Source organism: Phoca vitulina, unplaced genomic scaffold (genome assembly GCF_004348235.1).
Source record: "Phoca vitulina isolate PV1807 unplaced genomic scaffold, GSC_HSeal_1.0 scaffold56, whole genome shotgun sequence".
NCBI lineage: Eukaryota > Metazoa > Chordata > Mammalia > Carnivora > Phocidae > Phoca > Phoca vitulina.
In genome coordinates, this window is record NW_022589759.1 from 1,787,249 (window position 1) to 1,857,092 (window position 69,844).

At 52.1% G+C, this 69,844-nt stretch overlaps 2 protein-coding genes across 3 annotated transcripts in view; one reads left to right on the forward strand and one right to left on the reverse strand.

Annotated features, from left to right (window-relative positions):
- The first annotated feature begins 11,785 nt into the window (after window positions 1-11,785).
- On the forward strand, window positions 11,786-58,153 carry KLHDC4 (kelch domain containing 4). The gene is given in 13 exon segments (XM_032389871.1): window positions 11,786-11,936; window positions 13,887-13,978; window positions 17,713-17,791; window positions 18,521-18,619; window positions 29,620-29,756; window positions 47,730-47,822; window positions 51,046-51,205; window positions 53,271-53,346; window positions 54,898-55,106; window positions 55,656-55,721; window positions 55,723-56,059; window positions 56,789-56,893; window positions 57,039-58,153. Coding segments are annotated over 13 exon segments (1,575 nt in total). The 5' UTR covers window positions 11,786-11,837; the 3' UTR covers window positions 57,062-58,153.
- A 2,758-nt stretch (window positions 58,154-60,911) lies between these two features.
- JPH3 (junctophilin 3) overlaps window positions 60,912-69,844 on the reverse strand; it is an 80,503-nt gene continuing 71,570 nt past the window's right edge. The window contains exons 4-6 of one of the 2 annotated variants that reach the window (XR_004297655.1): window positions 68,561-69,459; window positions 66,394-66,602; window positions 60,912-66,297 (exon numbers count right to left, since the gene is read on the reverse strand). Coding sequence is in view for 1 of the 2 variants with exons in the window: in XM_032389813.1 (XP_032245704.1) it covers window positions 66,522-66,602; window positions 68,561-69,459 (980 nt within the window). In the remaining variant the exon portion in view is untranslated. Of the gene's footprint in view, window positions 66,603-68,560; window positions 69,460-69,844 lie in introns of both variants that reach the window. The other variant, XM_032389813.1, reaches the window with a different exon arrangement.

The following is a 69,844-nucleotide window of genomic DNA, read 5'->3' on the forward strand; positions in this document are numbered from 1 at the left end:
ATAACAAGGCTCTTTGAGGAAGGTGCCAAGGTAAGACAGCAGAACAAATCCTGAGAAATTTTTTCAAGGAAAGTTGCCTGAAATCCAGCCCAGAATGACCAATGCCAAGACGTATTTTAGCAAAATGACTGGTATTTGAAGAAAAAGAAAAAAAAAAAAATCCTTTGGGCCTCTAGGTAAAAAAACAGCACTGGCTTAGAAGAGACAGAAATCAAGATTATCATCCAACGTTTCCACACCAGCACTTGATGCCAGAAGACTGTGGAGTCACACCTTGAAGGGCCTCAAAACCGGAGCCAGAGATTTTATACCCAGCAGAATGGATCTTCCCATGCAAAGCACACGAAGGGCTGCCGCCATGTAAGAACGCACTGTTCTCATGAGCCTTCTAGAGATGGACGGCTAGAAGGACGCTAGAAGGACACTGGCGAGCGTGGGCTGTCTAGGGGCTTGAAGTCCGAGGGCTAAAGGAGGGGCGCTAAAATATGCCGTGGCCGTGAGATCCCACAGTGTCTATTGCGCAAATGAACACAGGTGACGTGGGGGGGGGGGGTCATGTGCACGAGATGGTAATGCCACCCCGTCCCACGTGCGTTGGTAGCATGGACATCGCTGCTCTGAGACCACCGTGTGCACGGCGTGGACAAAGCTAATGGGCAACCACGGACGGTCTAACTCTGTCATCCCAGGTGTCCTCAAGACCCACAATTCCCAGTGATGAAGACGTAATATGGAGGAAGTCAAGGAAAACCCTCCCAAGAGCACTGGGTGCCCCTACAGCCTAGATCGAGGTCTGAAGACACATTTTTGATCCCAGCCCACTCCTCCTCTCACTCCCCGCCAAAAACCAAAAATGCAGGGCTTGGGGAAATCTTTTGATGAAAACAAAGTGATACGATTAGTGAAGAGTGCATGAAGGCACTGAGTGTCACTGGCCCCAGCCTCACAGAGAGAGAGAGAGAGAGAGAGAGACCACCAGAGTCACTTGTCTCTCACAAAATTCATGTATGGAAGCCCTAAGCCCCGGTTCCTCAGCAAGTCACCGTGTTCGGAGCTAGGGCCTCTCCAGAGGGGATTGGTTACCATGTCATTAAGCTGAGCCCCTAACCTGAAATCTCACGGTGTCACCGAGGAATGATCCGTGAGGCCACGGGGAGAGGGCAGGCCAAGGAGAGACCTGTCAGAGGAACCCTAGCCCGCCCACAGCTTGGCCTCAGCCTTCCAGCCTCCAAGCCTGGGAGAGAGTGAGCGCCCGTGGGTCCGGGCCCGTGGGGTGTGCTTGGCCTTGGCAGCCTGAGCAGCGAATATTGGGCCAGGCGTGGGGTGATGCTCAAGGCCCAGACGGCTGCATAGGCCCTGTCTGCATGTGGGGGCTGCAGGACCCCAGTCTGCCTGCAGATAAGCCACGTCACCTGCCCAGGGAAGCCTTGCAGTGGACGGAGGTGGGGAGAGGGGCATTTGCCCCAAGGGCACAGGAACCAGAGCCCATAGTGGGAATAGCATCAGAAGCATGCTTTGTTTTTTTTTATAGACTTTATTTTTTTGGAGCAGTTCTAGGCTCCCAGCAAAATGGACCGGCAGGTACAGAGATTTCCCGCGCAGCCCACGGCCTCCCCCACGGATCCTGCGCACCCCGGTACCCGCTACAGCCAGGGCCTACACGGACATGTCACCGTCGCGCAGCCCCCCCCCCCCCCCCCCCCCCCCCCCCCCCCCCCCCCCCCCCCCCCCCCCCGGGGGGCCCCCCCCGCCCCGCCCCCCGCCCGCCCCCCCCCCCCCCCCCCCCCCGCCCCGGCCCCGTGTGCTTCCAAGAACAGGTGGGTTTATTCTCTCTCGGTTGAGTGTTGAACTTCTCATGCCTCTGCTGTGGCAGGACGGGGTTTTTTCGGGTCTCTTTGTGCAGAGCGGATGGAGCTGTGATGGATGTAGAGGGTTAGCCGGGGGGGAGCCTGAGGGGTAGTGGGTGCAGGGTCCAGGTATGGAATCTTCCCGGGCGGATGGGGGACCCAGCAGCCTACGCACGGGCGGCAAGTCCGGCCTGGGGGCTGGGAGGAGGCAGCTGACCGCTGGTTCTGGCTGGCTGGCTGCATCCACAAGCCAGAGCTTCCTTTCTTTGTGCTCCGTCCCCTGATTTGCAAAATAAAGCGGGGGTATTCTGGAAGCCCAGCGGGTGGGGGAGGGAGACCTAAGGAGCTCAGTCTAGGATTAACTGTGTCTCCACAGGACGGCGGAGGCGAGCAGGGAGCCGGCCTAGCCTGGGCCCGGGATGGGGACAGGGACGGGGAAGCCAGCCCCCATCACCCTGGTGCCCCGTCAGGGCTGCGAGAGCTCACACTGGCCGCGCGTACCCTGTGCTGGGCTCTCCGGGCAGCGCCTCACCCTTGTCGCCCGCCCCAAGCTCTGTTCTCAGATCCGCAGGCTCTTCGGCGACCCCTTGACCCTGGCGCCCCGGGTGCAGGAATCCCATGCTTCCCCATCCCAGTGCTGTTCTGGGGACACGGCAGAAAGGACAGGACAGGTCGGGAGAATGTCCTGTTTCTCCGCTTGGGGACGGCAGGGTGGGGCGACGCCGGGTGGACAGTTCTGGCGTGGCCCACGGATGGCCCCGCAGGCCGTCGGTTTTACTGTGGTCACTGATTCGGAGAAGCGGTCTCCTCGGGTCGCCGGCACAGCTCAGAGCCCCAAACGCTGTGGCCCCATTGTACTGTCACCATGAGCTACAGCGATCTGGTGAACAAGATCGTGGACGTTCTGGCTCCCATGAGCCCAGGGGCCCCTGGGCAGGAGAAATTAATGCTCGGCGCCCTCCTGGGTGCGCCGCTGGGAGACATTTTGGTTTCCGCCTCTTACCCATGGGTTTGTTTTGATGTTTTGAGCTGAACCCGATGATTTAGGGGTAGTTGGACAAAGGCATTGGGGTTGCTAGGAGACTGGCCTTAAGGAGTGTCTGGCCTCAGTAAGATATTCTTACACAGAGATTCTCCTTCGTTTTCTGGAGCGAAGAGCTCACCCTGCTAGTCTCTATCTGGGGCGTGGAAGGGAGTCTCCAATGACGTCCTGCGTCAGCACGTTGGCTGCGAGGTTTGGGGAAGCATCTGGTGGGTGGGCATCAACTAGCACATAGGTTCCTAGGGAGATGCTTTGAAATGCTACTGCAGGCATCCTGGGGGGCCAAAAGGGACCCAGTCACAGAAGGAGTGAGGGGACTGTAAGTAAGGAGACTCTCAAAGAGGCTTTAATCCCTACTTCTACCCCGGATTCTAGATGATTCCCACCCCACAGGACTCTGCAGCTGCACATCTCAGCAATGTGCGGCACTGCAGCCTGTGGTTTATACTAAGTAGTGAATGACTGATACTTAGAATCTTGAGAGCAAGGCAACTGGAGTGATAAGGATGCCAGCGATTCCCTAAAAGGATGGAGGAAGGTTCGTGGTGGGGGAAGGGGGAGGGAGAACGGTAAATGAATGCCCCCAGCCCACCTTCACCCGTAGCCCAACTGCACCTAAGAGACGCTGGGAATTCCCACGCATGAGTAGGTTGTCTCCCAAGAGTAGCAAATGGAGCCTCCAGGCCCAGGACCTACACTGGGTGGGATGGGTTAGGGTCTGCCCTCTGAGAAGTGAGCTGTATCTAAATGCAGTGTCGTATCCTGCACGGGATCCTGAATGAGACCAGACAAAGGACATTCGTGGATGGGCCAGCAAAATCCAAATGAAGTCTGGAGTGCAGCTAACAGTCATGCCCCAGTGTGCGTTTCCCTGTGTTGACCAACTCGCCATGGTCATGGAAGATGAACACGCAAGAACTCTCAGAACTATCTCGGCAACTTTTCGGGAAATCTAAAATTATTCCAAAAGAAAACACATGCATCTGATGAAAAACAAACGAACAACAACAACAACAACAACAAAACCCAGTTGAGCCACAGGTGAAAGTGCTGGGAGGCTGGGGCCAGGGGAGGGGGCAGGCAGGTGTGCAGAGGGCGGAAGGCGCCAGAAAGCCCGATCCAAGCCGGTGGAGAAGGGCGTGTGGTTGTCGGCAGGAAGCTGGGAGCTGCCTCTTCCGAGCAGGGCACTCTGATGAGGAGATGCTGATGTTGATGGTCAGGATCACTAGGACGCCAACAGCCTCTGCGTCGAGCCCTTGGCCTTCACTTCCTCACCTGTCAGGATCCTCTCTGCACTGTCTGAGAATGGTTGAGCAAACAGTAATCGACGGGTTTCCATAGACACTGGGTGAGGTGACGCCAGGGACGGCAAACATCCTGGGATCTGGTTGGAGCCCTTTTCCCCAGACTCTCCCCGGTTCCTAAGGCTGCAGCCAGGCCCCCCCATCTACGATCTGGAGGTTCTACTTCCTCCCTCAATTAATCCCGTGAAATGATTGCTAAGTCTGCACTGAAGCCCCTCCCAAAACACAAAGGAAAACAAAGATGCGGTCTCTAACACATTGTTCATCTGGGAGGTCCGAGTGAACTGGGAAAAGCCACTTTTCCCATCTGTGTCCGGTGGGGGCCCCGGCCAGCCTGCAGGTGAGGTCCCCGTCCGCACCACGGACCTCTGGCGTGAGCGCCAGGGCAGGTCGCATCTGCGCCCAGGAAGGCTGCGTTTCCCATGGCTAGACACTGTCGCTGGACCGGACAGCACGTGGGGAGATGATGCAAGGTTTGCAGCCCCTGGCCCTGCCGGCAGTCGGCGGCGCGGGGCTGCCCTCTGGTGGCCAGCCGTGGAGTTGCATGCTCGGGACTTATTAGCAAATTTGAACCGGTGTTGCATCATCTGCCAGAACCCGGGACAACTGGGGCCCGGCTGGCTCCAGTCGCGTGTGACCCCGGCCACCGCCACCCACAAGTGCCTTTAGAGGCTGCTGGGTTGTGAGGTGTGGGTGTGGGTAGTGGGATGTCCACTTCCCAAGCTCCTTTGTCATTGTCGTGGGCACTGTGTCCACAGTCCCAGAGCCCTGGGCCTGGCTGGGGGAGCTGGTGGCCCCCTAGGACCACAGCCTGCTCGTCACCTCTAAGGAGGCTCTGTCTGCTGTTGCTGTCCTATCTGCGCTGACGTCCCTTCCCTTGGCCCTTTTTGCCCACGTCCTTGGCCCAGAACGGGATCAGGTTGTCTCTGGGCAGTGGCCACCCGGGTCGTGGACCAGAGTGGTCTAATGCCAAGAGGAAATGAGACACCCCACCTTCTACTCTCAAAAACATTGGCACAAGAAATGCAGACCCCGGTGACTTCCCTGTGGGCGCTGGGGGGACCAGGCAGGGGCAAGGGGCAGAAATGGGGAGGGGTCAGGGGCAGGGGAAGGATGCCCAGTTCACATAATCCCTGGTAATTTTATTTTATTTTATTTTATTATTTTATATTTATTTATTTGAGAGAGAACGCGCAAACGCTCGCGCATGACGTGGGGGGGGCAGAGGGAGAAGCAGGCTTCCCGCCGAGCAGGGAGCCCGATGCGGGGCTCGATCCCAGGACCCCGGGATCATGACCTGAGCTGAAGGCAGACGCTTAACCGACCGAGCCCCCCAGGCGCCCCAGTCCCTGGTAATTTTAAAGTGTGGTCATGCTTTTCTCTTTTTTGCTAGTTTTTATATTTATTTTTTCTTATTGTGTTACATAAATATACATATTTTAAGTTTTATTTTTCAGTAATCTCTACGCCCAATGTGGGGCTTGAATTCACCACCCTGAGATCAAGAGTCACACGCTCTGCGGACGGAGCCAGCCAGGCACCCCTAGGTTTATGAAATATAAATCAAGGTGAACGCTGGCTGCCCGAGTGCCCGTGGGCAAAGCCACTTTTCCGTGGGAGGGGTCACGCCCCCTGCTGGCCGAGCCGCCTGGCAGCGGGAGTTTCCTCCTCTGTCTGGGAACCTCACCCACATCCGGGAGACCAGCTTTGCTAAGGGGAGCAACCTTTAAGACGTATGAGTAACAGTCAGTCCGGGAGCCGCTGGTAATCCACCCTGAGCCTTGCCCGCTAGCCCTGGGAGCCTGTGGCCCGAGTGTGTCCCCTAACCCTACCTTCCGGGAGCTGGGCCCTGGCGGCTGAGACCCCACCCGCTGTAACCCGACTCCCAGCACTGGTCCTACAGGCCTGCTACTTGCTTTTGAATGTATTGAGGGTAACATTAACTACGTCACTGACGTGAAAAGCTGGTCCATGTCCTCACCAGCATTCGGTGTTATCCGTGGTCTGGATGTTGGCTGTTCTAATAGGTGTGAGATGGTGTCTCCTTGGTTTACTTGGCATTTCCCTGACGATATATGATGTGGAGCAATCTACATTACGTATAAAATCCTTAGCTACCTGTCTCTTTGTAGAGAGGGGATATCTGAGAGACCAGGGCGTGGGACACACTTTGAGGGGATGGGAGGGCCTGGAGCAGAAGCCCACGCAGGAGGGTCCAGGCTGCAGAGCAAGAGTGTGAGGACCTCACACGGCTTCACACCAATGTCGCTGGCATGAGGATTTTGCCTTGGATCGGCTTCCACCCGTTTTCCGGAAGGACCTACTTGGCGTTTTTGTTTGCAGTGTTAACCATCTCCTATTGCTGCCAAATTCCCCTCCGAGGCCTTCCTTCTCAGGGAAGGGTAAAAAATAAACAAGGAAGGAAGGTAGAAAGGAAGGAAGGAAAATGTGAGGCATGGTTCAGAGAGCTGAGAGCAGGTTTGTTAAAGGATCGGGATTAAAGTTTTGAGACCATCAAGCCTCACGCAAAGTCCATTCTATAGGAAGACAGGATTTGCCTCTCACTCAAAATTCGCCAGAATTTTGTGGGCTTATCTCTCATTCTAGCAACTGTGAATTCATTCATTGATCCCATGCTCCTCTGCTGGACCTTTCTAAATCTCCACCTGCATCTCACTTGAGTTTTCAAATATGTGTGGTTCTTATTCTTTGGAAATGGATGATCCATGTATAGTGCAGCTTGCTATCCTAAAATGTTTGACCACTGAGCTCCTCCCCTCGTCTGACCGAGCTGGACAAGGCTTTCTGTAGCCCTTGTCAGTCATGAGGGGACTTCATGCATTCACTGTTTACTCATAGTTCGTGAACATTTAACAAATAGTGTGACCTTGCTGTCTGGGGATAGAAAAGTGAACAAGACAAGGTGGAAGGGAGATTAAAATCTAGGGGAAGAGAGCTACAGCACGTGGGTGATTCTGACACAGTGGGTTTCTAATGTATTCTCAGGACCATTAGAGGAAGTTTATTAGTGGGAAAATCTTGACCTAACCTGGAAATCAGATACTCTGTTATTCCTGGCGTGTCATTGAACAACTGGGCAACACTGCACCGATTCACCAGCCCAGTCTCTGGGCACGTCTTATAACGAACCGGCCCTCAGAGTCTCTGATGGAGAAGGTCTTTCTTTAATTGCACATGTTTTCTATTAATTGCATCACTCACTAGTGTGGACAAGGAAAGGAGGATGTGGTGAGCTCTGTGCCCAGAATGCAGGTTTCACAACTGTGCTTCCGTGAAGGGTTAACACCTGCTTCCTCCAGATGGCCTGAGATCAGAGCCTTGTGGATGAACAGTGACAGCAAAAGCCCTTCTTGAGGCAGGGAGGTTTTAGTGGGTGTGATCTAGATTCATAGCCAGGCAGCTGGAATTTAAGGGGATACCACGAACAGTCCTCAGTGTAAGTTGTTAACTACGAGGCGACTGAGCTTGGAAACAGAGCTGGTTCCTGGGATTCAAGAGCCAGATGCTCAACATAGTGATATTATGGGGATTTTTAAAAATCAAGTTACTTTAAGAATGATGAACATCTCCAACTATTTGGCAAAGGAATTTTACCTTCTTAAAATCAAATTTATCATTAGGGACAGATTTGCACTGTTTCTCTTACTGTATTTTCTCTCATCTCGCGCCTCTGACCACTGCGTTCAGGAAGGCTGACTCTGGGTTGTTTGGGTAGGTTTATGGGACACGGTCGACACAAAATGGATGCAAACCTACAGACTGTCCTTGATTGTCATGTGATGCTCTGAGCATCAGTGATAAAGAAGACAGGGGAAGAGCAAGAGTGAAGGAGGTCTTGCTCACAGGAGCTAAGCAGATGAGGGAAAGACAACTCAGACCTTTGCTTACCATCAGTCAGCAGGAAAATCCCACAAATGCTGAGAGTGGTTGCATGTGGGAGGGAAGCCCGTGGGCGACTTTGAAGTTTCCTTCTTAGACTTGTCTGTGTTTTCCAAATTTTAAAAATTAATATGTGTTAATTACATACTGAAAAATACCACTTAAAAAAAGGAAGCAAGGCTGTGGGTTATGTGGGCCAATCCTCCTATTCAAAGCAACTAAAAATGCTGGATAAATGTTGAAATGAGTTTCTTAAAGACATTTCAGAACTAACAAGGAGTAAAGTGTCACCAAATCAGAACCCAACAGAAAGGAAAAGCAAAATAATTGGGTAGAAAGGAGGTTCTGCGAATGGCTTTTGCTTCCAGGCACGAGCAAGTGTTGCCATGTTTGACTTTGGTTTTGAGAGCCTCAGAGGGCATTGCCTGGGCTGTCAGAAAGACAGATTTGATGGAGCTGAGCAAAGAACCCATGAACTAGTAGATAAATCAGAAAGAATTATCCAGAATGCAGCACAGAGAGACTAACAAATGAAAAATGGGGAAGATTAGTTAAGAGACCTGGCACAGAGATTGAGAAGGGAGGTCATGTATTTAACTGGAGCTCCAGGAGAAGAGGAGAGAGAGAAAGAACAGCATCCTCTGAAGAGAAAATGGTAGAGCCGTTCCCAGCTCCACGAAGCCCACTGAACCCCAAGCATGATAAATAAAAAGAAATTAATATCTAAATATATCTTAGTGAAACTGCAGGCAATAAGAATAAAGATAAAATCATGCAAGCAGTTAGAGGAAAAACAGAACTTTTCAGAAAGATCTTTGGAAAATCTCCACATTATCTGGAAACTAAATAACACATTTCTAAGTAACCCAGGGATATTAGAAGAATTCAAAAGGGAAATTAGAAAGTATCTTGAACTGAATGAAAAATCAAAACACAGCATATTAAAATGTGTAAGATGCATTTAAAAGGAGACCGAGAGCAGTGAACTCTTAGAGATCTCAAATAAATGAAATAAATTGGAAAAAATAACGAAAAGGTCCCCAAATATTTGGAAATTAAACAGCACACTTTATATAAATAACCCCAAAAAGGAAAGAATTTTGCTTTCAGCCCCGATGGAGCAACGAGACTGGATTTTCCTTTTCCCCTCCGACATCCAGAACCCTGGATGAATGTGTGAAACAACAGATTGATTTCCCTTCCTCTCCTTCCCCCCTCGTCCCTTCTTCCCTCCCTCTTCATTCCCTGCTTCAAGCATTTGAGGAGTGTCATCACATGTTTATCTGTCTTGTTAGAACCAAAGCTCCTGGAACAGGTGGTCAGGTCTTGCGTTTTGTATCTCGTGTTCCGGTACAATGTTCACGTGTTGCAGGGTCCAGTTCATTTTGCTACATGAAATGATTGCCAGCCAGCTCAAATTCGTGACTTCACAGCACACGGAATCTCTTAAGTTTTTATTTTGCTAAGCTTTTCTAAGCTTTTTTGTTATTTTGTTTGATTCTCCCAAGAATGTTTTGTAGTAGGTGGGCTGGCTAAATAGTCCCATTTTTCCAGATGGGAAACATGTAAAGAACCACATCATCTATAGCACCCATGGGAGAATTTTCCAATTACACTGATTATTTGTGGTGAGGGTAATGAGTTAGTTCCATTGTTAATATTTTCTCTGAGTTCCAACTTGACGACAGCAGAGGGCGCCTGACCACACAAAAGATACACCAACAGTTAATGACATATTGGTTGTTAAGATAATCCATTAAAGTATCAAAAATATGATTTCACTAAAATAGGACCATGTAGTTAATCTTTTTACTATTTTGAGATTCTGATCTCATTTTAAATGTTCTAGCTTCTCTGTCTGGGTAATGAGAATTTCAATCTCACGTAAATCACCATGACACATCCCCCAAGAGCCTTCCAACTCAGCTTGAAGGTTCTTTCGGGTAATAAAAGCATTAAACCCTGCATCTACCAGACCCTTCTAAATCTTAATAGGGAATGTGCTCTCCCTTTCTCAGTCCTTAAGAGGGGCCCACTGTAATGTATTTCCTACAGATGCTCTGTGACTCAAGGGCCATTTGGCTTCAAGTGCATTGCCTCAAGGTCATCCAATATTCTTAGAAAAGTACAAGAAGATTAGGTATGTTCTTAAAGTCATATTGCACTAGAAGGAAAGCAGGGGCAATAGTAAGGACTTGGCCTTTTGTAGCTCATTGTCAGAGATGATTACGTCTGAAGGCTCAGGAGCCAGCTGACGGTGAAATTCTGTAGCTCCTTTCTGATAAACATCTGTTTTTGTTTTTTTTTTTCCATCATCACACATGGTCTCCTAATCTCCTCCAAGCAGCGCTGGACACAGATGCAGGCTGAATCCTCCTCTACCTCTTCCCATAGTTTTCTCCAAACTTCATTTTTCTTTTTACATAACTAGGTTTATGGACAAGGGTTGGAGTTGGTTGGAAAAGCATTCATCCCTGGCTCTTTGGGGATTAGCACTTGATTGGATCTGTTAACCATAAAAATTAAAGTTATTTTACTAGCAAAAGTGGGTTTATTCAGCAATGGCAGAGGAATTGCAACTCAGGACACGTAAGCTGTGGCAAAACCATAGGCAAGTCCAATAAAGGAGAGGGGTGCTATTTTATGGAGGAGGAGGAGGAAGCTAGGAGGGGTTGTTTGGAACAAAAGTCCATAGGAGACAAGCAGGGTAATGACGACTTCTCAGCAGCTGAGTTGCTGGGTGGTCTATTTCTTGCAGAAAATGCAGCCTACATCTTTCCCTATGGGGCCTGTAATGATTCCTGTCACTGCCCTTCTGGCCCCCCACTCTGTTTTAGTGAGGTTTCCTTTTATTAATTTTCATAGATCCAAGGTAATTTCTTTACGGCTGAGCCCTGTGTCCGTTCAGTCACAAAGAATCTAGATCATTTCGTGATTTATGCTTTCCTTTTGCCAAATGTTTGCTCGTCCTTGTCCTTAATTTGCTCTATTTCCCTGATTACCAGCCAAAGATGACATTTTCTAAATAACGTTAAGGGTTTTCATTCTACTCTGCAAACCACAGCCCCACGCCCCGCAAACGGCGTTCCCATCTCGGAGGGTGCTCCAGTCGAATCCTGGAGCACACCGCCGGCAGGCTGCTTCAGTTTGCGGGGCACGGCGAGCGGCCCGCCCTTGGAGGGGTCACCAGCCGTCCTCCCGCGAGGGAGCAGGTCCTCCGCGGCGGGACGTGTAAGGGAACTCGGGGGACGGCGGGAGGCAGGCACCCTGAGCGCCTGAGGCCGCGTGCGGCCCTCGTCGTGCGGGAGGAGGGACCGTCCTCGCCTGAGTCTGTAAACCCTTAAAGTGTAGGAACGTTCTTCCGGGGCGTGAAGTCGAAGCAGTCATTTGATTCTAAGAGGGTCCGAGGAAGAGCAACGGTGGCTCGCGCCCCGTGTCACCCAACTGGGTCACTAAGTGCGGGGCGCCAAGCAACGGCTCGCCCCGGCCGGCCCCGGGGGAGGGGGGAGCCGGCGGCTTCCCGGCGACGCGCCTCACAGCCCGAGGGCCCCCCGCGGTCCCCGCACACCCAGCCCCGGGCCACGTGAGTGCGGGCCCGCCTGCCGGAAGCGCGTGCGGGGGCGGGGCGGGGCGGGGCGGAAGTGTCGCGTGTCCGCGCGCCGCCCCCGCGAGCACGTATTTCCGGCGCGCCGCGCTCCGCCGCCCGCCCCTCCGGGAGTCCTGGGACCACGTCGGACCGGCGCGATGGGCAAGAAGGGCAAGAAGGAGAAGAAGGGCCGTGGGGCGGAGAAGACGGCTGCCAAAATGGAGAAGAAGGTGTCCAAGCGCTCGCGGAAGGAGGAGGTGAGCGAGGCCGGCAGCCAGGCCCGGCGCGCCCTCCGCGCGAGTCGCTGGGGTCCCGGGTCCCGTCGGGCTTCCCTCGGCCGGTGGGGCTGGAGGAGCCGGGTTGGGGCGCGGCTCGGCGACGGTGAGCTCTGGGGCGAGGGCCTCAGCTTCCGAGCCTCTGTCCTCACCCTTAGGGTACGTGCCCGTCACAGCAGCCCCGAGCCGTGAGCTTCGGTGGGAGCGAGTGCAGCCGCGGGGTTTCCGGAGCAGCTCTTGGGAACGCCGCCGTCTTCTCTCTCCCGCCCTCCGGCTCTCCTTTCCGTCTCTCTCGGTCTCTCGGTCTCCGCTGCCCCGCCCCCAAGCCCGGTCTGCAAATGGATCCGTGCTGAGTTTAGCGCGGAGTGTTCTGCTTTCTGTTGGCGGTGCTCGCGCGCTTCCTAACCTGGGTGCTTTGTGCTTCACGAGCGGCTGCTGTGCTGCCTGGGCTTTAGCCTGACCACCGGGTGAGTCGGGTAGCTTTGGCACGCCCAGCTGATGGTGAGGAGGTCAGAAACAAGTCACAGCTGTGAAGGGGCGCCGAGCTACAGCGTGACCAGGTGTTCCCAATTCCCAGCTCTGACTCCACACTGCTCCTTTTTTCTCCAAAGCCTTTCGTGTCTCTGTGTCCTCATCTGTCAAGTAATGGGGTCGGGCTTCTCCTCCTGCTTCCTCTGGGCTCTGCTGTTGTAAGGTTCTTCTCCACTTCCCTGTGCAGCCACGGGCCTGGGTTTGCATCTCCTCTCTGCCGCAGCTAGCTGGAAGGCCTCAGAGGAGTGTGACCTGTCTGTGCAACCTCTGTGCCTCAGTTTCTCCCGTGTGACTGCACGGGCCTGGGTCGGGTCGTGGCACAGAAAGATAATTTGTGGGGCATCTTTGGAACAGTGCTTGGCACATAGTAAGCACCCAGTAACTGTTAGCCGGTTCTCACTCGTGTTCCCCTCTCTCTGCAGAGCCCGGTGCTTAGGGGATGACAGGGGCTCCCCTGTGGGGAGAGAGAGTCTGTCGGGTCCGGGGCCTGGGACTTTGCATGTTGCCTTCATCAGCCCTCATAACAGATCTTGAAGATCCCTGGTCATCTGATGAGGTCGTGCCCACAGAGCATACTCTCCCTTTCTTAAAGTCAACTGCGTCATATAATGTAACCTCATCATGAGAGTGCATCCCATCATTTCCTGGATGGGGCCCTGAGGGCACGTCTGAGGGCACTGGGAATTCTGCCTACCACAGAACTCACGTGATACCTGGTTGACAACTCCACTTGGGTGTCAACACGTTCCTCCCCCTTCCACACTGTGCGTGTTGAAGCCCTTTGCCCCCAGGAAGGTAATCTCTCAGGTGAACGACACTGGGGCGCTCTGGAGTAACTGTGACTCCCAACAGTCAGTCCCTTCACCCAGGTCTCCATAAAGTTCAGTGGGTCAGGAATTTGCCTTGCCTACCTGAGGCAGCGGTTTTGCATTAGAGATGCGGTGGTCGATAGGAGAGCCTTTAGGCAACTGCTCACATAGAAGTGGCAGGATAGTGATTGCTTCTGTGGACCGCCATGAGGGTGAAAACTGGCAGAGCCCCTTTGGATCCTGGTTTGTCCATATCGAGAAAAGTAGAAGCTGCCACATAGCAGCTATGCACTTGAAGGCTTACCTTGGAAAAACGGGAGGCCCTTTGTGGGGAGTGTGAGGGTTCGGAATGAGGTGGTATATGCAGTGTGTGTGCATCTATGTGTACTTCCGAGAGAACTGCTTGTAGGGTCAAGCTCTGAGTATTTTTGCAAGTGTCAGAGTCTGTGTCCTTGAAATGGGAGGAACATGTGCTCATTCCTGGATGTGACTGGACCCCGGGCAGGTCAAAGTGGGAAGGTTGACACAGGTTTTTGACCACATAGGAGGATTTAAGAACATGTCTCAGGTGTGACTGCTTGTCTGCCTTTAGGAAGACCTTGAAGCTCTGATAGCCCATTTCCAGACACTGGATGCTACAAAGACTCAGATCGTGGAGACACCATGCCCCCCACCTTCACCAAGGTAAGCCAGCAAGGACCCTTCATTCGAGCGTCTGATGGATTTGTGTACATTGGAAAACCACTTTAAATTGGCACCATGTTTTCATAAATAACCAGGCACATGGAATGTTTTCCTCATTAAAACCCGTTCCCATTCCAGATAAGCTCCCACAAAACAGTTTTTTCACTTTTCTTCTGAAGAATGGGAGTGAGGCTTTTCAGATCTGTTGTCACAAACACAGAAACAAGGTCCCCTGGCTCAGCTACTCAGCAGGGATTGTGCCATTCAGAAGCTGTCCAGCTGAGCACAGTTCACGGACGAGAGCATTGCCCCAGTGAGCTCTTCAGTTCTTAACATGTTCCAGAAGTGTGTGTCAGAGGCGTAGAACTTCAGATCACAGTCTCTTGTTGCTGTTCGTAATGACAAGTGTGATTTTCAGACATAAACGTGTATAAGTCATTTTAAATGAATTTGTAAATTACGTGAAGAACTCCAGAGTCTTCTGTAGGATTTCAGATACTTGGAATGAGCCAAAATGAGCAGGCTTTGGTTTTCCACTTTCTTACTCTTCTGTGTCAATTGCTGTCCTCTCAGCTTCTGAATTCCAGGTGTGTTAAAAGTTGATTTAGGGCCCTCTAATTCTTGTATTTGCTACTGACAGGTTAGAGGGAAAACCCTGAATGCATTGAGTTAGGAATCAGGAAAGGCCAAATGACCCTAGAAAAGATACCACCTTCAGAGAAGGGGAAATGCATTAACTTCACAAGCACACGAGACTGGTTTGGTTGAGAAATAATTCGCTTCCTTTCCCTCAGAATAAAAATTAATCTTACTAGTGTTGCTGTCAGAAATGAGATTAATCTTTTTTTTTCTTTTTTAAGATTTTATTTATTTATTTGACAGAGACACAGCGAGAGAGGGAACACAAGCAGGGGGAGTGGGAGAGGGAGAAGCAGGCTTCCCGCAGAGCAGGGAGCCCGATGTGGGGCTCGATCCCAGGACCCTGGGATCATGACCTGAGCCGAAGGCAGACGCTTAATGACTGAGCCACCCAGGCGCCACATAAATGAGATTAATCTTACTAGAGCTGCCACCAGCCCGAGTGGAGGCCCAGGTCCAGCATGTCAGGAGGGGGCTGCCGGTCGTGCCTCTGATGCCCAAATCCCACCGCCTCAGACACGGGGTTTAGTCTCCCCTGTCCAGAGATGGGGGGACGACATGGTGGCCCCTGTGCAGAACGGGGTGACACAAAGCGTGATCCAGCAGCTCCCGGAGTTGCGAGTTGTCCCTGTCTTCACGTAAGAAACAACATCAGGAAGCGGGATGTACTTTCCCCTGTATTTGGCGTGTTATCCCAGGGGCCACACAGAAGTTACACATGTGGTAGACACACATTGTCCTTGGAGTGGTTAAAGCAAGTGAGTCCTTGAGATCGTGAAGGCTTCGTACCTACAGCACCCCTGAGGGAAGCCATTCTGAATGTGGATTGATTTCCCCCCAACCCCGCCGCCTTTTGGTGACATTTAAAAACTTTCCTAAAGTAATGTGCCTAAAAAGCCAGATTTAATGTTAGGATATAATTAGGAACCTTGGTGCTTCCCTGGTCAGCTGGGAATGCTTTCTGATGGAGCTGAGATACGATGAGATCTTTCAGTCAGTAACCTTAGTAACTTCTCCCGCCCTGCTCCTCCACCGTATTATAGGAAAAACCATGAAAATTACCAAGTTTTGTGAGTGTCTGTATTCCCAGGTATTGGCTGTGATGTAATTTAATGGGGAAGCAAGGACCGTAGACCAGGTGCATCAGAGCCTCAGGGTGCCCATGTGCATGACAGAGGGGGTGTGTGTGGCTGGGTGTGGGGGGCAGGGACCCTGTGGGGACCCTGTGGGGGCTCTGTGCCTGACTTGGATTACTGTTTCCTAGCTGTGCTTGTTAATTTTCCCCAGAAAATTTTAATAGGTGTTAAGTGGAAAAAAATATTTGGAGTTAACTTTGGGAAACAGATGGTTTCCTTTTGAAATTTTTAAGAAACTGTGGTAAAATATATCTAACATAGACTTTCCCATTTTAACCATTTTTAATTGTGCTGTTCAGTGGGATTCCTTACATTCATGGTGCTCTGGACCCATGAGCTGTCACTCCCCATGCCCCTCCTCTTGGCCCTTGGTGACCACTACTTCCTGGTGTTTGATTTGCCTCTTCTAGATATTTCATATAAGTGGAGTCTCACAACGGCTGTCCTTTTGTGTCTGGCTTCTTTTGCTTAGCATAATGTCCTTAAGGTTCATCCATGTTGTAGCATGAACCTGAACTCCATTCCTTTTTAAGACGGAATAATACTCCATTGTATGGATGCACCGCTTTCATCTTGTCGATAGACCCTTGGGTTGTTTCCACCTTTGGGCCCCTGTGAGTAGTGCTATAGTGAACGTGGGCATGCAGGTGTCTCTTCGAGTCCCTGTTTACAGGTTTCTTTGGCACGTACCTAGGAGTGGAATTGCTGGGTCATGTGCTAATTCTGTGTTTAACTGTGAGACTGTTTTCCACGATGTAGTCCAATTTTTTTTTTTTTTGAGATTTATTTATTTTAGGGAGAGAGAGCATGAGCAGAGGGAGGGGCAGAGGGGGAGAGAATCTCAAGCAGACTCCACACCGAGCACAGGGCTCGATCTCACAACCCTGAGATCACGACCTGAGCTGAAATTAAGAGACTCTCAACCCACTGAGCCACCCAGATGCCCCAGCATAGTCCTATTTTATAACATTGGTTTCTTTACGGCAAACTTTCTAAACCTATAGAATGTTTTTGTGTACAGTAAATTTCCAAGAGAAAGAGTTGTCCAATTTCTCAAACTTATCTGACCTTGAAACCTTTGTCTTCCTTTACGAAGTATCTTCTGAAATTACTGTTATAGTCTGCCCCCTGAGGAAGTCCACATGAGGGATTTTGAAAGAAGGGGATTTTCCAGTGATTGTTTGTCCTGCCCTCCCACCCCCATCACTGTCTTACTTTCTACTGAGATGGTCCACGTGTATTTAAAGTTTCCTTTTAGCTGGTCTTTTGTCCTCATGTGTGATACAAGTAGGAAGCTATTTGTGTTTTTTAGGTGGAAGCTATCTGGATACATATTGCAATGTTTAAGTACTGGACTTTTTAAACAGTGAAAGATTTACTTATTTGTTTATTTACTTACTGACTTATTTACTTATTTACTTACTTATTTTACTTACTTTACTTACTTACTGGAGAGAGAGTGCAGAGCGAGAGAGAGCATGAGCAGTGGGGAGAGGCAGAGGGAGTGGAGAAGCAGGCTCCCTGCTGACAGGGAGCCCAATGCGGGGCTCGATCCAAAGGACCCTGGGATCATGACCTGAGCTGAAGTCAGATGCTTAAGCAACTGAGCCACCCAGGCGTCCCTATGGAACAGTTTTGATTGTGATTTAAGAGGATAGACCTGTAAAAAGTTAGCTGTGGGAAATGTGGCACTTAAATTAGGAACACTTAGACTTCTCACTGCCTGATGGTTTTTACCCAAATGCTGTGTGAGTCACCCAGGTCCGGGGCTCTCCTGGTGTTGTGGCTGTGAGGTTGATTTTAAGGGTTGGGGGCCTTAGCTTCCGTTCCCAGGGCCAGGCTTGTCTTTCACAGAAGTCTGGGGAGCTGATACGGCCCTCTGGCGGAAAGGAGGCCGGCTCTCAGCTGGGCGCCACGTGGCTGGATTGTGTGTTGAACTGCTGCTTCTGTCTCTTGTAGGTTACATGCCTCACTCTCTGCTCATCCTGAGAAAGACGAATTAATCCTTTTCGGAGGTGAATATTTCAATGGCCAAAAAGTAAAGTATATATTTTTTTCTTTTCTCCTCAAATTTTCATGCGTCTCATTTTGAGTAAAATTAGTTTAAAGCCATGATATCAAATATGCATTGGTCCCACCTCCTGAGCCTGTAGGACTGGCATGCGACCTTGTCCTTGAGAAGCCACCAGGATCCTTCAGTGAGCTTTAGAGTCACTGCTCTTACTGCCTGCTTGAGATCGACCAGCACACTGCTCACTTGGGTTGATTATTCATATGCTCATGATGGGTTTCAGAGTTGTTTTGAATAGTGGAAGAAAGTGCTGATAAATTGTAGAGCTAATTTTCATTTTTGAGCAGGCCAGACAGACCTGTGTTTCAGAATTGTGTGTGAAACATTTAGAAAAGCCTGAGTTTGCCTTCCCTCCATGCTGAGGATCCCTGTGAGTTTGACTTAACTTGTTCATCTCCCACTCTCAATTCTCATCCTTTAAGAACCAGGCTTGACTTTGAGAGATGACTTGCCGGGCAGCAAAGGATCTTGGTACCTTACGTGCTAATAGGCATGGTGGGCAGACAGTTTTTTTCTTTGTCATTATCCCAAAGGATCCGAGGGGCCCAGCCACAGGCTTCCTGCATTGGTATGATTTACGTGGCTTTAGGAAACCCATTTCCTGGGGAAAACTAGTGATTGAGATCCTGCTTTCCACTTACTGTCACTTGCATGGAGGCTTCATTGATGACACGAAGTCCCTCTTCCTTTTTGCAGACATTTGTGTATAATGAACTGTACATCTACAATATCAGGAAGGACTCCTGGACCAAAGTGGAGATCCCCAATCCACCTCCAAGGCGCTGTGCTCACCAGGTATGTGTCCATGTTGACCCTCCGCCTTCTTTACCTGTGAGGGTCTGTTCTGTGCTCGTGGAGTTGGTAGACGACAGGTGGCCTGGTAGAGAAGGCAGGGGGGCTTACACATGGTCACACTTGCTGTCACTGACTTGAACGCATTGGTAAGCTTCTTGCTCTTCAGTGTCTTCACTTATGAGACGGAGGTGCACACCTTCTCCAAGTGGCCTGAAGAGCATGGGAGAGAGCCCAGGTAAACCTGCGTTGTGTGGTGCCTAGCACACAGCAGCCCCGCGGCAGGGTTCTCCTCCTGCGTCGGAGTGACAGGCTCCCGCAGGACCCAGACCTGGTGGCTACCGAGTGGAGTTCCTCCAGAGAAACGGAATGCTCCAGGGTGGTCATTGAGGCACGAAATGGGTCATAACCAGAGATAGTGCAGGGTGCTGAAGTCAGCCTGTTGTTGGCTGGTTTCTGCTTCCCTGGGGAGCTCTGTCAGAGCTGCTGCCCCTGTCCAGTTCTGTAACTCCACAAGGACGGGCCCTTGTATTTCCTGTTCATTGTCCTAACCCTGGACTGGGAACAGTGTCATGGCGCAGAAAATAATTTGAATGAGTGATACGTTTTCAGCATGGAGAAAGAAGATTGTACGAGCCTTTTGTGGTGCGAGTGAAGCATCCCTCCACAGTACGTGGGATCCTTTCTTGGGTTCTCTGCTCACGGGTAGCCTGCTGATCTGAAACTGGGTCTGAGAGGAGGACCTGCCTGTCTGAACTACACATAGAGACTGGCAGGCATTTGGACTGGTTTGTCTTTTGGAAAAGAAGAATGTACTTGCAGGTTTAGCAGTACGATCTTAGTAAGCTTGGATTTTAATAAGTAATGGATCCTTTTTTTCTTTTAAAGATTTTATTTATTTATTTGTCAGAGAGAGAGAGAGAGCACAGGCTCCCTGAGCAGAGAGCCTGATGCGAGACTCGATCCCAGGACCCTGGGATCACGACCTGAGCTGAAGGCACATGTTTATTAACCCACTGAGCCACCCAGGTGTCCTAAATAATGGGATCTTGAAGTTTGATCTGTTCACCAGAGACTGCCCTAGTTCTTGAGAATGCATGATCTGCCCCAGTCCTCCAAGCTGAGGACGAGTCCTGTCCTGTCCCAGCCATGATCTCTCCATGTCCCCAGCCCTTCCAGATAACTCCTTGGATTCCTGGACCCCAAGAATGCTCACGTTCTGATGGAGCAGTCCCACTCTGGGCCCGTGTCACGTGATGTGGGCTCAGGGGCTTCTTTTGAGTTTGTTTTCTTATCCATTTTAATCATAGTTATTAACTGTGTCCTTGAAGAATAAGTATAAAAGTCTTTGTGATTTTTAAATGCAATTATTTTGCCAGAGTGCTCAGCAGGCTCTGATTCATATGCATGCCTTAGGAGGACTTTCCTAGTCTGGGACTTAATAATATCTTTGTAATTAAGGTTGGTTCGCTGTTTTCTCTGAATTTCACAATGAATCAGAGCCACAGGAAACAGAAAATTGGTTGTAAAGTCTTTGGCCTGAAGGTCATTACAGTCCAAATTCTACGACATTGAATTCTGCGACCTAAAACCTTCCTTCTTACAGACTTGTTCAGTGTGATGTCCGAGGTCATGTTCTTTATCTTCTCTTTAACTGAGGCACGGGGGGTGGAAAGAGGAAGCCTGCATGTACACCATTCTTTCTCTTCTAGATTCTGGAGTTCTGGGGGGTGAAGTTGATTTTAGTGTGTAATTTGAGAGTTTAGGTGGCTTTTCTACGAGAACACAGCCCAGTGAGGGACAGGAAAGGGCGGTGGCGCCTGCTGGGTGTGTTTGGCTGGATGTGTGCAGGCTTCAGCGACTCGCTGCTCTTCTTGGCACCCCGTCTTCTGGGGGAGAGGAGGACGCCGTCACACAGCTCTGCCTAGACCGTGAGGATGCCACCACCAGCAGGAGGGGGCCACTGAGAACTGCGGGGACAGGTGACAAGGAGGTGGCAGTCGTGAGATCATGTCTTCTTGATCCCTGGATGGTTTCTCCCAAAGTAGTCACTAAAACTCACATGAAACAAAAGGTGTTCTCTCCTAAAATAGAAAACAGTTGATGGTTAAAAACATCCTCTGTGTTCTTACCAGCCTGGTGCGTTAATGAGCAGTAAGTAGTTTCTGGAGAGGGGTTCACGTGTAAGAGATCTTTCTTCGTGAGATCAGCAGAATTCCACAGTGGTCCATTGGAGCTGCAGAAGTGTCACCTCCATCTGGGTCCTGGCTGCGGCTCAGTCCCCGGGAGCAGGCATTGCGGGGGTCCTGGCTTGCTCCCTCAGGAAATAGGAGGCATCTTGTACATTCGAGGCACCCTTCTGGGGCTGGGATACGGCAACAAAAAAGACCAATTTGCCTTTCCTGACGATGTCCCATGGTTTGGGTTTTCTCTGGTCCTGATGGCCTCATGCATTTTTCGGACCCCCACTTTCACAAAGCTGAAGCTGCTGTCAAATCCGTTCCGAGTCTGTTACTTTGGATTCTGATGGGCTTTTTTTGGCATTTGGAGGCAGAGTGGGGAACTTAGGGTTTTCCAGATGTGACTTGACTCCAGTTAATGCAACAGTAAGCAGACCCAAGTGCCTGGGCGGCACACAGCCTCGTGGGACAGGTCAGAGCGAGGTGCTGTTACCTCGCCCCTGGAGTGGTGCGGCCGTGCTTTGTCTTTGTGGGGCCCAGCTGTCAGCTTCAGCAGTAACTTCCAAACCGCTGGGTGCATGTGTGCGTGAATATGTATACACTTAACGTTGTTTTAGTTTTATTGTTTAATTTCCCAAATATGCAAGTTAATCACTCAGGAGAGGGCCTAGGGGGGTAAGCTTGCTGAGTAGGGAAGCTTCCAGCCCAGTGACCTCACTTCCCTGTCCAGTCGGCCAGGCCTGTCGTGAGGAGCTACCGGGTGGTCCAGCCCATGCCTTGATGTCTTCCGTAAGAAGAATCCGTATTTTAGGATATCGTAGGAAGTCATTTCATTAGTGCTTAGACTTCTTTTTAAAACGTAAACTCTTTACGATCTTCTTACTGGGCCCTGAATGTATTATTTTTGTGTTATGTTTTGAGGTGAATGTACATTTTGTGGGTATCTTCTGGCAAATTTTTTTCTTCTGCTGCAGGACATTTTAGAGTACAGTGTGTTTATTCTGAGATCAGCTTTAACTGACAGTGACCTTAATAAAAATCAGTTCTTGGAGAAATTTGGCACGGATCCGTGACCTGGATTAGATCCCTTTCTTACTACTTTCCCTTTCACTCACTTAACAGTTATGAAATAGGGGCCCCTGGGTGGCTCAGTCGTTAGGCGTCTGCCTTCGGCTCAGGTCATGGTCCCAGGGTCCTGGGATCGAGTCCCACATCGGGCTCCCTGCTCGGCGGGAAGCCTGCTTCTCCCTCTCCCACTCCCCCTGCTTGTGTTCCCTCTCTCGCTGTCTCTCTCTGTGTCAAATAAAAAAAAAAACCAGTTATGAAATAGAAGGAATTTGAAAATTTAACTTGGATGAGACTGAAACTTTTAGGTTGGAATTGTAAGATCCTATTGCTAATTCCCAAATGAACCACTTTGTTCCTTATTCTTTCCGTAGCCAAGAACTTTTCTTTTTTTTTTATCTTTTTCTTAGTTACTTTGATATAGAGCTGTGTATTGTTTTTACTCACAGATCGTCTTAAAAATATTTGAATGGGGCGGGTTATTTGAAATAACTAGACTTGTAAAACATGTCTTGCTGGAGGTGTATCTGCACAGTCGTGTGACTTCTGTGCATTTCAGTACGGGCGTGCAAACTAGTTTCCCTAGAAAACGCTGTTACAGATGTTTCAGTTTGAACATCCTCAGTAACGTGACAAGGTGCCACCACACGTGTAATGCCCGTACTTTTTTTTTTTTTGCAGAAGGGGAATAAAACAAGATGAATTTAATTTACCCTAAAACCCATTTTCTTCATCTTTAGGGCTGGCAAGTAAAGGGAGATTTTCTTTATTATAGATTTTCTTAAGAACCTTAAAAAAAATGTAATTTAGCAGGAAGTGCAGACGTAATTTATCATAACCTGTCTTTAGCTGGTACATTGGAAAGGCTTCTCTCTCAGGCTTGCTGTGTGTTGATGTGAACTGGAGACGCGGAGCCCTAGCTAGGTGTCCGACCTCGCTCTGTGAGCCGCATGCTCGTGACTGGCCCTTTGCTTGATTTCTTAGACTTGAATTTCCTAGTTTTATCGGATGACTGGGGTTGTGTTAAGTGGTTAAAGTGCCTTCTAATCTTTAAAAGATAGGTCTAGTTTGAAGTTGGTAGGAAAGTAATTTGCCTCGTACTTGTCATGTAGTGGTTTTGAAATCATTCTTAAAAGGTGGAGAAAGTTCTGTGTGACTCAAAATCTCAACACTGGATCCCAAACAGAAGTTGTGTTTCTGTAGAATTCCTATTTTTCTTGACATGGGGTTCACTGATTTTTTTTTTCTCTCAATTTATACAGTTGTCTAAATGTTTATACGTTTTTCTTTTTTTAATAATTTCTGTTCTTTATTGTTTCCTTTCACTTTGGGTTTGATTTGCCTTTTCCACTTTCTTAAGGTGGAAATGTAGAACATGTATTTTAAATCATCTTTTCTAATATAAGCATTTGAAGCCATATGTTTCCTCTAGGCAGTGCTTTAGCTGCATCCCACATATTTTATTGCCTTTTATCATTCAGATTGAAGTGATCTAATTGGTTTGTGGATGTCTTATTTGACCCATGCGTTAGACTACTTAGAAGTGTGTTTGTTAATTTACAGATACTTGGGTATCTCCTGGGTTTCTTTTTGTTGTTATTATCTAATGCCGTGGCAGTCAGAGAGCACTGTGTGATTGCAGACCTTTTAAAATTTTTGAGACCTGTGCTTTGGCCTAACATACGTATCTTGGTATATCTTTGGTGTGTATTGGAGAAGAACGTACGGTCTCTAGTTGTTGGATATGGTGTCCTGTTAGGTCAGGTGGGTTGTTATTGTTCACACCTTCCCTATCCTTACTGCCTCATCCCTGCTAATCTCCTGACGTATCCTTTGTCTGCTATTCGCACAGCCACCTCACGTTTCTTAGGGTTAGTGTTTACGTGGCATAACTGTTTTCATTCTTTACATCCATTTGCGTCTTTACATTTAAAGTGCATTTCTTGGGGCGCCTGGGTGGCTCAGTCGGTTAAGCATCTGCCTTCAGCTCAGGTCATGATCCCAGGGTCCTGGGATCGAGTCCCACATCAGGCTCTCTGCTCAGCGGGGAGCCTGCTTCTGCCTGCTTCTCCCTCTGCCTGCCACTCCCCCTGCTTGGGCTCACGCTCTCTCTCTCTCAAATAAATCTTTTAAAAAAATAAAGTGCATTTCTTATGAACAGCACTGTTGTTGGGTCTTTTTATCCATTATGACAGTTGTTTTTTAATTGGTGTATTTGTCTATTTCATTCATTCATTCATTCATTCATTTATAAGTAAGCCTCACACTGGGCATGGGGCTTGAACTCAAAACCCTGAGATTGAGACCTGAGCGGAAATCAAGAGTCAAACACTTAACCAACTGAGCCACCCAGGCGTCCCTGTCCATTACGTTTAATGTGATTATTGACATGGCAGTCAGTAATGTCTTTGATATTGTTGTTTGTTTTCTATTTGTCTCACCTGTTCTGTATTCCTTTTTGCTATTTCCCTGCTTCTTTTGGGTTGATTGTATTTTAATATCCATTCTTTATCTTTTCTGTCGGCTTATGAGCTGTCCCTCGTCTTTGTTTTCATGCTTGTTCCAGAGTTTGCAATACACATCTTTAACTTAGGACAGTCTCCCTTCAAATACCACTTCCCAAAAACTGTTAGAACTTTACAGTAGAATACCCACATTTTCTTCTATCCTTTGTGTTGTTATCCCCACAATACATGTTACTGGTTTTGCTTTAGACGGTTATTACGTAAAGAAATCTTAAAACGAGAGAAAAAAATATCTTATATTGATTTACTGGTTTACTGTTTCTGGGACACTTCATTCCTCCGTTTTCATCTGGTAATGTTCTTTAGTCTACAACTTCATTTACTGTTTCTTGAAGTGCAGGTTTGCTGATACCAATTTTTTTCAGCTTTTTTTTCTAAGTGGAAATGTCTTCATTTTACTTTAATTTTTCATGATGTGCTTGCTAGATAGCAAATTCTAGACTGACAGCACTTGAAAGATGTTCCGGTTCCTGGCTTACATTGTCCTAATGAGAGGTTAGTGGTCATTTTCATTTTCGTTCTCCTGTATTTAACGTGTCTATTTCCTCCTCTAAGACTGCTTAAATGATTTTCTGTTTCCCTTTGGCATTTTAGCAGTTTGATTTTGATGTACCTTTGAGATTTTTCTGAGTCCAGTTAGATGTATGTTAGACTGTTTAATATTGTCCAATAGTCAGTGAATCCTTTTTTTTTTTCTTCTTGCAGTGTTTTTCTTTTTTGGCTTCATTTTGGATAGTTTTTATTGCCCTTCACAGTGGATGTGCTGTGAACTTGTGCATTTTTCATTTTACGGATGGTGTTTTTCACGCTAGAGATTGGTTTTTGATTACCCTTCCCATGTCTATTATGTTCATATTTTCCTTTAAATCTTTGGGCATGTTTATAACTGTTCTCACATCCTCGTATACTAATTCTCTCATCTTACTTCTGGGTCTCTTTCTGCTCGCTGACACTTCTAAGGGTCACATTTTCCCCCTCGGAATGTATGGTTAGGTACTGTTGGATGCCAAGGGTGCTCCCGGCACGCGGTAGCACCTGGCTAGATCGGCAAATGCTGCCCGTTGACGGTCTGGGTTTTGTTCTCATCTCTCAGTGAAGGATGAGATTTGTCCTGGCACACGGTTCAGTCACCGGCAGATCATCGTGATCCTCTTGAGGCTTTCCCTCTGGATGGCCTAGCCTCAGGGTGTGGCCTTTCCGGGGTCTCCACCGAATGCCCTGGGTGCTCAGTGATACTTTTCACACTGTCTGGTTGGAACTTGTTGGTCTCCGAGCCTCTTGTAAGCCCGGGTTGTTTGCAGGCTTTCAGCTTCGCCCTGGTGGGTGTTTGCCCAGCCTCCTGTGGTCGTGCCCTGCAGCTGTGCAGCTTGGGGTTGGAAGGCTCCAGTGGGGCCCCTGTGTGGATGTGCAGTGTGCTCTGTCTCCAGTGTTCTGCCCTGCAAACCAGCAGCCCTCCGCATCCCTGAGCTCTGACCTTTGTCTCCTCAGCTCAGTAAGACCAGCTGCCCTGCTGCGCTCCTTTCCCTGCGTCAGGTGCAGGAAGTGCCTCCAGAGTCGAAGGGCTCGTTCTGCCCGTTTGCCATCTCTCGGGAGCACGGTCCTGCCCTTCCTGCTGTCTGCTTGCAGCTGCTTCGTGGATGGTCCGGTGTTCCCCTTGTTGACGGAGGCAGGCTGCTGTGCTGCACGTTGGTCCCTCTTGGTCAGAAGGGCAGGTTTGATGCCTGGGCTCTTTGTAGTTTTAGTCTTCTCTTGATTACTATGTGAACTTTTCTCTTGGTGTTCACAGTCTTTGAGGAGGAGGTTAGATGAAACTATGAGGCTGCTGACCGTAGACCCACCTTCGTGCAGCTTCCAGAGTTCCCGCTGTGCTGGGCCTGCTGTTGCCGGCAAGTGGGGGATGGGATGTGGAAGACAGAGCTCTTCTTGCCTGGAGTTTGACTTCATTTTTTCAGTATGACTGAAAAAACCGAGGCACCTGGGTGGTTCAGTTCGTTAAGTGTCCGACTCTTGGTTTTGGCCCAGGTCATGATCCTCGGGGTTGTGGGATCGAGCCCCTTTGGGCTCTGCCCTCAGCGGGGAGTCTGCTTGGGATTTTTTTCCCTCTGCCCCATGTGCATGCACGCTTTCTCAAATCGATCTTTTAAAAAAAAAAGGAATGAAAAAACTGATTAAGTAATAAATATTCATTATGAAAAGAATTAAAAAGGAAACTAAGTCCATTGTCCATTTTTCCAGAACTATTAATTTGTATTTTTGCATCTCTTGTCTAAACACGTAATTTGGGGGCGCCTGGGTGACTCAGTCGGTTAAGCGTCTGCCTTCAGCTCAGGTCATGGTCCTGGGTCCTGAAATCGAGTCCTGCGTCGGGCTCCCTGCTCAGCGGGGAGTCTGCTCCCCACCCCCCACCCCCGGCTTGTGCTCGTATGCACGTGTGCTCTCTCTCTCAAATAAATAAAATCTTAAAAAAAATAAACACATAATTCATATTTCTGCATGTTTGTATTTCCTGTTGGACTGCTCATCCGTGCATGCAAATCCACCGTGTGTGCGTTGTACGATAGCTGGACTTCTCTAACGTCCTACCTCAGCGCCTTTGTGTTGTGTAGCGTGAATGTACCACCTAACTTCACCAAACTCAGAAAAGTGTTCGATTGGGCCTCAGCGGATCATCGCGTCTGCTTTAGTGGTTTGCAACGATCATGTCTTCCCCACACACGGACTGGTGTTTTAGGGTGCTAGGAAACTGGCTCATCTCTTCATAGGGTGGTCATCTGTGCTGAGAGAGCACATACAAAACAGATTAAAATGGGAGTGGAGAGGGCCGTGTCACCCTCAATATGCCACCAGGACCCCCAGTTAGTGCAGGGCAGGACTGGCATTGGTGACAGAGCCCAGTTCTGCAGTGTTCTCAGGTGCCAGGTAGGGCGAAGGACCTGCGTTGTTGTAGGAGCTTTGGGGTGCTCCGCGGGTGCCCTGGGACAGGGCCTCCTGAGAGCCACTGCCCGACCCACCCAGTGTGCGCTTTTTAAGGCGGCCTTGTGGGGTCCCCACGGCTCCGGACCTATTCCCCCATCCCCGCCATGCTGCCTGCGGCCACGGCCACTGCTTCTGAGCTCCCGGCAAGAAGGCCCCTCTGGTGTGAAGGACGCGCCTGTGTGTTGACTCCGTTGCCGGGTACCCATGGTTGGTGACCGCACGTGGACCGGCCCGGCCTCTGCTCTGTCACAGCTCGGTTTGCAGGGTGCTTGCGTGGTCACTTCTGTGAAGTCTGTCCCCTCAGGCACGCGGTTTCCAGATCATCTGACCTCACGGTAAAACCAGCCAGATCACAACTGTCCTTGACATCATGCTGCCCACCAGGTGGTGTGTCATCGGACGAGATCTCAAGGGAGCAGGACTCCCCGTCACTGGGCGACCAGTGGGTGTGGCTCTGGTGGGTTCAGGCGGTCGTGGGTCATTCGCACGTAGCCTGCAGCAAGCTCCCAGAGGCCAGGCATTCTGCAGTGACGTGCGGCCTCGGGAGCAGAGTGTCCGCAGGGTGAGAAGGGGCATGGGTTTTGGGGTTCTGGGCAGGGGCTTCCAGTGTCACTCGCACCACCTGTTAGTCTGTACTGAAGCTTGTGTTTGGAGAAGAGGTCTCCTCCTTCACAGCTCAAAGCCCTGGACCAGATCGTCTAGAAATCGCCTTTAGAATTCTCCGAATGGGTGTTTATTTGCATCTATACGGGTCGACTTATGTGGAGTAGCATTCACTCTTATTTTAGCTATCTGAAATACATTCCCTTACACGATATTTTCCCTTTTCTGGAAAATCAGAATGCTTTGACTTGCTTTGACACATGCTTTTTATTTTTTTATTTATTTTTTATTTATTTAAGATTTTATTTATTTGAGAGAGAGAGAGTACATGAGAGAGGGGAGGGTCAGAGGGAGAAGCAGAGCCCCCGCTGAGCAGGGAGCCCGATGTGGGACTCGATCCCGGGACTCCAGGATCATGACCTGAGCCGAAGGCAGTCGCTTAACCAACTGAGCCACCCAGGCGCCTGACACATGCTCTTTAATCACATGCTTTGACTTGATTTTTCCGCTCTTATGGGGGACCCAGCATGTGATTCCCAGTCTCCCCTGGGCAAATCGTGTGCTTCCATGCTTGTATTTCTGGGGTGCTGGGTGTTCTTGCCTCATTTTCGTTGAGGTAGTAACCTTGGGCATGTATGGGAAGTGACCTGAACCCTGGAGTTCCCATCCTCACTCGCCTCCCCACTCAGATGGGTGCGTTGGTGTATGAGATGTGCCCCAGGACCATTGTTCTCTGAGAGCTTTGATACTCTGCTGAGCCCAGTCACACTTTTTTTTTTTTTTTTAAGATTTTATTTATTTGAGAGAACGAGCAGGAGCGGGAGAGGGAGAAGCAGGCTCCCTACTTAGCAGGGAGCCCGATGTGGGACTTGATCAGTGGACCCAGGGACCATGACCCGAGCGGAAGGCAGCCGCTTCACCGACTGAGCCACCCAGGCACCCCAGCCCTGTCGTACTTGAAATATGCCCACGTCGGTCTTCAAAGCCTGGTGCTGCACGTGCCTGGTCAGCCTGGCTCCCCTGCTGCCCCGGCCTCTCCTGTGCCCACGGTGTGGGACTGCCCGAGCCTCCGGGATGTGCGGCCCAGGGGTGCTGTTCTCACCGCTTTCGCTTGCCTTTGCTGTTGTGCTTCAGGCTCGTAGAGATAAATATCAGTTTGTGTTAGATCTCTTGTGAACGTTTGACACAGCTGTGTCCATTTTAACGGGATCTGGGGTTGTCTGAATCTCTTTTGCAACCTAGGGATACCTGGACGTGTGGTAGGTGTTTGACTTCGGAGGATTTGCTGAATGCAGGATTTCTTTTTTTTTTTTTTTTTTTAAGATTTTATTTATTTATTTGAGACAGAATGAGAGAGAGCACATGAGAGGGGCGAGGGTCAGAGGGAGAAGCAGACTCCTCGCCCGATGCGGGACTCGATCCAGGGACTCCAGGATCATGACCTGAGCCGAAGGCAGTCGCTTAACCAACTGAGCCACCCAGGTGCCCTGAATGCAGGATTTCTGAGGAATCTTCCCCTCAAACGCAGGGGAAGGTGATCACTGAGTGTGGGTGCTGGCTACGGCCACCATGTGTCGTGCTCTGGTGGATCCTGGGGACGCGGAGCTGGCTGAGAGCTGCCTGGCGGCCCTGACCTGTCCCTTTCTTCTAACAGGCTGTGGTGGTGCCTCAGGGTGGAGGACAGCTGTGGATCTTTGGAGGGGAGTTTGCTTCTCCCGACGGAGAGCAGTTCTACCACTACAAGGATCTCTGGGTGCTGCACTTGGCCACCAAGACCTGGGAGCAAGTGAGGTGAGGCGCTGGGTAGTGAGCCTGACCTCTGGGCCTGGCTCCTGTCCTATGCGCCATTCTGCGTTCACGGTGACGCAGTCCTAGCCCTTGGAATTCTGGGGCTCTGTGGAGCACGATTGCAGAGCCCTGAGCGGCCAGTCTCGCTGGTGACTGAAGGCAGGGGAGAGCTCGCCTTTTTCTCTAGACCCTTCTCAGAGAAGTCCGGCCTGGCGACAGCCACCTGACCACCTGACTTTGTTGAAGGCGTTTCCGGCCTCGCTGGGAGCAGCGCATTATCCCTGCTAGTTTTCCCATCCACCCTCAGCACCTACGTGGACCGTCCGGAATGCAGTTCCCCTCCCGGGCCATCTGTGGATCCCTTTGGAGGCAGCTCTGGGTTTCAGCTTGTTGGCAGTGGACCTGTGGTATTCACTACAAGGGAGCGCTCTTCTGAGGTCTAGTCGACCTAGAAATAGCAGAGCTGGGAAGAGGAGAGGAGGGATGGGGAGAGCTTTCTTGCTGCTCTTCAGTAAACCAGGCTCAGCCGTCGCCGGTGCTTGATGTCTGCCCTTGTCTTTGACATTGATAATGGGTTTGTCACATGTGTACTGCACATTCACCGCCGGTCACAGCCGCACGTCGGAAGAATGACAGATGGAAAGTAGGGTTAGTTGGCTTGATTCTTCGGGGGTGCACACGCCGTGTGGCCAGGGCCACGCACACCACGCTCCCTGGGTACTGTCTCTGCTTTCAAAGCCGCAGACCAGAGCTTCCTCCCGTGCTGGAGTGGGCGGCTGGATTGCAGAGTTCAGTCATGGTGCAGAGCCCTTTTCGGGGCCTAGGACGTTGGTGGGAAGAGAGCCTCGCTCTCTGGAGGCTGTGCTTGGTTGTTTGATGAGGAGCCATTGAGGAGGCCGCTGATGCCAGGCTGTGCAGGCCTGGGACGTTCGCGCCGTCGAGTCTGCTGTGTGGGAAGTGTCTGTAGCCGCCGGCTCAGCGAGGCCGCTGGGGGAGTTAAGCCGTCTTACTGAGGGCGGAACCGGGGAGCCTTGGTGTGCGCTACCGAGTACTGACTTCATTTCCCTTTTCATGTCGCTTCCTCTTACTTGCTTTTTGTCTTGGCAGGCACAGCAATTCAATTATTTTCATATCAGAAATTGATTTTGTTATGTATATGTGGAAACTTGGTCATTTATCCTCAATTTAAAAAGTATTTAGGCCCAGAGCACACCATCTTTGTTCCTCTTGCTTTGCTTCAGTTCTTTTAAAAACCCAATGGTTATTTATTGCCTGTCCATCTTTGGTGAATTGATTCAAGATACTTTCTTAGCATTTTTATCAGTTTGAGTAGCGTTTTGTCGGTAATTCATGGATGGGTGAAGGACCGTTCGGGCTCCATGGGAGAATACTGCCCTCTGACAGCGGCTCAGCGGGGCCTGTGCTCCTGGCCGCTGTGGGGACGTCCTCAGCTGCTTTGCCATGGGCACACTTTCTCGTGGCCTTCAGCCCTTTCCAGTTCTGTGGCACGTACTGTGGGTGTGTAACACGGAAGCGGGGGGCACTAGAGACACATGGCCACTCGGGGATGTGCCCTTCGAGGGGCTTGCTGTGGCCACCGTCTCCCAGCCGGCAGGGGACAGCTGCCCCCGCCTCTGTGCGACCCAGGGCTGTCGGCCCCAGCATGTGTGCACGGCGTCCACGGCTTCCGTCCTGTGTTGGAAATTATCTCTGCGAAACAGGTCCCTCGCTGCTTGAATGCTTATCGTAATCATGATGCAAGAGTTTTTGGAAAGTATGTCGTAGAGCCTGTTAGAAGCTAACAGGAAACTGCAAGGTGCATCCCATTGGCATTCTTAAGCCTCTGCTTTAGTCTGGATGGAGTGGCAGGGCTGGAAAAGGAGGAGGTGCTTTGCTTTTCTTTGTGTCTAAGTTGTTCTTCCAGCCTTCTTTCTGGGTGAGGACCCCGGTTCTGGTGGGTGAGCGTCACGTGAGCTGTCCGTGGGGCCACGTGGCAGTGTCCACCTGACTAGAAGGTGCGGCCTGCAAGTCAGGAGATAGAGGTTCTGTCCCCAGCTCTGCTTCTGATTTTGTTTGCCAGGAGATTATTATTATTTTTTTTTTTTCCCCTAAAGATTTTTTATTTATTTATTTGACAGAGAGACACAGCAAGAGAGGGAACACAAGCAGGGGGAGTGGGAGAGGGAGAAGCAGGCTTCCCGCGGAGCAGGGAGCCCCATGCGGGGCTTGATCCCAGGACCCTGGGATCATGATCTGAGCCACCCAGGCGCCCCTGCTGGGAGATTATAAATGAGCAGCTGGATTTCTGTGTTTTGCTGCTTCACATATTTATCGTTATGAGGTGTTTCGTGTCTTGAGCTTGTTGACGGGAAGCAAAAAGTCATAAGTGGTGTTCAGGAGACATTACCTGAGGACCGATGTCCACTTCCGTGTCTTTGATGGCTCCCACCCTGTATCATCTTGGGCGCTGAGCTCCAGACTTCCTAAAACGCGTGGTGCCCTGACCGTTCTCAGGCTGCAGCCCCTGCCCCAGAGGTGGTCCTGAGACCACCGAGGGAAGTGCCACCCCTGCTGCCCCCCTCCCACCGTTCCAGCTTCCCACAGCCCTCCTCATGGGGGGGAGGGGCGGATCCGCAGAAAGGTTTCCCACTGCCCCAGAAGCCATGAGCGCTGACCCACGTGACGTGTTAGTTTTGTCTGGGAGATGGCGCCACGAGGACCACGGAGAACAGGGACCAGTGGGGAGAAGGGAGTGTGAGTACGTGTTCCCACGGAGACTGTAGAGGAGTGAGCAGCACGCAGCTTGGTGGAGACTGCGCGGGGGGGCGATAGCAGGCCAGCCGCAGATGAAGGCGGGCACCATTGGGGGGCGGTGAGGCTGGAGAGCAAGATGCCCCCCAGCCAGGACGTCAAGGCACCCGTTGTCCCAGTACAGCTTTACATGGGCCTCCGTCCCCATGTGCGCTTTTAGGAACATACGCTAAAGAAACACTCGCTCTTGTTTTATACAAAGATAGATACCAAAAGCCATGAAGCAGACCAGTCCATGCCTGAGAAGAAAGCCCGAGAGTGTGTCCATCTGCAGGTGGCTCGCCAGGTGGGTCAAGAACCGTACCTGCGCAGGGCGGGGTCTGCACCTGTTCTGGTATCGCTCCGTCTTCGTCCCTGCAGCCAGCCGCTGTATTCTCAGAGCTGGAGGGTTTTGCTCATTTACTTAAAACATTGCTTTGCTGTGCATTTTTTTTCATATGAGTTCCAGAATCAGTTTTTGAAGTGGTATTTTTAAAAGTTCCAATGGGATTTTGATTGGGTTTCTTTTTCTTTTATTTTTTCATTCGCTTATAGATTGTACTTTGGGAGAGTTGACATCTTTTTGATCCTGCCTTCCTGATCAGGAACATTGCACTTCTCTCCAGTTAGGTTTATTTCTCACCCGTCGGTAAAATTTACAACCGCCTACGAGAACTGCCGAGTCAAAGGGCGCCTGTGTCTCCGTGCTCTCCCCTCGGGTCTGTTCCCGCAGACTCCAGCCGCACTCCCTCCTCGCTGGGAGGAGGCCTGTCGCCGGCGCTGTGCCGGTGCTCCGGGTTCTAGTTTGGTGGTCTTCGTACACCTCCCTTCTCCGTGAAGCAGCTCCTAGGGGCGGGGCAGCGGCCCTGTGGAGTAGGTCGTTTCCTGTCCTTACTTGCACTTTGGAAGGGTTCTCTAGAGAATGGTGTCGTGGCTGGGAGACCTGTGGGGCTGTGGCCCAGAGCTGAAGTAACACCTCTGTTCGTGAATTCTTGGACTTTATGCACCGAGTAGCACCTCCCTGCCCGCGTCACCCCAAACATTGAGTCTGGTTCAGAGCAGTTTCAAATGGGGCTCAGGAATCTGCCTTTTATTTAAGCCGTCCCGCCCCACTCAGTGATCCAGGCGGTCCTGGGCTGCAGCTGGAGGCCCTAGTTGCTCATCCGTTGGCCTTGGTGACTAGTGGGTCTCGTGCTTATTTAGAGCCTTGTTCATTGATGTGAGCATGGAACATGCCCGCTGCCCTTTCAGGAGTAAGAAAACTCGGGTAAAGTTCCTTAGCCCCTTAACCAGGAAATAGAGCCGCTGGTGCTTCTGTAACGTACTGATTGCTGCAGACTGCAGGCCCCTGGGCTGTTGGCTGGCCTCCCGGCCGGGCGGCACACACTTACTCACCTGGGCTACCGTGACTGCGAGCGTGCGGGAGGAATCCCGAGGGACGCCTGCCTGCTGAGTCCCTGGGTCGGCCGAGGCGCTGCTCCTGGGAGTGGCACTGGGTTGTGGGCGCCCTGGCGCGATGGCTGCCGGGGAGAGGGGCCCGCTGCTGGCGGTGCGGCTCCGTCATCTGCTCTTCTCGTCTCCAAGAGAGGCGAGGAGATTCATTCAAAATGCAGACGGAGTTTACTGTTTCTGGGGAAGGCCTCTGAGTCCAGGAGAACCCACATCGCTCGGAAGGTACGGGCAGAGCCCGCGAGGAGCTTGGGTGTGTTCTGTGCCCAGGATTTAGCCCGGCGCTCTGCATTCATTCCTCGGTAAATGTTTCTCCCGTGGGGGGTAGTTTCACAGCTGAGGAGGCCTTCAGAGAAAGGTCGTATTAAATCGGCATCTGGAGTATATTTAGCCCCTTTCTGGGCTTTCAAACAGGTTTTTCTTGTGGGACGGCAGGGTGTATTCTGTCTTGCTAGCTGATGACTTCTGATTTATCCGATACGGCAGGTGTGTCCCGCCCATCCTTGCGTGCATGGGCTGGTCTGAAGAAAGTGCCTTTTGGGGAAATGATTTCAGCTTGCCAGCGAGAAGAGTCAGGGCCTGCGTGGGGTGGTCAGGAAGAGCTGCTATTCTGAGGTCTGAAGTCAGGTCCCTGGAAGGGGCGCCTTGATCGGCCAGCGCCTGTGTGTTTCCTTGTTTCATGGCCGTGCTGTGCACCGATGGTTTGTGTGGAGAAGAGATGGCCTGGAGTCCCATCCCACCGCATGCCTTGTTCTGCCAGTGGAAGCTGTGTGACCTGAGTAGGTCCAGCCACTGCCCCGAGTGCTGGCAGCACCCGTGTGGATGTGCCGAGGACCAGGTGCAGCCCCCAGCTCCCGGCCTGCTGGGGAGCATCTCTGCAGCCTCCTCTACTTGGAGCTTGGCCTCTCCACGTGGTGCTGATGGCTCCAAAGGGACCAAATGCCAGTTGAGTTTTTGTGAAAGTGCTGTTTTAAAAAGTAAACTTTGATGAATTTACATAGTCTTGTATGGCTTGATGAATTTTACAAAAGCAAACACACCTCTGTGCTTAGATCCGGAAAAGAGCATTATCGCCATGCCTGAAAGCCTCCTGCGCCCCTTGCAGTCACTCCCCCACGCCCACCTGAAGGGCAGGTTAGGCTGGCTTTGAACATCCTGTAGAGGTAGTCTTGCTTCTCCTGGCTGTTTCCACGGAGCATTGTTTTTGTGAGATTTGTCTTTGTTGCCTGTGGTAATAGTTTGCTCATTTGGGGCTATGTAGTCTCTTACGGAAATAGGACACTGCGTCTGGTGCTTGGTGGGCATTGGAAAGTCACCAGGCTCAGGTTATTGCAAAGGGGTGCTCCTGTCAACATTCCTGGACCCATCTTACGAGGAGCATACGTGTGCGTTCCTGTTGAGTGTATGTCTGAGCAGAATGAGGCCCCGGGGTCGTGAGGTTTGTGCACGTTCAGCCCTGGCACACGCGGCAGACCGTTCTGCACGCTGGTGGTGCTGGCTTACTCAGCTGGCGGCCCCGTGGGCGAGTCCGCGCTCCTGTGCTCTGTCCGTGGCCGCGCCTCTGCTGCGCGTTTAACACCTGGTGGACTCTCAGCAGTCTTGTCTTGTCTTCACTTCTGTTCTCGTTCCTAGCAACAGACGTGGACTTGACGTCCTAGAGGTTTGATGAGAGGAAAGGTGATAGGATTGCTGACATCAAGAAGGCCGAAGTTTAGGTGTGCGCGTTCGTTGGTGGCCTCACGGTGGGTGTGTGTGACCAGCTTTCCCACATGTTTTGAGATTTCCTTCAGTCTCTGTCTTCACTGGCGGGTGCCTGCATGGCTGCTCCGCTCCCCGACAGAATTGTCTTCCTCCTCTTGTAAGGATGAGGATCCTGTCTTGGGGCCCCACCCTCAGGACCTCATCCAGCGCTCATCACCTCCCGAAGGCTACACTGCTAAACTGTTGCGTCAGGGGTTAGGGTTCAACATAGGAATTGGGGGTGGACACAAACATTCAGCCCTTGACAGCTAGCTTGTGGTGTTGGCCAAGATCTGTCCTCGGACAAAGATCACTGTACCCATGAGGGTCTCATCAGATAAACATGGGGGGAATGGGTCATACCTGTGGTGACAAGCCAAACCAGTGGGGACAGCAGGCAGGGCATTTGGAGACAGCAAGAGGCCACATGACACTGCCAGGCTGTGACAGGGAGGAGGTTATGGAGCTGTGGGGGATGGGGACATGCCCTGCCGCCTCCCCCTCCTCCCCGCACCCCATCTCCCCCTGGCGCTGCCTGTGCCGAGGGAACTTCGTGAGCGGAGCGGGGGCCCGTGGGAGACAAATGGTGAGGGCAACAACACAGACCGCTCAGGCGCTCTCATCCCTTCGTCTGCTACGGTGGGCCCACCAAGGGGACAGAGATTTTGGCACCCTTTCTCCATTTATTTCTGAATCTGGGGCCATCCCAGCTTTTACCTGTGACTCGAAGACCCAGAGGGAGGGAGGCCAGGCTACTTAGAGAGCTCCGCATTTTCAGATGTCACTCGCGTGCCAGGAAGTCACCCTTTCACGACATGCAGTTCAGAGTCGTGCCGCCATCACCGCCGCTCACATAGAGCATTTCCGTCACCCCCGAGACACGCTCCACTCCATTACCCCCCCCCCCACCTTCCTCCTTCCCCCCGGTCATCTCTCGTCTGCGTTCTGTCTGTGCATCGGCCTCGTCCAGCTATTTCATACAGCTATGGTCCTGCAACTTCCATGCTTCTGTAACCAACTTCCACTTCATATAATTTGTAAGGTCCAATCTATATCAGTATTTAGTGCTTTTCTGTGACCAAATAATATTCCATTGTATGGATGGGCCACATTTTGTTCGTTCACTCGTTCACTGATGGACATTTGGGCTGTTTGCACTTTTCTATCTTGGAATAATACTGCCAGGAACATTCGTGTACAACTAAGACACTTTTATGTGCATCAGAGCACTTTGTAAATGAGCAATAAAAATGGTTGAATGAAAAAATACAGAGAAATGTGCGTGTGCATTTTCTCTTGATTTGAGAAAGGCATGAACATTTGGTCCTCAGTGAAACCTACTTCGTGTGTGTATGTTAATAACGCTGCATTTGAGACACATGGGCATCCTAGGAAAGAAGGACCATTAGCAGAAGGAGTCAGAATTACTTGTCTGATCCAGTTGTGAGGATTATGCCACATAATTTTAAAGTGTGTGAATTTTGGGACCTGAAACGCACGTAGAAGTGAACACACATGTTCCCTGCTCTCCGGGGTCTGCAGTGAGCTGTTGGGCTTGTGGTCTGAGTGCTCTCTGCCCTCCTTCGCAGCTGTGCGTGGAGCCCAGCACCTGGAGAAGTGGGAGCAGGAACATGTGTAGACCCCCTGCTCCTGCCCTGCTGACTGACCATCACTCTCGACGTGCTTGGGCGAGGAGGGGGGTCCAACACACAGACAGATGGTGGGGGAATGCAGAAGGTGTGAGACATCGAAACTGTCGTTAGGGTAAGTGGTCAGGTTTATTGATGCACAGATTCTTTAGTGCTCAGACCTCCAACTTCGTTTGGAGTGGCTCAGTGTCTTAATTGGTGGTTGCATGCGTGAGTTCTGGGGCAGACTGTCTCCTTTCAGTTCTGGCTCTGCCATTGACCAGCCTAGTGTGTTTCTTGACTTCTAGGTCTTGGTGTTCTCATCTGTAAAATGGGATTAAAGATAGTATCTGCCCACCTGGTTGTTAAGAATGAGAGCCCATAGGGCGCCTGGGTGGCTCAGTTGGTTAAGCGACTGCCTTCGGCTCAGGTCATGATCCCGGAGTCCTGGGATCGAGTCCCACATCGGGCTCCCGGCTCAGCGGGGAGCCTGCTTCTCCCTCTGACCCTATCCCCTCTCATGCTGTTTCTCTCTCTCTCTCTCTCTCTCAAATAAATAAATAAATAAAATCTTTAAAAAAAAAAAAAGAATGAGAGCCCATAAAAGGAGCATGTCTAGCGTAAGATAAACACCCCAGAAATAGTAGTTTTATCATTAATAGTAATAGTTAAAATAAAAATAAAACAAGGATGGGGCACCTGGGTGGCTCAGTCGTTAAGCGTCTGCCTTCGGCTCAGGTCATGATCCCAGGGTCCTGGGATCGAGCCCCGCATCAGGCTCCCTGCTCAGCGGGAAGCCTGCTTCTCCCTCTCCCACTCCCCCTGCTTGTGCTCCCTCTCTAGCTGTGTCTCTCTGTCAAATGAATAAAAAAAAAATCTTAAAAAATAAAATAAAACAAGGATACAGTCTGTTAGGCTGCCTGGGTTCTAGAGACTGCTACTAATTATTCTGTGTGATGTGACTGAATGCCTTATACTTACTAAACCCAGAATCTGTTAATCCATGGAAAAGTGGGGCCGAATTCCGAAGGTACATTGTTGGAAATGAAAAGGGAGATGTTCTTGTACATGTTTCCTGCTCAGGCCATGTTGTAACCATTCTTGGAGGAAGGGCCTTTTCCATTCTGAGGATGAGCCACTAGACTAGGTTCCCTGTTGGGTGTACCTGTGTGACCTTGAATCTCAGGGATTATGAGAGAAATGGTTCCTTTGCTTACCAGGCGTCTTGGGGCTGCCGGTGCGGCATGGTACTAGGGTGTATCATTTTGTAAAATGTAAAGTTTAAAGTAACTCAGGGAATCATTTGCCTACCAGGTGCTTAACACTGTGCCCGAAGCCATGGAGTTGATGCTTGTCCGTTTCCTGTAAATGTCACTGTGGTGGCCGATAGAGGGACCTGGGTAGTGCTGAGTGGCAGCTTGCCCTGTTGGAATGCCATTCGGCACATGGCTCAGATGCACTTCAGAACACTCACTCCCACAACATTGCACATGTATTTTTGTGCCACATAGAGATCTGGCTGAGTAGGACTTGTTAATTTTCTAAGACTCCATATTTAGGAGTGACGGCAATTGAAAAGTGCTTGTTGGAGATTCAGATATAAACAGGCTTTTTTGGTTGGCTTTATTTTCCTAAAGGGGTATATAGAGTCATTTTATAGAAAAAGTTTCCCTTTTTGGTTACAAAACAGTGATACTGGGCTGCTGCCAGAAAAAGGGAATTGTTTCGTGCCTGCCTCACCAGAGGAGCAAGCACACCTGGGATTCGTGGACAGGAAGCTGAGTGAGGGCCCTGAACCTGCAGCCTCGTGGCCGCCGGGCGTCATCGAGCGATGACAGTGGGCCTTTAGGTTCACGTAGCATTTGGGTCTCCTGCGTAACTCTTTTTGAAGTAGAATCGGAAGCTCCATGTTAGTTTAGTTGTTGAACGAAAACTTGTTCCCCAGATTGTACTTTTAAAGTATTCCATCAGAAGATTGCTCAGAAGGGAGTTTACCTGTTGCCAGCATGCTTGGCGTTTTTCTCCTTAGCCTCTGTGACGTGCCGCCGTGCAGGGCGGCCTGTGCCCGGAGCAGCGGCACAGAGCGGACGGAGGTGGCTGCGCGACTGCCGCGGCCTGGGAGCGAGGCCACCCGGAGAGCGCCGCTGCCACGTGCAGGGTGCCAGATGAGGTCAGCGCCCAGCAGCGGCGTGAATCTGCGGCTGCTGGCATCGTGGGGGGCCCAGACCCTCCTTCTGAGCCCTGTTCATTTGGTATTTTTATCATGAATTTGGATTTAAAAATAGGCTTACTAAGTTGGTGGGTGATACAAAGCTGGAAGGGAGAGCAAATAAATTGGTTGACAAATTCAGCATCCAAAATTACCTTCGTGGACCAAATCCAGCAAGATGAAATTGAAGTGGGAGAAGTGTCTCTTGTAGGTTTCATGTAAATATAGGATTAAGAGAGCTGACTATAAAAAGCTGCCCTTGCTAGTAGAAGAGGAGGGATTTAGTAATTAGTAATCCTGGTTGGCATCAGCACATGGTGAGGCTACCCAAAGGCTAATGCTTAAAGTTTGGATTAACAGGGTATGGCATCCAAGAACAGGTATCGATTACTTTTGGTTGACTTTCCACTGATGAGTATGGTGGTTATTTTGAGTGACACATTCGTTGGGACACTAATAAACTGAGGGCCTTGGGGGAGAGAGACCATGTGATCAAGCATTTGGGGAAAGGTGGAGAGAATGGAATTGGTTCTGGATTGGAATAGGGAAGACCCTGGGGGTCCTCACAGCAGTGTGTGATGAGCTGTTCATCTGGAATTTGCCAAAGAGGACACATTGGGCAGTTTGAACTTCCTTTTCATTTTGAGATTCTGTGTTTTGGTGGCTTTTTTTTTTAAGATTTGTTTGTTTGAGAGAGAGCACGTGAGCATAAGCGGGAGGGGCAGAGGGAGGGGGTGAGAGAATCTCAAGCTGACTCCACGCTGAGTGTGGAGCCTGACATGGGCTCTCTCTCACGACCTTGAGACCATGACCTGAGCTGAAACCAAGAGTCAGACCTTAAGTGACTATGCCACCCAGGTGCCTCTGTTGATGTATTTTTTAATGGCACCTAGTTTTGGGGGAAGCTCTGTATAATGCACAAAAATAAATGAAGAAGAATGCATTGTATAAGTAAGTGCTGGACTGCATGGTTCAGGTTGTAGCCATCCTTTGCAGCCTGGCATTGTTGAGGGAGGTGGACTTTGACTGAATTCTGTAGGTGGGAGAGCTGGGCCTTGAGAGTCACCAAGGCGGCATGCAGGAAGCAGAGGCACCTAGAGGTGGGTTCTCTCATAGGAGTTGAGACTTGTAATCTATAAGAACCTAGGAAGCATGCCCAGATATGTCAGCTTTTTAAAAATCCGGTTGTTTTCTTATTGTTGAGTTTTAAGAGTTATTTGTAGATTTTGATCCTTTCTCAGACGTGTCTTCTGCAGATATTTTCTCCCAGGCTGTGGCTTCTGATTCTCCTCTCATTGTCTTCTGTAGAGCAGAGGTTTTAAAATTTAATGAAGTCCAGGTTATCAGTTGTTTTACATTTAGGTCTGTGATCCATTTTTGTGAAGGATGTAAGGTCTGTGTCTAGATTCATTTTTTGACATGTGGATGTCCAGTTCTAGCGCCATTTGTTGGAGAGACATCTTTGCTTCATTGTATTGCCTTTGCTCCTTTGCTAAAGACCAGTTGACTGTACTCATGGGGGTCTAATCCTGAGCTTTCGGTTTTATTCCATTGATCAGTTTGTTTACTCTTTCCACCAACACTGCACTGTCTTATTTGAGCGAGAGAGAGAGAGGGAGAGCGCGTGAGCACAGAGGGAGAGTGGGAGGGAGAAGCAGACTCCCTGCTGAGCAGAGAGCCTGATGGGGGGTCGATCCCAGGACCCTGAGATAACAACCTGAGCTGAAGGCAGACGCTTCACCGACTGAGCCACCCAGGCGTCCCAACACTGCACTGTCTTGATTACTTAGCTTCATAGTAAGTCTTGAAGTCAGGTAGGTCAGTCTTCCAACTTTGTTCTTCTCCAATATTGTGTTGTTTATTTGGGGTCTTTTACTTCTCTATATAAACTTTAGAATCCATTCGTCCATACCCATAAAACAGTTTGCTGGGATTGTGGTTGAGATTGCGTTGAATCCATAGATCAGGTTGGGAAGAACTGACATCTTGACGATACCATATCTTCTCTACATGAACATGGATTATCCCTCTATTTATGTAGTTCTTTGATTTTGTCCATCATAGTTTTGTAGTTTTCCCCAAATAGATCTTGTACATATTGTTAGATTTATGCTAAGTATTTCATGTTGGGGGTGTTAATATAAATAGTCTTGTTTTTAATTTCAAATTTCAATTGTTCATTGCTGGTATGTAGGAAGGCAGTTGACTTTTGTATATTAATCTTGGTGCCTACAACCTTGCTATAATCACTTACTAGTTCCAGGAGTTTTTTGTTCAGTTCTTACAGATTTTATACATAGATCATATCAGTTGCAAACAAAGACAGTTTTTTTATCTTTCTTCCCGATATTTATACCTTTTACTTCCTTTTCCTCCCTTATTGCATTAGCAAGGATTTCTATGGCAGTGTTGAAAGGGGTGGCGAGAGGCGACACCCCTGCCCTGTACCTGATCTTAGTGGGAAAGCTTTCAGCTTCTCATTATTGAGTAGGATATTAGTCGTAGGTTTTTTGTAGATCTTTGTCAAGTTCAGAATATTCCCTTCTATTCCTAGTTTACTGAGAGAGTTTATCATGAGTAGGTGTTAGATTTTGACAAATGCTTTTTCTGCATCTATTGGTATGATCATGTGACTTTTCTTTCTTAGTCTGTTAATGTGATGGGTTATATTAATTGATTTTAGAATGTGGAACCAGCCTTGCATACCTGGGATAAATCCCACTTGGTCATAGTGTGTAATTTTTATACTTTTTTGGATTCGATTTGTTAATATTGAGTATTTTTGCACGTATGTTTCTGAGAGATACTGGTCTGTAGTCTTTTTTTGTAATGTCTTTATTTGGTTTTGGTATTAGGGTAATGCTGGATAGATGATAGAAGCTGTGCTGTGAAAGAGATGATATAAGATTGGTATCATTTTTTCCTTAAATGTTTGGTAGAATTCACAGTGAACCCCTCTGCACCTGGTGCTTTCTGTTTTGGAAGATTATCAGTTATTAATTCAGTATCTTTAATAGATGTCAGCCTATTCAGATTGTCCTCTTCTTGTGTGGATTTTGGTAAGTTATGTCTTTTAAGGAATTGATCCACTTTATCCAGGTTATCAAATTTGTGGGCATAGAGTTGTTTATAGTATTGGTTTTTTTTTTTTTTATCTTTTTAATTTCTATAGAGTCTTCAGTGATGTTCCCTCTTTAATTTTGGTATTAGTAATTTGTGTTCCCTATCCCTTTTTTTTTTTTCTTTTTAAAGATTTTATTTATTTGACAGAGAGAGACAGCAAGAGAGGGAACACAAGCAGGGGGAGTGGGAGAGGGAGAAGCAGGCTTCCCGCGGAGCAGGGAGCCAGATGCGGGGCTCAATCCCAGGACCCCAGGATCATGACCTGGGCCAAAGGCAGATGCTTAACGGCTGAGCCACCCAGGCGCCCCGTGTTCTCTCTTTTTTTCTGAGCTTGCCTAGAGGCTTATTGAATCAGCTTTTGGCTTTGTTGTTCTTTATTTTCCAAATATTTCAAAATTTTCCAGAGTTTTCAACAATACTAATTTCTGCTCTCATTCTTCTTCTTTTCTTCTGCTTACTTTGGGTTTAGTTTCCTCTCCTTTTTCAAGTTTCCTAAGGTGGAAAATTAGATTATTGACTTTAGATCTTTTTTCTTTTCTAATATGTGCGTTCAGTCCTACAGATTTCCTTCTAAGCGTTTGCTTTCACTGCATCTCACAAATTTTGGTAAATTGTGTTTTCATTTTCATTTAGTTAAAAATATTTTTAAATTTCTCCTATTTAGGGACGCCTGGGTGGCTCAGTTGGTTAAGCATCTGCCTTTGGCTCAGGTCATGATCTCAGGGTCCTGAGATTGAGTCCCTCATTGAGGTCCTTGCTTAGCAGGGAGCCTGCTTCTCCCTCTGCCTGTCACTTCCGCCCCTGCTTGTGCTATATTCTCTCTCTGTCTGACAAATAAAATAAAATCTTAAAAAAAATTTTTCTTCTATTTCTTCTTTGACCCACATGTTATTTATAAGGGTGTTGTTTTAATCTCTGTGTATTTGGGGATTTCCCAGCTATCTTTCTGTTATTGATTTCTAGTTTAATCCTACTGTGGTCTAAAAGCAGACATTGTATGATTTCTCTTCTTTTCAACTCGCTGTGGTGTGTTTTGTGGCCCAGAACGTGGTCTACCATGGTGAACGTTCTAGGTGAGCTTGAGAAGAACGTATTCTGCCCGTTGTTGGATGAAGTGGTCTGTGAATGTCCGTTATATTCCGTTGATAGATGGTGGTGTTGAGTTCAGCTCTGTCCTTGCTGATTTCTGCTGCTGTGTCTGTCCATTTTTGAGAGAGGGGCATTGAATTTTCCAACTGTGACAGCAGATAAGTCTGTTTCTCCTTGCATTTCTGTTAGTTTTTGCCTCATATAGTTTGACATTCTCTTGTTGGGTTTGTACATGTTAAGAACTGTTACGTCTTGTCTCTTCGGAGAGTTGATCCTTGTATACTTAGGTAATGCCCATCTAAATCCCTGGTAACTTTCCTTGCTTTAAAGTTCTGCTCTCTCTGAAATGTAGTTACTCTTAATTTTCTTTGATTAGTTGTCGGCATGGTGTATCTTCTCCATGTGTATACTTTTTATCTGCATGTATCTTTATGTTTAAAGTGGGTTACTTGTAGACAACACATAGCTGGGTCTTGTGTTTGATCTACTCTGATGATCTCTGTCATTTAAATGGTGCATTTAGACCATTAATGTTCAAAGTGATTATTGATATACTGGACTATGTACCGTATTTGTTACTGTATTCTGTTTGTTGCTCTTGTCCTTTGTTCTGCTGTTTGTCTTTGACTCTTTTTGGTCGTTTTTTATGGTTTTAATTGAGCATGTTGTAGGATTCCAGTTTTCTCCTTTCTTAGCATATCAGTTATACCAATGTTTTTACGGTTTTTGGTGGCTGCCCTACGATTGGCAGTGTACATTTACAACTAATCCAAGTCCACCTTCAGATAACACTGTACCACTTCATGAATTGTGTGGATACATTGAAAGAGCAAAATAATCTTCATTCCTTCCCTTGTCCTTGTATCATTGCTGTCTTTTGTCTCACTGATAGGAACAAGCTTACGAACATGTGTGTATAGAAGCCCACAGTCACATGCATCGCTGCTCCTGTCACTGGGAACAAACTGTTATTTGTTAGATCGGTTAAGAGTAAGAAAGAAGTTTTTATTTTACCTTCACTTTATTCCTTCTTCAGTTCTTTTCCTTCCTTTATGTAGATCCAAGTTACTGACCCAAATCTCTCTCACTCTCTCATTTCTTGTGAGGCAGGTCTATGGGCAACCAAGTCCATTAATTTTGGTTTGTCGGAAAAGTCTTATTTCTCCTTTACTTTGGAAGGATACTTCCGCAGAGCACAGAGTTGTGTGTTGCTGATGTTTTTCTCCCACCACTGTAAATACTTCATTCCACTCTCTCCTTGCTGGCACAGTTTCTGAGCAAGGGTTAGATTTGATTCTCATCTTTGTTTCTCTGTAGGTAAAGTGTTGTTTTTCCCGTGGCTTCTTTCAGGATTTTTCCTTGATCTTTGCTTTTCTGTAATTTGAGAATGACAGGCCTAGGTATCCTTTCTTGGCATGTAGCCCGCTTAGTGTCCTCTGACCATCGTGCATCTGTGGTTTGATGTCAGAGTTCAGTTTGGGGAAATTCTCATCGTTTCGTATTTTTCTTCTATTCCTCTGTTTTCTCCTTCTGGCAAGCCCACTGTGCTTCTGTTACACCTTTAGCATAATTGTCCCACAGTCTGTTGTTTTTTTCCCCAGTCTTGGTTCTCCTTCGTTTTGGGTTTTCAAGCTTTTCATTGCTGTATCCTCTGGCTCGGGGGTTCTTAACCACATTGGCCTGCTCGTGAACCCGTCCGAGCCATTCTGGGCTGTCTGCATTTCTGTTAGTCGTTTGATCTCTTGTATTTCTTTCTGGTTCTTTCTTAGGATTTCTGTCTTGCCGCTTTCATTGTCCATCTGTCCTTGCATTGCTGTCTGCTCTATCCATTGCAGCCCTTAGCGTATTCATCACAGTTGTTTTAAATTCCTGGTCTTGTGGTTCCAGCACCCCTGCCTATCTGGTTCTGGTGCTTGCTCTGGAACCCTCAGACTGTGTTTTTGCCTTTCCAGGTGCCTTGCAAGTGTCCCCTCACTAGGAGGATGTGATGTACCAGTTAGGAGGAGGTGCCGAAAATAGGCCTTCAGGAGTGTGGTGGTGAGGTGTGTGAGCAGGGGCGGCGTGCGCTTGTCCGGTGAGGAGGTCTCAGGTCTTTACTGAGCCCGGGCCTCGGACTGGGAACTCCCCAAGTGCCTCTCAGTTTCTTTCCTCCCCTTCGTCGGTGGGCCAGCCTGCCCAGAGGGAGCGGGAGTTGGGCATTGCTCTTCTGTGGGTCAGTTTGGCTCTGTTACTGCTCCAGTACGCCGGGGGCTCTGGTTAGCTACTTTCCCCGGAGGGAATAGAACGCTCAGGCGCTTTTCAGAATGGTTACTTCTCCCCTCCCCTGCCCCTGCCAGAAGCACGAGGGGATTTTTCTGTGATATTTACTGTGGGAATGCATTTGAGCCCCTCGCGTAAGTCTCATGGCACGGTGGGGGCCCTGGAGTGACCGGGTCCCCCTGGAGTGTTCCACTCTGAGTGTGGCTGCCCTGAGCCTCCAGCAGTGCATCCAGTTCAGGTTTTCCTGGCAGTCTGCTCCTGAGCCTCTGCTTCTGGAAGCGTGGCTCCTGTATTCACCTGTCTGTCTTTACTTTGGGGCCAACACTTTGACCTGTGTGTGATCCAAGAAGAGTTGTTGACTTTCAATCTGTTCAGTTTTTCTACTTGTTGGGACAGACTTGTGACTTCCAAGTCCCTTGTATGCCAGACCAGAACTCAAAAAGTCCCTTCTGTTATTTATTGCCATGTATTTTAATATCAGGTTTAATGAGATAAAATCACATTCAATAAAATGACTACCTTTTAGCTGGACAGTTAGAGAGGAGTTTCAGCTAATGCAGAGACCTGTCTAACCACCGCCATACTTGGGACAGATGAGGTGTCTCTCACTCCAAAGTTCTCTCCTGCTCACTTGCTGTCAGTCCTCTTGTAATCTTTGGCCCTAGGCAGCTACTCTCATCACCATAGGTTGATTTTTGCTTTAAGAATCTCCTAGGAGTGGAATCCTACAGTACGTGCTCTTCTGACGCCTGCTTTTGCTGAGTGTGATGTCTTTGAGACCTGTCCGTATTGTGTGTAGCAGGAGAGAGCCCCCTTTTGTTGCCGACAAGTATTCCATTGTATGAACGTACCGCACTAGTCATTCAGTCGTCGAGGCATCTGTTGGCTGCTTTTGGTTTTTGACAGTTCTGAATCAAGCTTCTCTCAATGTGTGTATGTAGGTCTTTGTATGCACTTGTGTTTTCATATCTGAGTAAGGATCTGGCATCCCATTGCCAGGTGGTGTGCCAAGTGCATTTCACGGTGTAAGGAAGGGTCGCAGTGGTCATGCCATCTTACACCTGCCCCCGTGCTGTGTGAGGGAGCCAGCTCTCAGCTCGTGCTTCCTGAGGACTTGATCCTGTCATTGGGTTTTGGCCGCTAGTGGCCTGTGGTAGGAAGCACACTGTGCTTTCAGCTTGTTCACCGAACAACTGATGATGGAGGGAGGTGACCATCTCTTGCTGTCTTTGTTGGCCATTTGTGTGTCTTTTCTTTCTTGTTTTTATTCAGCCTTCTGTTCAAATCTTTTGCCTATAATTTTATTGGATTTATTTTACTCGTAAGATACAAGAGTTCTTCTATGTATTCTGGGTGCGAGTCATTGGTTAGATGAGTGTTTGCAGAAATCTCTCCCCCCCCACCCTTTGCATCTCCTGCTCTTTTATTCTGTAATGGTTTATTTTGAAGAGCTGAGGTTTTCTGTTTTAATGGAGTCCAGTTTCTGTATCTAAGTCCCTGCTTGCTCTCAGAGATCTTTACTCCAAGGTCATAGAGACTGTCTCCTATTTGATTGTCCATGTTTACAGCAGTTAGGTAGACTGAGGATGCTCTGGGTTACTTGTGGTCAAGTTGAATGGTACTCAGTAGGTGCTTATGAAACCGAAATCGATGTAAAAAGTGGTCTTTTTTTTTTTTCCTTCATTTCAGATCAACAGGAGGCCCTTCAGGTCGGAGTGGACATCGGATGGTAGCCTGGAAGAGACAGTTAATCCTTTTTGGTGGCTTCCATGAGAGTACAAGGTTGGTACCGATAGCAGGACATCTTTCTTTCCTGGAACAGTAAGGAGTGGACTTTTTGTGGGAAGAACCATTCTGTATACACATGGAAAACACTGCCCATCCCTAAAACCAGAGCCAGCTTTGTGGATATGCAGCTGAGGCAACCCCACAGGGCCCCCATGCTCTGCTGTCAGTGTCTTGAAATTCTTAATAGTTATTGAATAATGGGCTCTGCAGTTTTATTTTACACTGAGACCTGCAACTGATACGGCCAGTCCTATGTAACACAGGATTCTCCACCATTAGCCTGATACAGCACCCCCCGCAGGGCTTGTTGAAGTCTGGTTGCCAGGCCCCACCCTCTGGTTTCTGACTCAGTGGGCCTGGGGCGGGATCTGAGAATCTGCATTTCTGCAAACTTGCAGGTGATGCTGCTGCTGCTGGCCAGGGGACCCCACTCTGAGAGCCTCTGGCCTAAAATAACTTTGAACTTCTCAGTGTTGGGGAACGCAGCGAGAGCAGTGATGTCTGAAGAGGGGCCTCCCGTGTGCCCGTGTGTGGCCACATTGGTACGAGCTGCCGTGATCGTGTGTTCTGTGTGTGCTCACGCCAGGCCAGGCTCGCCGGCTCTCCGGTTGTTGGGAGCCTGTCCACACCATAGCCTCTTGAAGGTCCTGAGTTCAGTCCCAAGAAACAGGACATGTGGTGACAGGTCTGTGTTCCTGTCATCATCGTCATGCAGTGCTGGGTTGTGTAACGCGGCGAGGCTGTCCTGCCTGGTGAAGGCCCATGTGTTGTGCTTTGCCCCTGACCAGGCCCTGCGTGGAGGAGGGTGGGCGCATGTCTCTCCCAGCGGCCGTGTTCTAGGCTTCCGTCTCCTAACCCCTTGAGGAATAGCAGAGTCCTCAGTATACGAACGGTCGTGGTACCGCTCACATTTCTGTCACATGATTTTTTCTGATAATGACTGGCTCCTAAATCCGTCGTTGTACGTGGATGTGAAGGAGGAGGTCCGTGTTAGGAGTCTTGCTGTGTTTCATACCCCCCGTTACCCCAGTCTTCGTTGAGGTGTTGTGGTGTAGATTTGGCTCAATTAAAGCTGCAGTTTGTCTTCATGAATTAAAGACGTTTTATTAATTGAGAAAAGGAGATATAAATTCTTAAATACCCTTGGAGGGGATTTTGAAAGTATAATTCAGTTCAACTTAAACAGGAGTGATTTTTGTGTCCTTAAATAAGCTGTAACATGGGTGTACTGATGCTTTAATGTTGAGTCTCAAAGACCGTCCCGTTGGTAGAACAGGTTGTGGTCCCATGTCATAGATGAGGACACCAGGCTCACCAGTGCCCAGAGCAGCGTGGCCTCCACAGAAAATTGCTCCTTTTCGGGCAGCCCGCCCTCCCGCCCTGCAGGCGCACGGCGGGTTATTGGCGTATCGGATGAGAGAGCCCCGGCTGTTTGTAGAAGTTTATACCTAAGGGATTGTCATTTATTATTTATTCTGGGCACTTTTTTTAAAAAACTAGGGATTATTTGTCACACACACACACGGGGATTCGTGAATGTGTTGGTACATTAATTCACTGCTTGTGTGCAAGATGGTGGGACCAACGCAGGCCTTGCCCTGGGAGCTCACAGGTTAGAAAGTGGGTCAAGGTTTATAATGGTTGTAATCTGCAACTTTTTCAAAATCAGAACTGTTTTCAAAACTATTATCATCTGTTACCTTGCTTAAAGTTATTGTTTATAAAGTATTAAAACACGTAGGAAAACACGGTACTAGTAAAGGTACCTGTGTAGTCACCTTCCATATGAAACAAGTTAGTTTGACTTGTAAAAACCAAAGAACAGTTGATATTTATGTGTAGAACAGCATTTTTTTTTTTTTTAAAGATTTTATTTATTTGAGAGAGAGAAAGAAAGCACGAGCAGGGGCAGAGAGAGAAGCAGGCTCCCCGTTGAGCAGGGAGCCCGACATGGGGCCCCATCCCAAGACAGTGGGATCATGACCTGAGCCGAAGGCAGATGCCCAACCAACTGAGCCACTAGGCGCCCCTAGAATAGAGTTTTTTTACTAAAAATCTGCAGGGTGAAATCTGAGGAAACAGTAGAATCTAGCGATGCCTTCTCAGAACTCTGAGCGTTCGTGTTCTCCGTTCATGTATGAAAAGCCATCCTACAGAAGGTGCGTTTCCGTGGGTGCCAGTCAGGAGGGGCACCTGCCAGGTGGCGGCCTGTGCCCCGTGCTGTGTGCGGCAGGGGACCCCGGCCTCTGGCCCGCGCTCCTCTCCTGGCGGCCCTTCCACACGCTGGCTGCGGGGCGCCCCACTCGGGCTCAGCCTGTGGGATGGCTTCTCACTCCAGGCCTGGCTGCCTGTTCTGAATACCTGGAGAGCACCTCTTATTCTTCTCGTGTCATTCCGACCTGAGGCCCTTTGGCTTTGCCTGTGACCCTCCATGACGTTACATCAGAACACTGCATCCTCGAGCCGCTGCTTTCCCACGCACAGGCTCCTTCTCCAGGTCCCTTCTGCACTCGAGTCCTTGGCCACTTCAGTCCCAGGCGCACTAGGCAGGGCCCTCTTGCTGCTGCCGGGCTGCTGGGCCCCCGGGACGGGCCTCTAGGCACACCGGTTTCAGGAATGCTCAGCCCAGCTCAGGGTCTCCTCCCAGCCCTAGCCCAGCTCTAAGTGTCTGAGTATTCACCTGGCTCTGTAATTCATGAGCTTAAAATTACACGCGTGGAAACCTAATGTAACGATTTGCAAGATTGTGGTTTTGTAAACTTTGTCAGGAAGTATGGTATAACTTTCAGACTAAAAAGGCTTTCAGATCCAGGCAGATTACTGTATTCTTTAAGCTAGCATTATCTCTAGTTTCCAGATGCAAACTCACATATGCCCGCGGTCCCTTCATGTGGATTTAAACTTTTTTTTTTTTTTTTAATTTGACAGAGAGAGACACAGCGAGAGAGGGAACACAAGCAGGGGGAGTGGGAGAGGGAGAAACAGGCTTCCCGCGGAGCAGGGAGCCCGATGTGGGGCTCAATCCCAGGACCCTGGGATCATGACCTGAGCCGAAGGCAGACGCTTAACAACTGAGCCACCCAGGCGCCCCATGTGGATTTAAACTTTAATGAAACCAATAACTTACTACAAATGGCAGAAAATTTACCTTTAATTTGAATCAGGTTCACTTTTTAATGTTCCCACCTCCTCGTTTGTGTCCCCGTGTTATAACCAGAGATTACATCTACTACAATGATGTGTATGCCTTTAACCTGGACACGTTCGCTTGGAGCAGACTGTCCCCATCAGGGGCTGGGCCCGCACCCCGGTCAGGCTGCCAGATGTCCATCACCCCCCAGGGCAGCATTGTCATCTATGGGGGCTACTCGAAACAGGTGAGACGCGGCCGGCAGGGAACCAGGAGCTCCTCTCTGTTGCGTTTTTCACCAGGAATGGAAACTTCCAAATAGGATTGCGAATTGGTTTAATAGAAACGCTTTCTGTTGAAGTAGAGATGGATGTAGTGTTCATCTGTTCCCCTGTGGATATATTAAGATTTTTTTCAGCCACATTAAGCCGTATTATGTTGTAACCCATATGGCCCGAACATGCTGCGGTGTGAATAATTCTGTACCGGGGGGAGCGTGCTCTTGATGCCCAAGCCACAGACACCAGGTCCTACGTACAGTGTTTGATTATGGTAGAGGCCGCCGTCGCTGCGAGCAGCGCAGACGTGCTGGAGTGAGTGCTCCCGCACGCCTCCCCGGGGGTGTGCCCGCACAGGGTGCCCCGCGCAGCGTCAGCAGCCCACAAGCAGCCCCTCACCAGCTTGCACACGCCTGAGCCCTAGAGGGATGAGGTGGCGTCTCACTGCAGGCTTTTTCTTAGCCTTCATAGTTTGAAAATTTCTCCAACATAGAGTGACTTAAAAAGACTTACAAGCACTGAACGTCTCCCCACCCAGACCCTTCTGTAGTTAGCGCTGTGTTGTCCACACTTCTTCATGTAGCTGTTCACATCTTTCTGGGCGTATTTCAGAGAAAAGTGCAGACATCGGTCACTCCCCCCTGAATACTGGAGCGTGCATACCAGCATGTAGAGTTCAGCATTCAAGTGTTTTTTTTGTTTTTAACTTTATTTATTTTACATCCTCTCTGCACCCATCGGGGGGCTCAGACTCCTGACCCTGAGCTCAGGAGTCACATGCTGCTCCGGCGGAGCCAGCCAGACGCCCCTCAACGTTCCATTCTTAATGTACAGTTTCTCTGCAGTGACGTGCACACATTTTAAGTGTGTACCTGCTGGTTGTGACAGATGCGTGTGTGTGGGTGCTTGGAAGCCCTCATCTGCCATGCCCTTCCCCCACCTGGAGGCAGGTGCTGGTCTCTGCTTTGTCCCACCTTGTCCTCGACGTGCTTGTTCTAGGACTTGTGACAGATGTGCTCGGTGGAGGAAGACGTCCCTCCTTCAACGTGCTTCTGAGATCTGACCACGTTGCACGTTTTAGTTGCTTGCTGCTTCGTGCCAAGCAGTATTCCACTGTGACACACAGTTTCTCAGTTCTTTATTGGTGGACACCAGGCTGTTTCCAGTTTTTGACCGTTATGAGCAAAGCTGCTGTGAGTGTTCTTGTGCGGGTCACTGTGTGGCTCTGCCTGCTGGTTTCTTGGGCAGATACCCAGGAGCGGGACTGCTTGGGTCACAGGGCGGAGCGTGTGGCAGCCCTTCCCGCACTGGTTGCCCACACCCTTGCCAACCCTTGATGCCGCCAGTCTTTTTTCTTTTTTCTTTTTTTTTTTAAGATTTTATTTATTTTTTGACAGAGAGAGACACAGCGAGAGAGGGAACACAAGCAGGGGGAGTGGGAGAGGGAGAAGCAGGCTTCCTGCCGAGGAAGGAGCCTGACGCGGGGCTCGATCCCAGGACCCTGAGACCATGACCTGAGCCGAAGGCAGATGCTCAACGACTGAGCCACCCAGGTGCCCCTCAGAAGAGTTTTTAAGTGGTAGCACCTGGCTGGCTTGGGCAGCAAGTGTGAATGTGATTCTTGCAGGGAAGTCTGAGCACATGAATTGAAAGATGATGGGGTTGGGGACACAAGGGAACTGCGATGGAACTTCATGATGGCCTCGGGGGAGGGCCCCTCCACCTGGAACAGGGTCGCTGCAGAGCCATGGGAGCTTACGACAGTTCTTGTTAGAATGGTGAATTCTTAACATTCAAAATCTATTCTTGGTTAATAAATCATACTAACATTTTTAATTATGTCTGCTCAATGAGGTCAGAATTGAACGAGTCGTAGTTCCGATTTTCTTTGAGGCTCATCCGAACGAAGGCTCCCAGGGCGCCCCCCACCCGCCTGCACCCCAGTAGGGAGGCAGACCACAAGCTTGAGGGGGCTGGGCAGGGTGTTGTAGGTGGCGCCTGGCCAGTTCTCACGACTCCCTGTTCCTTTTGCAGAGAGTCAAGAAAGATGTGGACAGAGGCACCCAGCATTCAGATATGTTCCTGTTGCAGCCTGAGGACGGAAGAGAAGGTACATGCACTGGGTCATGGGGGTGGGCCACAGGCTCCTACAGGAAGCAGGGCAGGGACCCGAGAGCCCTCCTGCTCTGTGGATGGGGCGCTGGGGGAAGGGAGGGTGGCGGCGAATCCCTGCACACTGTGCTGGAGTCATGGGCAAGTCCTCACCGGAGCAGGCAGGCCAGGTGCTCTTGAATAACCCTAAGTGTCTGCACAGCAGGGAGAGCCGAGGAGTGCTCACCCTCGGGTGTTTGGGACGGCGACCTTAGAGCGAGTGGAAGCCACTGTTTGTCAGCCGTTCCCTGACTTGTTCTCACTCGAGCACGTGGCTGCTGGGATGTGGGATTTGGGCATGGTTCTTGTGGGTCAGCGGCCCCCCGTTTGCTTTCTAAAGCTCAGAAAGTCAGGTGGTGGCCTGTGAGACTTGGGGTGAGCAGGCTGGGCTAGACTCTGGTGATCCAATCTGGTCCTGGGTCTGCTTTGGGACCCGCAGCAAGCCTGTCACCCGCCCCGTGAGACTGTAAGCTGTAGAATGACGGGGCTGCTGCACACAGCACCCTTCCGTCTCTCCCACCCTAACCTCCGTGAGGCCGGGCACTTCTCAGGAAGTCAGCCAGGCTGTCCTGCAGTGACCGATGAGGACATCTGCCTTTTCCTCAGTGGGCACCAAGGTTTGGAGTCAAGGAGAAAGCTGCCTGGTGTGCACATCAGGGAGCCGGAGCTGGAACCGGACCCTGAGCCCGTGTGCTCAACCTGTGCACCCGGGCATCAGGCCCTCGACCGCCAGCAAGAAGCACATGGTGTGTTGTGAGCTAGGGCACTCTGATGTTTTTCCTTCTCTGTTTCCGTACCACGTTAACGTGCTGGCTGTGAGGAGTAGTCCTCGTGGCCCAGTACTGGGTGCCCCCCGGAGTCGCACCTGTGCTGTGTGCTGATGAACAACAGGTGGGCACGACATGGTATGACGTTGGCCATTTGTTGCTTCTGTTCAGTTTTCCTTAAACGTTCAATAAAAGGACAGTCTCGGTTCTTTTTTCTAGATGTGGTGGGAAGATATCCCCCATGCTTCACACTAGGTCACGTTTTGAGCGTTACCACGTTCATCAGGCACATGCCGAGAGAGAGAGAGAGAGAGCATGTTGCCTGCGGGAGAGTCTGCGGTTCTGAGCAGTGGGCGAGCACGCACAGCCCGCATGGAGCAGCTCTCTCGGTCCCCCGGCTCCCCTGCAGGGCCTGGCGCGGCGTGAGGCCCTCTTAGCACTGCGGCCTGCCTGCCTCGCTCTCTGCCCGGCCTCAGAGCCGCAGCTGGGGCGTGGTTGGCCCAGGGGCTGTCTGGAGGGCATGTGGAAACATTACTTAGTGCACGCAGGACCTTCAGGAGCAGGATGAAAGTCTGGGGCGTGTTGAACTGTGTTTTGTTTTTGCAGAGGGTTCAGAATGCCTGAACTTGGTGCCCTTTTACATGCAGTCTTGCGTTTCCGCTTGTCCCATTCACTGGGGTTGGTGATCCTGGGTGAGCCTGCCGCCGGCAAACTCTTACCCTGTGTTCCCTCTCCTCTAGCAGGCAGGTGGGCCTGGACCCGGATCAATCCTGCAGGAGCCAAGCCCACTCCGAGGTCTGGCTTTTCGGTGGCTGTGACCCCGAACCATCAGACACTGCTCTTCGGGGGTGTGTGTGACGAGGAAGAGGAGGAGAGCCTGGAGGGGGACTTCCTCAACGACCTGTATTTCTATGATGCCGCCAGGAACCGCTGGTTTGCGGGGCAGCTGAAGGTAGAGCCGGGCCCCGAAGTGTACACCCCGATGCAGGGCTGCACCTGCTTTCCTTCTGCCGCGTCAGCCGGTTCTTCTGGCGAGGCTTCAAGCTGCCCCGGACCTCCCCAGTCCCTGTGTGTGTGGGGCCCGTGGGAGCTCTCGGCGTCTTTACTGTCGTCGTGGGCAGGGATGCCCACGTCCCTCCACTCACTCCACAGCGGCACCATGGGTGGCCATCCCAGCAGCGGGGTCCCCCTGGGGCTTCAGGTCTAGAGGAGTTGATGGGGTCAGCGGCCCCGACGCCGAAGGAGGTGGCCCACTCTGGCGGAGACCCCACTCCGGTTGCAGAGTCTCTGTGGGAAAACGGGTGGACGTGCGGCCAGTGTCTGGATGCGTGGCCCTCTCTGCCTTTTTCTCGGAGGGGTCACACGCAGGCAGAGGCTCTGTGCCCCCAGGGTGAACCGCAGCAGGTGCTTCACCTGTGGCCCAGCCCCCTTGGGGCCCAGGGGTTCTGCCTGCTCACCGCTGTCTGCTGCTAAAACGCATGGCCTTGCTTCTTCTCAACAGGGACCTAAGTCAGAGAAGAAGAAACGTAGGAGGGGCAAAAAAGCAGAGCCCGAAGGTGCTGACAAGCGGGAGTGGGGGGGGGGCCGGTGCCCAGGAGCCGCTGGAGGTGGTCCGAGAGGTGGTCACAGAGGACGGGACCGTGGTCACCATTAAACAGATGCTGGCTGCCCCGGGCTCGGCCGGACAGCCCCCATCCGATGAGGAGGACAGCCCTGATGAAGCTGGCGGCGCCGTGGTGGAGCCGAGCCCCCGCTCGAACGCCATGCTGGCCGTGAAGCACGGGCAGCTCTACCTGTACGGAGGCATGTTTGAGGCAGGTGACCGCCAGGTCACCCTCAGCGACCTGTACCGCCTGGACCTGCACAAGATGCAGCAGTGGACGGCCTTGGTGGAGATGGATCCAGGTGAGCTGGGGTGGAGGTTCGCTCCTCCTCAGGTTGGGGTGGGAACCCCGGCAAAGCGTCTCTGTCACATCTGCCTGCAAGCAGGCGCCCCCTCAGATCTGCCCTGTGCCACTGAGCCCACGGTGGGCAAGGGGCCGCATCCTCTGTGCATCCATCCCTGCTCTGGGAGCGGAGGGGGTGGGCTGCCTCCTCGAGCACTCCGATGAGCCTCAGACCCGTCCTGCTGCTGCTCACCAGGGGCCTTGTACAGAACAGATCTCATAGAGCCCCTCGTCCGGGGACAGCCGCCTCTGAGTACGTGAGGGGAGCTGGCCCAGGACCTGGGGGCACCTCCAGGCCTCCTCTGCTCTGGTCCAGACTGCTCCGTCCCTCGCCTCCATGTCCTGCCCCGGCAGCTGCTGGACACAAGCCACCGCTCCTTTCTTTAAGCCCAGAGACTAGAAACAAAGTTAAAATCCACACTTGGGGAAGGTTTCTCTGTGGCCAGTGCGAGACTCCTGTCTTCCAACGAGACCAGGCTAGAGCTGGGGAGCAGGAGAGAACTCTGTATGGGTCTTGTGTGTTTGCCCGTCAGTCTCCTTCACCCCACCTCTGCTCGGAGACCGAGAGAAAACGCGTTTCCTCTGAGCGTGCGGTGGTGCTGGGGCTCGGGCCGCTTCCACACCGGGAGTCTTGTGAGGGGGCTGCCCCACCGCGCTGAAGCTTGGAATGTGCACTTTTGCTTTAAAGGAACTCAGGAGTGGCTGGAGGAGACGGACTCCGAAGAGGACAGCGATGAGGATGAGGGCGCCGAGGGCGGGGACGAGGACGAGGACAGCGGCGGGGAGGCTGGGGGTGAGTGTGGCGCACGTGCCGGTGAGGGGTGCCAGGAGACCTAGAGCTCGGGGCTCACTTGGCTCCCAAAGTCCTAATTTGTACTGGTAATGAGAGACTTTATTGCTTTACTGAAGTTTTATTAAAATTTGGCTTTGCTTTGTAGATGTGCTCTCAAGGCAAGCTTAAGTTTTTGAAAGAACATTCGTACGTGGAGTGCATTTGAGCGGCGCCGTGTTGGTTTCTTGGATGAAGAATGCCCTCGCCATGTGATTTCTTTAAATTCGGTGCCTGTGCTCGCCCCATCAGGCGGTGAGCGGGTGGCCTCTGGAGCTGCCAGACCCAGGCCGCCGTCCTGGGCTCAACGTGCTTCCCTCCCGCCCCCTCCTTCCCCACGGAGCAGCTCCCGCACGCACGGTGCTGCCCGCCGAGCGGCTTGCGGACGGCCTGCCCGGGCCCCACCAGTGTCGGGTGGAGCTCACCCTGGACAACGTGGGGCCCCACGCCGGGAAGAGAGCAGCCCACGCCGTGGCAGACGCTTTGTGCGACGACTTGGCCTGAGCACCGTCCCCCCGCCCCCAGAAGTTAACCTGTGTGAGGTGCAGTTGCCTTCCCTCAGTATCACTGGGTGTGATTTAAAATAAAGCGGCCTTGGGGCGCAGCCGCAGCGAGGTGGTGATCTGTGCGGCCCCACCTGCCCTGGTGGTGTTGGCGGGGCCCCGTGCTGGGGCGAGGCCCCCCCACTGCAGGCGGCATCTGGAAGCTGAGGGGGCACGCGGGTGCTTTGTGGGCGGTTTCCCTTTGGCCAGACAAGGAGCCGCATGTCCTGGTTAATGGTACTTTGTCGGCCTGGAGGTCTCAGCTCTGATTTCTAGAAGTTCTTGGTGGCAGCCCGCCGACCACCTTTACACGCTTTAGGTCTCTGCCGATCTTTGAAATAAAGTTCCTGTTGGCTGGGCGGTTCTGTGTGTTCTGTGCTGCTGGCTGTGCTCGGGGCCTCTGAGTGACTGTCCCGACGACTCAGAACTGCTCCACTGGCCTCTTTCAGGAGGAGATGCTAGAGCTCTCTCTGCTCTTTCCCTTTCAGGCTCCAGGCTGTCATTGGCAGAGTGACAGGAGGACGGGAAGCCTGAGGTCGGGGACCCCACTGTCTCCACGTGGTGCTGCTGGCCAGCGCCCGTGGAGTGGGGGTCATCACGGTGGCAGCCTTGGTGCATGCACATACGGAACGGTGCCCGCTCCAGGGTGCATGGCTGGGGTCAGCATTTGGGCCTTGAAGCCACACCTGGTACCTTTCTTTATCTTAAATACCTGCTACAATGAGAATGTGGTATTTCTAGTTTTTAGCAACAGGGCCACCATCCCATTTGTTCCCTCCCATAGGCCATCCGCATCATTGCCTGGATGCTAATAGACAGAGCAGGGCCTGGCCCGGGAAGGTGGTCGTGGAAGAACAAGGGCTGACCTGCCCCAGAAACGGCCCCTCGCTCGCCCAGCCTCCTCACACTGCTCAGCCCCCACCAGCCTCGTCAGTGGGCCCTCAGCTGTCAGGCTGGCAGGCCTCTGGAATGGAGCCTGGCAGGGGTGGGCTCTCAACAGCAGACTGGAACTAGGACCCTGTCCCCCGACGGTAGCCTGTCTGCTCGTCTGCTTGCCGGAGCCCCACTCTGGGGGCTGTGCCTGCGGGAGCCCCGGCCGTCAGAGAGAGGCCAGGCTGGGGCCCAGGTGGCACGGCACCCTTTCAGTCGATGTGGGCTGGCTTTGGTAGAAAAGCTGGGTGCTCGGCCTCCAGGGGCCTATTTGTGGCCGTTCGCTTGGATGCTGGGGCAGTCTGGGCCTTCCTCGGACACTCGGGGCGGGATCTCGCTGCAGGGTCCTCAGGCGTGGCTGATGGGATGCCGTGGCTCGTTCCTGGGACCTCCTGGGTCCTCCCGGGACGTGGCACTCAGCCCCAGCTGTGCGGTCCAGCGGTGCAGCTGCTTTAGGAGGAGCTGCTTGGAGGAGCTTGGTGGCTCCACCTCGGCTTTCTGTTGTCCGAGGCCGGAGTGTTACTGATGGTCTCTGTGACAGAGCAGGTCTGAGGGAAGAGGGTAGTTGTTAATCAGCCAGGTTGAAAGAGAACTCACAAATGCCCTGAAGAAACAACTTGTACAAACAAGTCTCTGTTTTGCTGTCATGTCCGTAGGGTTATTGCTAAAAAGCTCAGTTTGAGTGGACCAACAAGAATAAATAAACAAGCTTCCAGAGAAGGAGCTGTCTCTGCTGCTTGATGCTGTGATTGAAACGCCAGGACGGGCGCAGCTCAGAGGCTCAGCAGGGCAGAGGCGGCGGTGCGGGCTAGGATCGCGGGAGTCCGCCGGGAGCAGGACCAGCACACCCACCCTGCAGTCTGTCGGTGACTCGTGTGCCCCACTGAGTGTTCCGGACACCCTGATGGCCACCACAGGCGTGAGTGGCCAGTACGAAGCCCAAGGCCTCCATTCCCTGCGCTGCTGGAACCACAACAGCTGGGTACAGCTGTAGTCCGGGTCAGCGAGGGCCCTGCAGTTGCACGTCCTGTCTTGTCTGCTCCTTGGTTGGCTGAGTTATTGGTAAGCCCCCGTACCACCGGCCGGGTTGTTGGTTCTGCCCCTTTCTCTTACGGTGCCCATTGCTGGCCGTGCCCTCAGACAGCAGAGAGCCCCTGGGGGGGTGAGTGTGAAGACTTCCGTACCCTCCCTGAGTCCCCGGGGCAGCTGAGCGGCTGTCTGGGTCCTGCAGCAGGACGATGGGTTCCAAAGGGCTGGTCAGCGGTGGTGGATTTCTGGGGTTGGCTTGAGTGGAACAATCATCCTTACCAGAGTGTTTCTCCGTTTGTCTCTAAAAGATAACAAGAGTGGTATTTATTGCCGTTTGACACGTTTTGGGTTCCTTACCGAGTTTTCCAGACAGGGAGTCGGTGGCTAGCTGACCGTAGAGACACACTGAGGGGCCAGAGTCTGGCCAGGGCCTGCCAGTGACAGATGGTGTCCTCCGGGCTGTCGCCTGGGGCTAGAGGGGCCCTCAGGCTGCCACCCAGGGGAGTTTAGGCACAAGCTTGGGTTCAGATCGGGTGACCCAAGTGAGGTTCACACTTGGGAACCAGCCCCCCCGTGTGTGTTGGGGTGAGGAAGAGGGGACACAGTGTTGACCGGGGGCTGGGGCGGGGCAGCTGCTTCCTCGGGCGGGGGTGGGGGGACGTGCCCCACTTCAGCTTGAGGGAGCATGAACTCCATCTGCTGTCCACTGCTTACTTCCGTGAGCACTGAAGGAGCTTTCTGGTAACTACTGCTTCCCTGGGTGTTTTGAGCCAGCAGGCGGGCTGTGTGCAGGCCTCGGGTCACCAGAGGCCAGTGTAGTCTTGCCGGCCCACGTAGCCCCTGAGGATAGAGCAGAGGCGTCTTCGTTTCTGTTTTGCGAGAGAGCTTTGTCAGTGCTGGGTTCAGGCTGGGCCTGGCCACCCACCCGTGTCTGACCATGGCGTCCAGTAGGAAGCTAAGGCGCCGACCGGCGCAGCCAGGGGCCAAGGACATAAGCCATCGGGGTCTGAGGAGCCTCCACGGGCACAGCCAGCGCTGGGCCTGGTTTCCCGGTGCCGAGCAGGCGTGGGACCCTCTGGACCAGACCTGCTTGTGGAGCTGGGCAGCCGTGTGCCTGGAAAGGCCCAGGTGTGTCTGGGGGGGATCCTGAGATGGGAGAAACTCTCATCGGAAAGAAAGGCTGAGTAAGCTCCCCCATGAGAAGCTTAAATCAAACTGGGTTTAGCACAGCAATGCCGTGAGGCCCCTGGGGCAGAGCCTGTGGGGTGTGGGGGGCTGCTGGGGCCGGCTTCGGGAGGAGGGGGCGCGCTTCGGGCTGGGCTCCCAGAGCCCTCGTGCCCAGGACCTAGGCTGCAGGGCTGCCGTCGGGGGAACACAGGCTCTGCCCCAAGAAGTAATTCCGTTTCTCCGTCTCAAAATTTTGGCATTAGGAGATTTCAGTGAAGACCCTGATCTGTAATGAGATGATGCAAGGGACCCAGAGTTTTCAAATGATGGTGTTTATTATTAAAAGGAGCAAAATTGTTTTAAATCTTGACAGTATCCCTTGCTTTCAGATAGCGAAATACATAATAATGGTATGACTTAAAGTGTTACATTCATTAAGAAAAAGTACTTAAGTTTCACTTTGTAAGTAACCAAGCTATTTTTCCCAGCTAAAAGATAAAATGGCGAGGTAACATTTTTAGCCGCTTCATCAATAAGAAAAATCAAAACATAGTCAACATTCCCTTTTTGTCAATGCACAAACGATTGCACTGCATTGAAGTTTACATGCACCAGGAAAGAAAGTGGGAAAGGAAAATGCAGATTGAGACCGATTCATGTTAGAATTCACAAAAAGGCATCTGTCAGCGTGAGTGGTCTCCGGCCTGGTGGAGGGCGAGTGTGCGCGTGCTGCTCGCCTGAGCACTGAGGGCCGTGTCGGCTTTATTTCGATCAGGCTACAGCGGGGTGGTGGTTCTTTGGACATGGTGAATGGTGCAAATAAGCCGAGTCCGGCTGTCGGGTTTGGCTCCGTGCCCGGGAGGCCCCAGCAGCTCGGTGGTCGGGGACCCCCCCATCCCCCCGGCGTGAGCCGCCGAGTGCCGGCGGGTGTAGGGCAGAGAGTGCAGGCCACGCTGCTCCGGTGGCGGCAGTGACCGTGCTGGGTCGGGCAGGGCCCCCTCGGGGCGGACGCCCCACCTCCTGCGCCCGAAGCCGGCCCCGCGTGGAAGCCCCAGCTGGCTGACCAGAGGGCAGCCCTCCCCCTGACTCCTGCCCTTCGCAGGCGGGTGGTGTGGGTGCCACTCGCTGAAGAGCATTTGGCTGTGTGGTGTGGGGTGCCGCGGGGACTGACAGTGTTCAGGGAGGGAGACCCCCTCAGGCGGCGGGCGTTCTGTTGGCCTCATGGTTGAACAGTGATGGAAAGGCCTTCCTCTGTGACGTGTGTGCTCACACAGGAAGTGCTGGGAGACGGTAACTCTGATCTTAAGGGACTTGAAATCTGATCTTCGTAGCAGGCGTGGAATGAATCGCCGGGGCAGCTGCTACCAGCACGTGGAGGGGAGCGGGGACCCAGCCAACACCTGCCCTGCCGTCCCTTGGGGCCTCCTGCCCTTCGTGGGTTTGGGCTGCCTCCGTGCCCATGTCAGCAGGCGGTGGGGGCACGGACGGGGAGGGTGTGCGCAGACGCAGCAGTGAGGTGTGTGACTGGGTCTGCGGCAGGTGGGAGCGGTGGGGGCCGACAGAAGTGAGGTAGGTATGAGGTGGGCTGCTCTCTGCCCTCCCTGCTCTGCCGTCCCCCGAAGCCCCGGGCCGCACACCCGGACTGGCCCCGGCCGGGCTGCCTGCTTCTCAGAGGTCGAGGAACAAGCTGGAACAACACGTGTTGGCCCTTCTGTGTCTCAGGCACCTCCGTGTTGGGGTTTCGTGCAGAGGCAGACTGGGAAAGTGCCCTTTGTTCCTAGCTCGTGGGCTGCAGTTTTTGGAGAAGGCGTAGGGTCCTCGGGGGTCTCCACCGTTCCGGGCACCACACGTGCTGGTGTCTCCTGTCTGCGGCTTTTCGCGGAGCCCAGCGTCTTCCCCATTCTCTCCCGCAGAGGCTCTCGGTGCCTGTGACCCTTGGTCTCCCGAGCTTTCAGACTGTAAAATACAGCGTCGTCTTTCTGTTTTTGAACAAGGGTAACTGCACTTTTTCTTGCTGTTTTTAAGGCTAAGTGACACTTCCCGGGAACAGATCTCAGGAACACTTGGGGACAGATCATTTTTCCAGTCTTTGCTTACAGTAGCATTGACACGTGGCCGGGCCTGGGCAGGGAACGAAACTAACAAAACAGCTCGAGTTTGCCGACAAGAGCGCACTTCACTCTTACACCTTCCTTTTGTCTGGAATCCTGGTCCTGTTGCTTCACATTTATGCTTAACTGACGTGAGCAAATCCTGTCCGAGGCAGGACATCATGAAAACACGAGCCATTGTCCGCTCTACTCAGTGCTGGCCGTGGATTGTAGGGCCCGGCAGCACATGCGGCTGTGGACATAGAGGCTTAAAATCTAGTAGGCACCTTTATGTTAAGTTTCTGAGACCAAAGGCAAGAAAAACTGGAAGACAAAACCCATAGGAGTTGAAGAAAGTGAGCTTCATCTAGAGCCGAGGTTGGCCCTCTCCTTTGTCTTGAGAGGTGTTTTCTTGTATCCTCCAGCGAGCACCTTCCCCTGGAGGAAGGCGCTGCTGGTGTCCGAGGCATGTCCCCCCGTTGGTGCAAGTGAGACCTGCCTCAAGAGGGGACCCCAACACTGGTGCTGATTCAGGGGGGGGATCAAAAAAAGGTGGCCAAAAACCCAAACTAAAAAATGCGAGAAACACCACCACTTTATTTCCTTCATTCCCCCAGACGTTCGTCCGCGTCAGGCCTGTAACGTCTTGTATCTGCACTGGGTTTTCAGTAATGTCCTTTGGTTTTAAGTGGGGTGGCCATATAATGGATCGTCCAAACTGGGACTCTCTTGAAAGGGAAAGGGAGCACTTTTAGGACCAGGATGTGGGGCTGCCCTGTTGGTGTGGGCACCAAACACGGGCCCCGAGGGGCAGCTGCAGGCTGCGGGGACCCACCCGTGTTCTTCCTACTTTGCTGGGGAGTCTGGGTTGGCGCAAACGGCAAGGAGCCTGTTATCCTACAGTGTGTGTGTCCGTGCACAGCCCGCGCAGTCGTTTCGACAAGACATGAGTTTATTGGCTGGTAAATGTGGTTGTGGACTTGTGGGGAGAGCGATTTTGGCAACGGGCGTCGAACTTCTGTGGCTCCCCTGGAAGTTTTCTCCAGCGCCGTCCTCTTCCTGTCAATTACTTAGGCTTGTGTATTGCATCCCTGCTCTGTGTCTTTGGGAATCCCATGTGCTAATGATTAGCAAGCTTAAAAGTGTGGGTAATTTTTCACGTGCTTGATATTATCCAAGCACTTGACAGGCACTGAGCAGATTTCAGAAAGCACGAGTAGCCCGTCGTCTAGGTTTCCTCACGTTTCTGGTAAATGCAACAGGTGCTCTGTGGGCACAGACGAGCTCACCTACTGACCCCAGAGGGCAGTGTCCTTCCCAGGTCTTTCAGGGTGAGGTGTGAGTGCAGGTTTCCCAGCCCGGGGAGGGCGGCAAGAGCTGGGCACGGAGCGGTGACTTGTTCGCCCCCCCCACCCCCCACGGGCCCGGGCTCAGGAGCTCCAGTCACTCAACTTCTCTGCCTCCGGCTTTCACAGCTAGAGCGTGGAAGAAGCTGTCAGGGGAGAAAAGGGCTCTCGCGAGGTTGCTCTGGGAGTAAATAAGAAAGTGTCAACACTTTGTACCACGGGGGACAGCCCTGACACGCACGCCTGGGCTTCCTGATGGTCCCGTGGGGCCTGGTCTAGCTCCGCCTGCGCGCCCACCAGGAACACGCAGAGAGAAGCAGGTTAGCTGCCCTGGCCCCACGGGAGGACTGGCACCCGCTGGGGAACCGGAGGCTCTGGGCCAGTGGGAAAGCCAGCCCGGCGGGCCCGAGCGGCCTGCTCCCTGATCGGTGGGGAAACCAATGAACAGTCAGCTTCTAGAGGCTCTCAGACCCAGGACGTTGTGGTCTTGGTGGAATCCACGGGGAATTCCCTGGGCGTGCAGGGAAAGGGCGGGTGATGTGTCCCTCTGTGGTGTCAGGCCAGGTGCGTGATGGGACACGAGCCCTCGTCACGAAACCACTCTTGCTTTCACGGGGCGGCGACTCGCGTTTCTCTGAGCTCCTCCCGGGGGGGGGGGGGGGGCGGTGTGTGTGTGTAACCTGCAGCTCTAGGCCCCATTTTGTGTCGTGCTGTTACCGGAATGTACAAAAGTCTGTCCTCTTTACGAACAGTCACGAACAGAACTCTAAAACCCAGGCCCCAGCATGGAGGACTCTGAGCTGCAAGGAGCAGGAGTCTTTATTTGGTTCACCTCAGGTCTGCAGCAAACCACTCAATAGTAAAAAAGAACGGAAAGTACGATGTACAAAAAGATGTAATTTCCCTTTAGAAAGCGACATTATTAGCAATGTATTTCTTACGGATCCTCTCTCTCCTATGTCCCCACTCCCCCAAAAAAGACCCCCAAACTAAGACAAAATGAGAGGAAATGGGGAGTGAATGTAGAACAGAAAAAATAAAACTGGATTTAACGGGAACATGCTCTAATCTTTAGTTTATTTCTGGTTAAAAATATAGCAATCCAGTGCAGTGTAGTAAAGAAATCTGCTTGAAAGGTAGCAGAGAAACAGCTAAACATAAGCAAAGCAAGGCAGAGTCCATAGCCGGGCTGTGCCCGGGACGGCCGTGGAAGCTCACGGTTAGGGCCGTCCCAGGCGTGAGCTCAGAGGCCTGGGTATGGACGTGGCCGTGGCCCACAGACACGTCCATACACGCAGGCCAGGGCTGCTCCAGCGCTAGGACCACGGGGCGCCCAAACATTCCGGAACCTGGTTCTTTCATTGGATGATGGAGCGACAGTGGTAGAGAAGGCAGAACGGACTGAAACCAGTTATGTGGGGGGTGGGGGGCAGGGAAACAGGCTACGATTGCTCAGGAATTTTTAAGCCACTGGGTTTTGCCCACATTCCTGTCCTGGGACCAGACCAGCTCCGGCGCATGAACGAGGCATCTGGAAGGAGTGTGCATATCTGGGGGTGGGGAGTGGAGGCCGGCACAGGACAAAGATGTGAAAACCCGTGTGCTTAGTGACCGTGAGAGGAGTCTGACAGGGACGAGGGAGCCTGGGGACACCTCCTGCATGCCAAGTGGAGAGGTGCCACACTCGGAACCAGCCGTGCTGAGTGAGCCCACAAGCTCCCTGCCCTCTGCCCCAGCCCTGCTTCCTGGGGGTCAGGGCGGGGGGGGGGGGTAGCGGTGGGGGGCAGACTGGAGGGAACATAAGGACTTTGCTTTCAGACTCCGTGGGGAGTGAGCCTCGCCGTGAAGGCCAGAGGGAGCAGAGGGCGGGGTGTGGCGTTACGGGGGGGAGAGAAGAGGCGGCAGGTCCCTGCTTCCTCAAGTACACAGCACAGATTCAAAACAGAGGCCCAGGCTGCCGCCAGTGGGGACGGCCCGCCCTCTTCCCCCTGCCGCACGCCCGTAAGCATCCCCTGCTCGCTCCTCCAGGACCCAGAGGAAAAGCAGAGGTAGCTGACTTCCCGCACTCAGCCTCCCCGTGGCTGCTTCCCCGTCGGCCGGGCACAGCTGGACACGCGGGGGTCTTCCTCCGGCTGCCTCCTTCTCCAGTCCCAGGCGGGGTGTGATGGCGGCGAGGACCGTGGCCGTTTGAGTTTTTGGCCATTGATTTGCTGGGATCCCTTTCCTTCCACACCAAGCTGGAGGGTCGGCGTGCTGGCCTCCTTCTGCCATGCCACACAGCATCGTGTTACACAAGCAAAGAATTTTGGCTAAAATCCAAAAAACATTACCCAGAAAAAAAGGCAAACTGTGAGTAATACCCAATCATGTTGTTCTGTGAAAAGACTCGGAAGTGGTTGTTGGGCCGTCCGAGTTACGATCCTTCCCTTTTGTCGTGGGTTACGTCCCTTCTGTGCACCGACCGCTGTTCTGCTAACGTTACGTCCCATCAGATGAAAAAGTTAATAAACAAAATGGCGACTCCAATGTTGAGCAAGATCACCATGGCCACCAGGATGGGAGCCGAGCCCTGCAATGGGAGGAGGACAGGAGAGGTGAGCCCGCGCCCAGCCTGCCCCTGCCCCCCCCACCCCCTCCCCAAACCAGGAGCGCCGAGAGGGCGGCTGGGGGGTGGCCCAAGTCCAGTAGAGGGTCCTCTTGCTTCTTGGGCTGCAGTGACTGGTCCTGGAATGCCCTCCCAGCGCCTTCCCAGTGCCGGGTCACTGTAAGTAAATGTCCTCTGCAGCTGGGACAAAATATTGGCCCTGGGATTCCCGATGTGGCCCATCCAGAACGGCCCCAGCCTTCAGCCTGAGGCCCCAAACCCAGTGATGTCCAAGCCCTCGAGCTGGCTTCCCAGCAAACCGCTCCTTCCCGTCAGCTGCTCAGCTCTGCGCCTAGTGCTGCGCCTAGTGCGGCCTCGGGCTGCCTCCAGGCCTTTTCTGCCCCTGGAGCAGAGGCCCCAGTGCCCCAGCCTCCCCTCCCTGGGGCCGGCTGTCCTTGGAGCCTCGGTGCTGAGGGCTGCAGAGGCCACTCTTGCACGAGGGGCACCAGCAGAATACATACAAGTGTCCGCCGCTTGCTCGCACCTCCCCCCGGGAGCTTCATCTTGCAGCACCAACATAGTTAAGGAGGCCACGTATAGAATCTCCTCCCACATCTCCCACCCGTGTCCATCCAGCTTCCTACCATAACCGCACGCTCACCGTGCACACGTGTGTGCACATGGGTACACACACCCAGAGGCGTGCAAATGTTTCTGGCTGCTGGGACAGGGATCAGAGCTGTGAGTACAAGCCAGTCTTCCCCCAGCGGGCGCTCATAGGGCCGAGCTCCAGTGGGATCTGGGCACAGGGAAGCAGGAGCATTTAGGAACCAGCCCACCCAGAAGATGCTCACAGTGGTTTCAAGGGGAAGGCACCTGCCCCCAGAAAGCATCTCTTCCAAGGAGCACAGGGCCCTGACCTGCCAGATGATGCTGCTCCTCCAGGGGACAGGCATGGACACTGACCCTGCCTGGCCGTGCTGCTGGGTCCCAGAGGTGTCCGAGGCTCTGCGTGCCCCATGGGGCAGGTACACAGCACTCCAGCAGCAGGGGAACAGGCCCTCGTGGGCTGAGGCTGCAGGTTCCAGAGTGGAGCGTATGGGGGCATGAGCCCCGGGCTGGGGCGGAGAAGCTGTCTGACCAGGGGCACAGGACATGTCTGCCCCTGGGATGCAGCCTCCAGGTGGAGGGTCCCAGAAGGTCCCTCCTGTGTGTGAGAACCCACCTGGCCCCACACCATCCAGCCCAGGGGCCTCCATTATCCTTCCAACTGCCTGCCGTGGGAGGCATGCTCATAACGAGGACCCAGGAGTGAGCCCCAGTGTCCCCCACCGGCCATGGTGACCTGGATCGCGGCCGCAACCCACGTGTCAGATCCCGAGGTGGGTGAGCCAGAGAGGCTGCATCCTCAGGCTACGTGGGAAGAACTAGAGCTCTGGGAGGGAGGGAAGCCTTGGCGTGGACGGCCTTCACAAAGTTTTATCCTGTTCATCTTGCCCCTGAGAGCGGGCTTCGTGGGAGGACCCCAGCGCCTGCCCCCATGTAAAAGGTGTGGCCTGGACACAACAGTCCTGAGCCAGTCCCCGGCCCCATGCCCCAGCGGCTCTGGCTGACCCTGACCCCAGGACCCGGGACCGTCCGTGAACCCAGTGATAGCAAGGGCTCCTCACCAGAGCAGGGGAGGACCCTCCCGGGCCGGGGGGAAAGACGGGCTCCCGCTATGGCCCAGTTTCTTTTGGTAGCTTCGCTGCTAGGATCGGGCCTGGGAGGAGTAACCCTCTCTGGGCTCTAAAGGAAAGGGGACCCCGTCACCCACAGAGGCTTCCTGTGTGGAGGGTCCCTTTCCTGGGGAAGGAACCGCCTCCCCTGTGCGCAGAGCCACCCCTCAGCTGACGGTGGCAGGGCACTGCCTGCCCCATCGCCAGTGGCCGGCGACCACTCACCGTGCTGGACCTGAGCTCGTCCCCGTTCTCCTCATCCGACTCGGGTGCGACGGGTGAGGACTTCTGGGGCGGGGAGAAGGCCAAGTCCCAGCGCAGCAGCCGGGGCTCAGCGCGGTCCCCCAGCCGCAGGCTCTCCAGCCTCTGGACTGCGGGCTCCGTGCAGGGGGCCGGCCTGGCGCTGTCCTTGTTCTGGGACTTGGACCGCAGTCTCTGTGCCCCGAAGCCCCGGTCGTCGGCGCGGTGGTCCTCCCCCAGGCCCCGGCAGGCCGCCCCCTTGCTATAGCGTCTCTTCTGGGGGTGGGCCTCCTGCACGTACGCGTCCATCCTCAGCAGAGGCTTCATCTCCATCTCGTAGTTGCTCAGCTTCTCCTCATCCAGCTCCAGCAGCTTGGTGCCCCCGGAGCTGGGATTGCCCGCCCGGCGGTGGGAAGTCCAGGAGAACGTAGGGGGCGACTCCGTCCGCCGCTCCCGGGACTTGGGGTTGCTGGGCTGCTTGTGGCCCGAGCCCCGGCAGCGGAAGTCCTCCGGGGGCTGACCGCTCCAGAGGGCGCTGCCGCGGATGCCCCTGGGGCCGCCGGCCTTCTCCTCACCCCAGCTGTTGCGGGCATAGTCCCCTCCCCGACCCTCCAGGAGCATCTGGATGTCCCCGCCTCGCTCCTCGTCCACCGAGACCTGCCGGGAGAAGTGGGCAACCTTGTTCCGTGAGGCAGGGGCCGGGGGCGGGGTGGCCGTGGGACTGGCGGGGAAGCTCTGCAGGGGGCTGTCGTCGGGGGTCAGGTCCGAGGGGGTGGTGCCTTTGCGGTACAGCTCGGGGCTCTCCTGCTGCAGGGGCGTCCCCGTGGAGGCCACCTCGATGTCACTGCTGGAAATCGGGTGCTTCGGCCGCTGGTACTCGAGCCCTTTATGGAGGGGCGGGAAGCACAGAGGTTGGGTTACTCAGACCCTCTGTGTCTCGTGAGGCCTGATCTCACCAGAAGACCGCGGGAGACCAGGACTGGGCCTGGGCCATGTGGGGCAGCGGCCAGGGCTAGGGCACGCGCCGTTCACCAGTGGGGTGCGGGCCCAGTGGTTCCCAGAGCCCTTTTGTAGAACCCCAAGCCCCCCACCCGACAAGCATTTGGAGGGTGACCAGGTCCCGAGGGTGCAGCGATGGACAGAGGCTCTGGGCCACACCCCCCCCCCCCCCCCCCCCCCCCCAACCCCCGGGGGGCCCCCCGGCCCCGGGGGGGCGGGGCGGGGCCGGGGCCCTGGGCCCCCCCCCCCCCCCCCCCAGGCTACACAAGA